This window comes from Chaetodon auriga, chromosome 5 (assembly GCF_051107435.1).
Source record: "Chaetodon auriga isolate fChaAug3 chromosome 5, fChaAug3.hap1, whole genome shotgun sequence".
Lineage (NCBI taxonomy): Eukaryota > Metazoa > Chordata > Actinopteri > Chaetodontiformes > Chaetodontidae > Chaetodon > Chaetodon auriga.
The window spans coordinates 14,423,010-14,483,957 of record NC_135078.1 but is presented as its reverse complement, the minus strand read 5'-3'; the positions used below and the strand labels follow the sequence as shown (position 1 = coordinate 14,483,957).

Below are 60,948 nucleotides of genomic sequence, written 5' to 3'. Positions count from 1 at the left end.
GAGCAAGCATGCTCTACTTACCCAGATCAGCTATGCAAGCTAGCATTAGTTAGCTGGCTTATTTTCTGACATACATAACCTTGTAAACATATGGCAGATGATGTGTGTAATTTTTTTTCCCTTTCAAATCTGTGTCATGCAGCTCCCTCTGGAGCAACAAAAAGCTTTACCCTTTTTACATGTACATGCAGTCATACTCCCCAAGACCTGTAATAGACTTTAACCTGCAAAGTTGAGTTCCCTTTAGGAAACATGGATTGTAACTTAGCTAAAGTGCTAAAATTTGGTGCAGCCATGTTCTACGTGGCCGTAGCTCAGGTGGAAGAGTAAGCTGTCTGTTGATTTTAGGATGGGTGGTTTGATCCCAGCTTCTTCAGCCCACATGTGAAGGTGTAAATGAGAGTATCAGCGAACTGGTTCAGAACCCTCTCCCCTAAAACCTATTTTTAGAAATTTCTCATTTGTTTACTCAAATATGTAACATCTGTCTGGATTATTATTGAGGCAACTTTTTGAGTGTTTTCTTTCTTTCTTTCTTTCTTTCTTTCTTTCTTTCTTGTAGCTGGTTGTGTTTGCACCCTTGTGAGTAGGTTTAGCCAACAAAAATGATTAAAGTGAGTAGAGTATGGTGTCAGTTAAGTGTTAAACCTGCAATGACTGATTACTTGGTTGCAGCAAAAAACAAGATGTGACCACAGCGATGTCATTTTATCACCTTATGATACAGTGAGCTTAATAGCAAAGGGTTGCTAATTTACATACCCAGGTGTTATAGTTTGGAGCAACATTATCGTTCATTTGGAGTCGTGTGTCTGGCCACCTGCCAAATTTAAGTCCAACATTCACTCTCTTTTAGCTCTGTTTTTGGTCTCTTCCAACTCCTGAGGGAAATACCTGGGTCTTTCACTGCTAAATGCTTCACTGTGTTCACCATCGAGTTGCTTACTGTGTCTGTTCAGTGTTTGGTGCTGAGCAGGCGGTGTACAGTAGGCTTTTAGTGCTTTTTGGTAATGAGTTTTTATAAATATATCAATTATAGCCACCTTTATAAACAAATCAAAAACATCTTTTCCTAACCTTTACTATTAAATATAGCCATGAATACGGTCAAATATATTTCTGTCAAAAAAAAACTTGATTTTCCCAGAATTACATTTCTCCTAAAAAATATTTTATTATCTATCTATATTGCATATTTTCCCAGAACATGTTTCGCAAATTTATAATATAAGAGTAATTTCTTTTTCAATTGCGTTTCCATTTTACATCACATAGTCAACCTGAAAACTTTCTGTGAAGAATCACCAAACTGCACACCTTGTAATACTACCGAGACTTTCAAACAGACCAAAACTGAACTTGCAAAGCTACGTTGCATAAAGGTGTTCTTTGATCTGGAGCGGCTGTCTAACTCCTTATCAGACAATGGTGTGACAAGAGCGGAAAGCTCTGAGGTAATCTTTGTTATTCTGCTAGAAGTGGTGCTGCCCACAGGGAGAGGATCCCCAGACTGTTTAATCAGCCATATTAATCATACATTATTTATTACAATTACAAGAGCTGCTCTGTGTGCAGCAGTAGCCTCAGCCCTCGAAGGCAACAGCACGAAAAAGAGTGTGTGAATAGATTAAACTGAGCCTGTGGCACTTCTCAAAGAACAAAATGTATCGTTCAGGACCGAGTGAAAAGACATCTTTCTATCAGCCCAACATGATGTCAGTCCAGAGGCAAAAAGGAATGACATGCACGTTACTGCTGTGCGGTACATCACACAAAATGTCAGAAATGCCCTGACAGCCTGCACTTCTCACCTGTGTCCGTACTTGAAGGCATAAGGTTTGAGCAATAACGTTGAAAATAAGGCACAGTGGGCTGAAAGCAATAATTAATAGGGTGAAAATGTTGAAAAGTGCATGCCTCACTTGCCTCTATCAGTTTCTAGGTTCACTACCACACTTTTTGAGAGCAAGCACCTGCTTTGCCAAACACAAGGTATAGCAGAGGGTTTGCCATTACAGGTATTTCTCCGGGCCATCCATCATTGTGGCATGGCAGCGCTGAGGTATGCTTAGGTGAGCCTGATTAAAGCCAAGGATGCCTCCCGACCGGCTCCGAAGGAAATGGGGGGGGGGGGGCTCGAGCCTCTGCTCCATCCGTCTCCCTACTGCTTTATTCATGTGCTATCTGGTTCACTGGCTTTTGCTTCGTGTTCCCTCTCCATTACTTGAATTCTACAGCAGGTGCTAGTGAATTCTGCATGTCTCATTATATGTTCCACAGTCAACTCACTGCTCTTTTGTGTGGGGATGATTGTGCCTAGTAAGATTATTGCCAACCATGTATTCCAAAAATCTGCCTCTTCAGATGATAAGAATAAAATGAATCATTGAATGCCCAATGCTTTTTTTTTTTTTAACTATTCACAAAATCCTTTTAACATCTGTTGCTACTAATGCTATTAATGAAAGCAGAATCTTTATTCTTAATTAATTAACATAATTAATATCAACGCTGAGCTTTTTAGGTATTATGTGATTTCAATCTTTCTTTAGCTCATTTCATTGCTCTGCATTTATCTACTTTACTGTTGGAAGAAGCACTCAGAGCTTTTACTGAAGTAAAAATAGCAATAAAACAGTACAAATACTTGTGTTACACGTACATACGCTGCATTCAAAATTTCTACTTAAAATTACAAAAGTATATAATCCAAGTTACAAAAGTAAAAGCATTCATCCTGCAGAATGCTCCATTTCAGAGTAATGTATATTATATTACAATTATTATTACATTCATGTGTTCATCACTTTAATCCCGCTTTGAGTACAGTATCAATAAATGTATTTAGTTGGAAAGGTGCAGTAAAAGCAACACATTATTATTATTATGTGTGTGTGTGTGTGTATTATACACATTATACACTGCATGTCGTTGTCTCTGTGTTGCACTCTAGCGATGACAATAAAGTTGAATCTAATGTTAAAAAAAAAAAAAAAAAAGTTTCAGAGAAAAACTTAAGTCCAAGTGGAAAAAGTCATCTTTAGTTCAAGTTTGACTCACAACCAGCATCTCGGGTGGTTGCTGAGTTCAAATAGAGGCTTGCAGAGTTAAAATGTTTACTACGTGCCCCAGGACTAGATTTAACTGTGCTTCAAAAGTAATCAGTAAAATTCAAAATCAATTCTAAGCGGTTAATCCGCGAGGAGGTGCCTGAATTGAAATGGTGTGATTTTGTCTGCTTTTACAAATTAGGACCTGGGGTGCTGCAATCAAAGCAAGGTGGAAATGTGAGAGATGTGTGACTCGATGCCAAAATAGAGAGTTACAGTAGTGTAGCCTGGGTTTGTATGAAAATGATCAATTCTAGTAGGGATATCTTGTGAGATATCAGAACCAGCAGTTTGTATCTTTGAGGAATTCCCTGTTTTTCATATGAAAGCTTTCAAATATTTCATATCTCTGTGAGACAGACTCAACGAGAAAACTAAAATCACAAGCCTCAAAAAAGGTACACTTTATCGCCTTTCATATTGTAAGACTGAGCGTGGGCAACTAAATGAAAAACAGGACAGGGCCTGAGATTGAACTCTGAGGAACTCCAAGTTAATGTGTGCTGAAAACGACGTTTCCTATGGTGAGTGCTGCGATGAGCTGAGGCAGTTCAGCGTTCTGCCTTTGATGTCAACCCACACATTTAAGGCAGCCCATTAAAATTCTGTGTTGTCAAATGGTGCATTAAGATCTAATAGGATTAAAATTGGACTTTCGACCCCAATCTGCTGCGAAAATAAAATCACTGGCTGTATCTAGTATAGAAATGACGGTATAATGTGTTGCTTTAACATCCAGATGGAATCTTTGGTGCTTTAAACCAATATCTCACATGAACTAAGGTCGTGTTGGACGTGCTGTCGATATCCAGATTTATTTTGGTACTGTGAAATGTTAAAAAAAAAAAAAAAAAAAAAAGACATGGGCTGCATTAACTGCTGCAAAATATGAGGCATGTTAGGGATTTGTAAGCGCGCGGTGGCAAGTGATTGGCAACATACCACATGCATGAGACGTGAGAGATAAAATCATCCATTTCTTGATACAAGCGGGTCAGGTGGAGTGATTAACCTTTTTGGCACGCGATCAATGTAGTGCCATCTGATAAAGGCACTGATTGGATGTGGGCACTGGGAGCATGCTTTGAAAAGCCTCTTTGCTCACGTCATCAACACCATAAGACTTTACTAAATCACTGGTAACATGATTTAATGTGAAATAGCACTTAAAGATAAATCAAATTAATCCATTTTTGTCAACTGGGGGACAAGTTTTGAACAGTGCACTTACATATCATCGTCTGTTAAATTGTTCAGTGTTAGCAAACAGTTGCTTATTTACACATTCAGCAGTTACAGAACAACACTGTAATTCTTTTAGCGTCTATCCCTCACCACCCAGTGAATCCAAGTCCAATATTATCTCATTTTTAGCTCTGTTGTGAAGGGAATCTATGGCTCTTTAGCTGCTAAATGCTCCACTGTGTTCACCAGCCAGTTGCTGATTGTGTCTGTCATCCGTCTGGCGCTGAGCACACTGAGAACAGTGGGTTTTTAGAGCTTTTTCACTGAAAACAGCTGCCTGCTGCAGTCGAAAATGACACTATGAGAGCAGTGCGACTGAACCAAAACATTAAAGTTGTGGGTGACTGTTAGGCTCAACAATGAGCTGAAACTCAACATAAAGCCACATAAAGCCCCATAAAGCAGATCCAGACCCCTGTCACATTGTCATACTGTGGTCATTGTTATTTGATTCGTTGTTAATATAAAAATATCACTGATATGGCCACTTTATCCTTACAGGAAGGACATGAAATTTGCATCATATCTCACAGTCATGTCCATACACACAAGGCTATTCAAAGTCAACCTTGCCATCCATAAAGGGAAGGGTTACATAACATTTTCCTTTGTTTCACTGCTCCCATAAGGTAGAAAATCAAATATTCAGTTTCACGCTCCTCCTAAGGTTGTATGAGCTTTCTGAATCTTGTTGCATGCTTTTCAATTTGTAAAATGAAATGAGAACTTGTGAGATTAATCCAGCTTACCTGTGTGGATCACTGAGGCTTTCTTACACAGTACTCACAAAAAACGTGGGAATGACTCAGAGAAAGTCGTGCTGAAGTCTTGGTCGATTAAGTTTTTTCCTTTCTTTTTTTTTTTTTAAAGCTTCTAATGAGCTGTTTCATCTCAAGGGGTTTATCCTGCTATTGAAGTGAATAAACCTAGTGTAATGTATGTTTGGAATTTAAAATGAGTTTAACTCCCTTTCACTATTGTGTAATGTAGTACATTTTCCTCAGGGATCTATTTTGGTCTGAATTATACAGGCAAGGTGACAAAATATTCAGCAGAATAAGGTTGAAGTAAGTGTCCTGGTTCTGTTACGCTACATACAAAACAGCCTGACATATGATGGGTGTCTGAACTGCACTGATGCCATCAGTCAATCAATATCAAATTCAGTTTTAAAGTATTTATTATTAGTGTACCCAGGGAGCATTTCCTAGGTAATGTGTTTTCAGGTTCATAACTACTATGATAAATAATTCCTCAAAACAATAATATCATCCTTGTAGAACCTGAAAAAATAGCACAATCGAGATTCTTGGCTTCTTTCAGGGGAGACATCCTCATATTAACAAATTTTAATCTGATTTTTGTTGGGGTGGGGTGGGGTTGTTCCTTTAAGTACATTGGGATTCTTTTGGCAGTAGCAGAGGACATAAAGTGTAATCCTCTAATGACAGTCAGGCCCGGCTTGGCTCACATATTACTGAGAGGGGGTAGTAGCTACAGCAGATCCTGTTAGTTTCAATTTGCTTACTGCTGCTGAGCCAGCAGACTGAAGTGAATGATAAGGGACCAGAGTCAAGCCTAATCCTTCTCTCCCTCCTTCTCTGTCTCTCTCCTTCAAACTAACCACTACCAGTTGATCTGCCATCACCTCTGGCTGGAGGAAGGAGCCAATAAATGTTCCTCTGGGTGCGTCGTGATGTACATTTTATTGTCTTCCGCATCGACTGATTCTCATTTCTTTCTAAGATGCAAGCGGGAGGGGAAAAAAAGCTGAGTACCTTAATTTTTTTTTTTCCATTCTGCTTCTGCGTTTCACCTCCTCCCCTGGCAGCACAGAGGGCTTGAAAGAGGCAGCCTTACTGAAGCCTTCCCTCTGTGCATTTGACATTATGTGGCAATGCAGAGATGGCAGTCTAAGATGCATAATCTGGACCCCCTACCATCTGCCTGGGATGTGACCTATGCGCATGCTTTGATGAAATATTGCACAGAGAAATGTGACGACAATTTAGATGGTGTTTTGTAAGATTTTTATAGATTATTTTTTATCATATGCAGACTGGCATACCTGATTTCTCATATTTTTTGATGCATCTCCACATAAATCAGTGCAGCAGAATGGATAAGCTTCATGTCACTTCCCTGTGAGGGAAACATTTCATGTGAGTGATTCTCCTTGAGTAAAAACAAGTTGAGCTCAGTGCAGAAATACTTTTGAGAACATATTTTGTTGTTTCTCCTTTGAGAAAGTTTTTTTTTTTTCCCCCTGTTTATTGTACTTCATTTGACTGCTGTCAGAGCTGTTTCATGTGCATCAGCATTTGAATTTTGACTCAAAGGGAGCACCTCTGTCTGAACCAGAAACTCTGCAGGAAGCTCCGCAGAGGAAGGCGAACGACCCAGAAACAGACCTGCGTGTGTGTCTGCGTGTATGCATGTGCATGTGTTGTGGAGAGGAGTGGGTAACAATGGGTTGATGTAGATCAGAGGAGCCATTTCCGAGTATGTTATTTGTATTCATACAGTATGAGGAGCTTTGAATAAAGGATTATTCATGAGGAAAGAGAAATCACAATCTGAAAGATGCGCCATTGTTTGGATATGATACTGAAACTGGAATATAAATAATGAATTAATATAAATAATGAATCAAAACAATGTAGAACAACAAGAGTATTTTAACAGTTGGCTGCTGATCACCATCCGTTTTGATATATGGAGTCATCAAATTCACATTATGCTTTTCAGGGTGTCCTTGTTTGTTAATTTCAGTATTTTAGGACAAGACAGCTTAAGAACGCTCTGCTGTGCTGCAGCCGACTCTCATATGTCAGATTTCTGAGCTATCAACAGAGCACAAGAACAGACTTTCAACTGTATTACCATGAAATGACCAGGCCACTTTTTACATGAATTATTTGGTAATGGATGGACAAACTGAAAGCATGGGAGAATGGGAACCTGAAAACACAGGAGAAGCACATTAACTGATATATTCTGCAATGCTGCTGTTTGCTTTGGAAAATGTTTGGCAATAATATAAAAAAAAATGTGTTTTATTGGGCTAATAATGCAAGACTGCTTTGGGCTTTTAAGAGATTCAAAGCAAAAGTATTTTTCTCTGCACAGCTTTGTTTTCCACATGGGCATCTGAAATGATACAAATGATAAGATAAGATAAGATAAGAGAATCCTTTATTGAGCACCTGAGAGGAAATCCACTTTTTATAAGAGCACAAGGACAGAATAGGTACAGATACATAGACATTATAGAATTACAGGCAATAGCAGTACACATACCCACAAGTAGTGTTGCTATTAGGCTAACAGAGCAATACTGCCTCAAGTGTGTAACAGTGACATAATGGAGTGATTAGATTAGCAGCAGCAAAGCCAGCAAGGTAGAGTATATGTAGGATATGAGTAATATGATCCGTCAGCTTTGTAAACTAAAGTATCACATAATATGATTATGTAATTATAAGCTACCAAGAGTCTGTGTGAATATCAAACTGTAACATCACACATAATGCATTAAACAGTATAATATTATATGTATGTGTTACATAAACACATATTAATATAACATGGTGGAGTATAACATAGTGCAGTATATCAGTAAAGTGCAGTATGGGCTGTCAAATATAATACAAGGTGAAATGCAATGATATAGATTACATAATGAACTGTACAGCCCTATTCACAGCAATAATACTGATTATGCTTTGAAAAATGGTATGAAACTCAGTTTGCGGCTTGCTGAATACCATATTTTGATTTTGTTTACATCTATATTAAAAACACATTCCTTTGAGTCACAAATAGAGGACTTTATCTTGTCAGTGTTTCTGTAGGGACATACTGTTGACTCTAAAGTCCCTCCTGGGACAAAGGGACATTTCAGGGACAGTCTATTCATAAAAAGTGAGACAAAGGAAACAGATAAAGAAAAATCTTTGACATAATGTTCATCCAAAAAATAATAATCACAAAGGTTTGAATTTGCCTTATGAGAGAGAGAGAAAAATGAGAATGGCACTAAATAGAATAGTAGCAGGTTTCACACTCAGCCAAAATGAGCTATGAGTCCAGAGATTGTGTGTGTGTGTGTGTGTGTGTGTGTGTGTGTGTGTGTGTGTCTATGGAGCATGAGTGTTAGGACTGCTGATGGGAGCAGTGTGACAGCTCTCAGGAAGAGCCAGGGGATGATCAGACCATCTCATGAAGGATTTTGCAGCAGATGGTTGTCTGCCTGGTTGGGGTGAGCCGTGATTCTCTCTGCCCTTGTCTCTGACCCGGCGTCATCCTTTTCCTGTATGGAGGGCAGCTGAAGGCCAGTGATTCTTCATACTGGAGCTTGTCCTCGGAGCAGGAAGGCAGCTCACACCAGGCTGCAAGAATGCTTTCACCTACAGGCCTGTGTTATTAAACAGGGATTGGTGGTGAGGTGTTGATGACCCTCTCTTTAGAGATATTATCAGCTCTGAACTTGAAGCCCCTCTTCCTGCTCCCATAGTCACTCTTATCACCTGTCTCCATTCATCCAACGTTGCTGCATCACAGATTGAAGGCTTTTGTTCTGAGGATGTTGGCTTTGTGGGGTTTTAACAAGGTTTTAATTGGGCCACCCTAAGCCATAACATTTATAAATTCTCTAATCAAGACCTATTCTGCAATATTGTTTCAGAGAAACATGTCATGGAGCGCAGACTATAGCATTGACTGATGATCTCATACACTCTGTATTGAGAAAAAAAAAAAGGATTTACCATGGAGGGATAAAATATTTATGGTGCATTTGGAACAAATCCCATCATGTATTCGCCTCTGCAATTTCCTTTGAATGTGAAGCAGAGTGAAAGAGGCAGGAGCTCTGTGCTGCTCTCTCCCGAGATGCCTGTAGACAAATGTTGGCTATATCAAAACTTCAGTGAGGGAGGTGACAGTGTCAGCTGCTGAACTGTGGAGGAGTGCAAAATGCAGGCAGAAAACAGAATGCTTGAGACTGGCTGGTGCTGGAGTTTGTTTTAGATTTGTCTTTTGGAAGGTTTCTCTACTGACACCTAATGGCTGTAGTGATATGAAATATTCAAAGTATCTCCATATAATCACAGGATGAATATAGGCATGTATAGACGTGACGCATAAATCTCACCCTCACAACAACAGGGGCTCCCTGAATAAATCCACTTTTACAGGGTCTTTGTCTCCCACACATTCGTTTTTCACTCTCCCGCTATAAATAATAAGGATCCTTTTATCACTTTTTTTCTCACACATTTTTCTCCTTTCATGTGCTGCTTTATTTATGGAAAAAGAGCACAGTGGTATTTTAGTGATTACTGGTTCTTATAATGAATTATGAAATCAGTAAACTACTGAAATGTATTTGCTTCACACCCTTAAATTTTAGTCAGGCTTTTTGCTTTTAGAATATTAAATTAAGTCCAAAGTAATGTATATAATGTAGATATTCTGCTTTGATTTAGTCTTACACATCAACCGCACTATGAGTCTAAGTTGGAACAGGAACTGTGTTTGAGGCCCAATACAGAGCCAAGAAGCAGAACATGGTGCCTGACTTTCCAAGTGAAGGTTAATTATTCAAGAATTCCCTTTCCTCACAACAAGCCAAGAACAGCAGGATAGCACCGCATGCTACAGCGAATTCATCTTTATTCCCTCAGAGAGTGTCAGAAGTTTAAAACCACTGTTTGAATATAATTGAAATGCACATGTTGTCTGAAGTCTGGTGCCTTCAAGCAAAGCAGGAACAAAATATAGGACAAACATAAGCCCAGATACTCTTCCGGTGAGCAGAGCAATCAGCGATATGATTCTAATCAGCAACAAGACTAATCTGCTCTTTGTTATTTTGATTATGCATGCATTGTGAGGGTAAATTATGTGTGTAGATTAGTTGGTTCATCTGATTAAAGATTAAAAAATGAACTGGTACTTTAGAATGAATATGTTGGACATATAAGCAACAACACAGCAAATATGGCTTTCATTATTAGTTTTCTACAGTTTTAAAAAAAAATAATTAAAAGCAATTGAAATCCACATAAAGGATTTTTTGCGAGACTTAGATAAAAGATAAATGTCTAAAAGATAAAAAAAAAAAAAAGGCAATGTACAAACATCAGACAGACAAAACTGGATGTAAAGGCATGCCTTCACTTGATTTAAATTGAGATCTCTAAAAAATATTTGTGATCTGTGTATAAAGGCCTCTTTTATTTTGCTTTAATGATTATTTCTCAATCACTGCCCATCTTTAACAGTCAAAACTCGATACAGTAAAATATTTCAACCGGAAGAAAACTGACCTTAATGAAATGACCCCAGCTTTAGAGTCTGTGGACCATTGAACAACAGTATTCACTGAAATTTTGAACAGCTGAGTGTTAACAAACTGTACTTTAATTCCCCAAACCAAAATCAGCTAAACCAGTAAGCTCAGCACCAGTTTTCAACATCAGCTGCATAGTCCTTATCTATCACATTTGACACCCTGCACACCATCAGCTTTCTCAAGCAACTGAAGACATGTCACAATGTGGGTCTTCATGCTGAGGTACAGGTGCAGATATGCAGTGAGCTAAACATGCTTCACAAGAAGGCTGAAGCAGTTGACCTTTGTAGTTTTACTAGAAGCTATTGTGAAGGAAGTATTGGACAACAAGTGAATAAATAACAAGAAAAAATGATTGTCCCTAATGCTACGTGTAGCCTTGCACCAGTAGAAGAGCAACAACAAGTTGTCTGTTCTAGTTATGGAGCTAGAAAGGAGCAGCAGCACATTAACCTCAAACAGCTAGTGTAACAGAGAGCTTGGTTAACAGGAAACTGATCATGGGAAATAACAAACCAGTAATCACAATCTGCTGCTGTATAATTACAAAAGTGCCGACAGATCACGTTCAAACAAGGGAATTTGAGAACCAAGTAAAAGATGCTTATCAATATTTGCTTGGCCTCTCATTACAGACAAATGTGGCTGTAACAACTGTAACTGACCTGTGTGAATACTGGCTGCTACTAGCAAGAGAATGTTCAGCTGAAACTAAATGCCGGTGGCAGCACAGTGGGAATCAAGACCTCCATTAGCTTCTGGATTTAAGATGTTCTTATCTTAACACTTCATAAATGATCTTTTGTTCAAAAGAAGCTCTGTCAGAGTTAAACTCTTAAAGTTTCTGTCCACACTGTAGCTGGGAGCCTCACTCGCTGGGTGGTGCATGGACAGATCTCCCGTTGTCGAACAGAAGGAGCTCATACTTCACATTAAATAGAACAGAGGATTTCACTCCTGATCAACGCTGATCTAACAATCCATGTACAGCATCTCTCTCGTGAGCCTGCTGTGCAGCCCCTACAGCAGTATTTCAAATAGAGACATCCAGCAATTTCACTCAGAAACACAAGCTAACTTTTACCACCTTAAGAAATATAAAGCAAAAAAATATTACTATAATACTGTTTCTATTCATCTGATTTTTTTTTTTTTTTAAATTAAGACTTTTGCGGCCTCCTAAAATGTGTTGCTGACCACTGATTGTATGCAGGTGGTTTCCACAACAGCTAGCACTCTAGTTTTATGTATGCTTGTAATAAAAAGTGGCAAGCACATGGCAAAACTTCATTTAAGGAACTAAAATGAGCAGAAAATAAAAATGAAGAGTTAACTGAATTAATAAAACACTCATATTGGTGTTATCAAAACATTTTAGAGTACTATTACTTATTTTGTTTGATGATGGGAAGGCGTACAGGGGATGGTGGTGCATTGGGGGACTTGACCTCATGACCTCAGTATAGTATCTTAAATCCTGGCTGCTGCCCTGAGGATGATGTTAATGATATTGTTTCCAGGGCATTTAAACTCTGAATAGCTTACACAGAAGAAACATTGGAAAACTCATGTCAAAAAGTTCCTCTAACCACTATGGTCAAAAAAATGAGATGAGAATTTGATCATTATTAGAAATACAGTGTATTACTTTGCCTATATTGAAACGTGTTGGAAATACTTTGGGATGCTGCTGGTTATATTTCAAATATCTTGCAACATATTCATACAAGCACGCACTGGGCTCAAAGATTAAAGAAAGATACTCTGGTAAATTGCCTTTTAAAAGAAGTTTAGGAGATAATCTGACGAGGAGAGCGGCTGATGTTATCCTCTGTCATACAAAGCACCGCCTACTTGCCTACTACGGCAATGTTGCATCAGAATCGCAATTTCCGGGAACGTCATCACCCTTCACCCGGCGGCGTCCTGACTGTCTGCGGAACACATTGCCCAGACTTGCAAAAGTTATCTCTGAAAGTGAGGTAGCTTTTTATTTGTTATGGCTGACCAGACTGTCGTGGACAAAATGAGCGAATTGCAAGTGGACGCCCAAAAAAAGGTGATACTTGAGCCTCGTGGCTGGTTATATATAGGTCTTATTAGCCAGATAGCAGCTAGCCTAGCCTGTAGCTGTCACCAGCAATGTGGTGCTAATGTTACGACAAGCCAGGTTTTATGACTGACACTATGTTGGCTCAAGATAACAGCAGCATGAGTTTAATGTTTTGTCTTAATCTGTTTTGGCGGTAAATCGTGACACTTTGCAATTAAGCAAGCCCACTCGGCTAGCTTGGTTTAGCTAACGTGGCTTTTACACCGACAGCTCAGTGTGGTTAGGGAGTGATCCTTACGCCAAACTCATTTTAAAAGTCTTACAATTAAATATTTCACCGCGTACAGGAGGGTTGACACGCATGTTAGACAAACGCTAAAACATTGCATGAATCACTTAATGTTGTCTTGTCAAATCGGCATCTATCCAATGGACCAAACTTCAAAGTGGTTTTGATGAGCCACTTATTCTTATTGGAGCAGTTGTATTGTGGGATTTACCCCAGCATTTCTTTTGGAAGGTCTTCAGTCTTATTCTAAGTGCAATGTGCTATAGGCTGTATAACTACCAATAAGGAAGGCCATTTTAAAATGAGAGATTTTTGGGGTATTGTTAATGTGTATTATGTTAGCTAAAGTTATTTATGTTACGACTGTTATGTCAAAGATTGTGTATGTGTGTACCTTTCCTATCTCCAAAATTGTGTCTGAACCAGTTTCTTAATAACTTGTCTTAAATCCACTTTCTATTGATAAAAGTTCATTAACCTCATGATCTGATTTCTGGACAGGGAGGAACTGAAAGCGGTAAAGATGGAGGAAAGAAGAAGGCTAAAAATGCTGCTGGAGACTCTGGAGGCAAGGCTGAGGTGAGTTGCTAAATTATGTGTCAGAAAGTATGTAGATGCTGTTATTCGACATCATCATGATGTCTTGTTTTACAAGAACTTAAACCATAGTGTCTAGTATTTTTTTTTTTCTATCACTGTCATTGTATGCTCCAGTATCTGACAGCAGGCACCCACTGGCTTCATGGCTGCTCATCTAGGCTGCCTGGTTCAGGATAGGTGAGACACATAGCCTGTGGTGGTGCAAGCTACTGTCTAGTATGCCAACCACACCTAGCTATCAGGGGAAAAAAAATAGTGAATGAATATGTGTGCTCAGTTTTGAAATTATTATTTATGCAATGTGTTCATGTTCACGCCACAAAATTAACCTACAGAAATGACTGCATAATTCTATGGCTTTGACACTCGCCACATTACTAATGTTGACCTGTCTAAGGAGAAAACGAATTAGTAAGGAAGTGGTCACGGCTGAACTGCCAGTGGTAGACCACTGAGTCACAGTAAAATGGCTTTTGTATAGTTTGAGAGTGCCTGATGAAGAACATGCATTTGTGTGAAGACATGATAGCTCGAGAAAAAAATACTGTTGTGCTATGCTTTGCATTCAGTGTATTTGTATGTCTCTATGTCAAGGTTAGTCCCAAAGTGCATACACTTCTCCTGCCCTCACCCTGTCACCAGGAACAGGAGCACTTTTTTCTCTTACTTTAAGTACTGTCTGACATGCCTGGCAAATGCCAGTTCAGTGCCAGACATGTCATCTGAAACGCTGATATCATGAAAATGTCCAAAGGGCACAGATATCTGTTACTTTTATTTTATATATGATACTTTATGTGGCTGTATAGGCTCCACAATATTAGTAATAGCCATCATGAAGTAATAAGTATAATTGGAAAGCCAGTTGTCTTCTGAGTAAACGTATTCAAATTTGATGATGTGTTGTGATCGCCTCAGACTCACCTGATGGACTTTTTTTCTTTAATAGAGATATAAACTTTTTGCACAGATTCCTGATAGCAAGTATGGACAGAAACAGCATCATCCACCAACTTCTCCATTTACACGTTTTTTGTTTTTTTCTTGCTGTTAAGCTATCTCCACCACCCCAGTACATCGATGAGCGTCTTACTTTGTACACAAAACTGAAAGCTGAGCATGAAGCCCTGATGGCAGAGAGGGCTGCAAAGAATAGCCGAGCCATCAAGGTGACCCTGCCCGATGGAAAGGTGGTGGATGCTGAGTCCTGGAAGACCACGCCGTACCAGGTGGCCTGTGGAATCAGGTCAGTGTGATGATGGGATCACCGTCATTTTTATTTATTAAATGTGATGTCTCACTTTCATGTACTGTATCACACACACAAAGAAGAAAAAGCTCAAGGGTTCTTCAGGAATGTAATTTCCAAAGACTAGCTGTCAGATTTATTTGTACAGCCTGTTCTCATTGTTACAGTTTCAAAAGGCTTTGTAACACCCACATTATGAAAACAGTAATTGGAAATGACACCCGCCAACCTAAGACCATCCACCAAAGACAAGAAAATACTCTGACATAAAACTTAATTAGTGTTAAAAAAGTAGAGAAAACATTGCCTTGGGATAGTCTGAGAATGATCTCCCTACCAGCATGGGCCAACATGCAGTAGGTGTTTTGGAGTGTGTTATCAGAGATTAAATGCTGATAACCAAAGGCCACATGAACAGCTTTCACAGTAAACACAGTAAAAAGCTTTGGCAAATGTCAGCAGCTCTATCACCATCATTGTGAGGCTTGAAGCTAGCATTGGTCCATATGACTTAAAAGCACCAACCACAGCCCCACCTCTGTAATTGCTTCATGATGCAACAAGCACATTAGTGTATGTGATGTGTTGTTAACCCTTAACTTTTGTTTTGTAATTCAGAAGCATTGGAGAAACTTCAAAGGAGTTTTTATTTTTGTAAATGTGCACATCAGTTTGATGTGGAATGTTTTCATGTTTTACCTCCAGCCAAGGCCTCGCCGACAACACAGTGATTGCAAAAGTGAACAGTAGTGTGTGGGACTTGGACAGACCTTTGGAGGACGACTGCAGCCTTCAGTTGCTCAAGTTTGATGATGAGGAGGCTCAAGCTGTAAGTCCACCGCATCCCTGGTCTTACATGTGTTTATATATGATAGGAGAATGTACTGCAGTACTGTGTAGTATAGTAAAGGCATTTTTAACACCTTCTCCTGGATGCTCATTGTTTGCTCATTCTTGCTCTAAGAACTATACTAACCCGCCAATGTTTTAACTCTGAGAAAGCCTGTGAAGATATTTCCGACATGCCAGCAATGTCCATCACACAACATCTTGCAGTACATTCAGCAGTATTGATCTATAGTTAGGGCACGCTAACCTGAGTATGCAAGGTTAAAGTGATGAATGAGAGCTTTACAATCAATAATACACCTCAGAGCCCTGTGATTCACCGAGCGTCTGAGCCACAGAAACGTTAACAGGAGACGTGACGATGTAAAACCCTGCTGCAGTCATGTACTGTCATAAATGTGACAGAAAGTGGTCTCTGAGAGAATAACTTGTTCTTAAAATAAAAGCCCAATTTCAGCTTCATTATCTATACAAGATGCTGAATATTTTACCTGGAGAAGAGCCATTTGTCAGTTGACATTTATTAAGTATTATATTAAGTCTCAGTCAATTTGTTTTTTTATGGTACCATTTGTCAGTAGGTTTTATCTGCAGTTTTTTAAACATCTTTTGTATTGTCAGCATTCAGAAGAGGTGATTTTTCACGCTTTAAGTGGTTTCAATTTTTTCAAAGCCTTCAACAAACTCTGCAGCACAATGAATGATTGTAACATCTGCACAGACGTGAAGGTCAACAATTTTCCAGCACGGTCATACTTCTCTTTCTTAATAGACACAAAGGGATTGAATATACTGCAATTTTGCTAATCAGGCAATATATATATATATATATTTTTTTTTTTTTAGGTTTACTGGCACTCCAGCGCTCATATCTTGGGTGAGGCCATGGAGAGGGTGTATGGAGGCTGCCTCTGCTACGGTCCCCCCATTGACAATGGCTTCTATTACGATATGTTCCTGGACAACAATGAGTGAGTGGCACAGGCTTTGGGTTCAGATTTGTCTGTATAATTAGTTGTGTTAGTCAGCTGTCAGTGTTATTTTGGTGTGTACTTCAAGGCTTAGCAGCTGTCAGTCTGGTTCACTGTCTGAGACTGGTGGCAAACATAAAATAGGTGGATTGTAACACTAATGACACCAGTGACACTAATGCTGTCAAGCTGGATTTTTCCTGGGTGTGGATTGGAAGCCTTAAAGCAAATCTGTTCAAAATGCAGAACCAGAGATTACTTTTGCGCAGGTTTCAAAGTGTGTTGAGAAAGACTCGGAAATTTGAACACTTCTTCCTCATAAACAACTTTTTCACTTGACCTTTCCAGATGCATTTTGCCCTGCTTCAGGCAGCAGGAGAGCGTGAGCAGCGCTGTCTGATTAATTCTACAACCTCCTTTAATGAAGTCATTTTATGCTAATGGCATTCTTGGAGAATGTTTTTTGCAAGGATATTTTGACATTGCTCAAGCACTATAGCCAAGGACTTTTAACTATTTGCCCATGCTTGGCAGAGGTTATCAGTTGCTGGAAGTCAAAGAATTACATCGGAGAACAAAAGGTCTTGCAATGTGGCTAAATGACTGGTCACATTAGTGATGCCCTCTAGAAACACTGGCAGACTAAATTTAGCATTGAAGGCAGTTTAATATTAATGTAGCGCTACCTAAGACAGTCATTGTCATTGGATGTCATGTTCTCGTTGTGTTTATCTTTTGATGTTTTGGACAGGGGTGTATCGAGCAATGACTTCCCATGTCTGGAGAACTTGTGCAAGAAAATTATCAAGGAGAAGCAGCCATTTGAGAGGCTGGAGATAAAGAAGGAGACTCTGCTGGACATGTTCAAGGTATGTGAAAACAACAAAAAAAAAACCACAAACATATCCAACAAAAAACCCCCCAAAAACAAAAATGGGGAATATTTCACAAGTAACAGAACTCTGAAACCACCTCCCCTCCTTGACAGTACAACAAGTTTAAGTGCCGCATCCTGAATGAGAAGGTCACCACTCCCACTACCACAGTTTACAGGTGAGTCCTGCTCCTGTGCATTTACAAGTTTTCATCTTTAAAGTAGAATTCTGGTGCTGTTCTACATTTTTTGAGCATCAAAAAATCCCAGTAAAAGACCAAAACCAAGAAAAATTGATTCTTGTGACAAGTATTGTCTGTGTTGCCAGAGCCTGAAAGAGCTTATAGTAGTATAATAGTCCCATACAAATACACTATTTACTTTTATTTGGGTAATTTTTGCTAAAGGCTACAGTGCCCACCAGCTGTGAGACATTTATGTAGACTTTTTTTTTTTTAATGAAATTACATACAGTATTTGTGAGTATTCAAGGATTTGATTAGTTGTTGCAGCCCTACTCATAAGTACTCTGCATTTCAGGTGTGGTCCTTTAATCGACTTGTGTCGGGGGCCCCATGTGAGACATACTGGGAAAATCAAGGCGCTCAAGATTCACAAGGTGAGTGTGTCTGTTCTCAGTTGTGCATTATGTACTGCTTATGTTGTGCAAGCTGGTTGTTACTGTAAATGTGGGGTTTTGTTGATTAAACCAGTAGGATTTCAAGCACTGCAGCCTGTGCCCCAAATGTCTGGCAGTAAACACATGTGTCCCCATTTCTAGGGCACAGTTACCTTATGTTTTATTCTCAAGGGATTTGATGGACCCAAAAGAATGATCAAAGCTAACAGAGTCCTCTTGTGGTGTGCTAGAATTCGTCTACATACTGGGAGGGGAAGGCGGACATGGAAACCCTCCAGAGAATCTACGGAATCTCCTTCCCTGACCCCAAAATGCTCAAAGAGTGGGAGAAGTTTCAGGAGGATGCCAAGAACAGAGATCACCGCAAACTAGGCCGGGTAGGAACTGAAATGTGCAGAGGCTGTGGGTTAGCCAGAGAGTTGATGTCTGTGTTAATTTTAGAGCTGTCTCTTACAGGTTTTATTCTTACAAATGAAGGTTATTTACAGGATGTTGGTATTAATCCGATTAGTTTGCAAAGCTGTGTTTTTACTACAGAGTTGTAGTGATGACCTCCACTCAAATTAAATGTGAAATACAAGTAGAATACTTCTAGAGTGCAAGAGCCAGCATTGGGTTTGATGTGTCTGAGTTTTATTAAATCACACCTATTCAACAGACAAGATATTCAAAGCCATTTCTGGAGAGTGTGAAAATATAGTGTCCCTGGTGCATTTGGAGGACTTTGTGAAACCATTGTCTGTAAACTCAGTTTGTTTATAAATGACTGCATTCTGTTTTTATTTACATTTACACATCATTCCAACTTTTTTGGAATCCGAGTTGTTTTCCAAAATCTTTGGAAAATTTTGGCTGCCATTCATTCATGATGAAAACAGATGTGGAAAAGTGAGCTGAGCAGGAGACAGAGTACACTGTCAGACTAATCCGAGTTATTTGATGAGCTGTCGCATTATTTCTGACTATTTTTTTCATTTATTCAGGAGCAGGACCTGTTCTTCTTCCATGACCTGAGTCCAGGGAGCTGCTTCTTCCTGCCGAAGGGAGCCTTCCTCTACAACACCCTGATTGAATTCATCAGAGTAAGTCAAAACTGTCAGACCCACAGTGGGTAATTGCTGTGATCTTACTCTAAACTTAAAGACATAAAAAAAGACAGAGAGTTTGAAACCTGCAGAGAAGGGAAGAACAGATTTGGACGGCCTGTGCAGTGATAGTGGCTTTATATGTTCATGAGATGTATTGATGCAATTTACAATCACTGTAAGCTTCATGTTCCTTTATGCAGAGTACGAGAAGTTTGGTTATATGTTGACGACACAGGTTTATGTCATGATCTTGAAACTGATCAGCTATCAATCAATCAAATCTGTAAATTTTGCATTTTAAACCTCAATGTGTGTATGCACTATAAAATGCAAATTCATATTATACCCTCTCTTACCACAACAACAATGCTGTAAATAGATTTTCACATCTATCATGCTGGCTCCAGGATGAAATTTCTCATTTTTTGGTCAGGTAATAGAAGTGACTGTGAAGTCTACCTTTGCACACAAACCTATTTATGAATTCTCAAAATATCTTATTATTTACGGCCAATTATTTGGAATAAATTGAAATGTGTAACACAGGCGTGATTGACAGCATTGAAGAAAAGCTCTGCTGTGCCTGCTCTTTTATGAAGAGACACAAAATCAGTTGGATTTAAAACATTCACTCTCTGTTTCAGTCAGTGCAGTCACAATGCAGCAAACATCAGAGGCAGCTTCACTTTAATGTGCTAAAACCGATTTCTCACTGAGGACTTTTAGAGTAATGACAGGTTCATAAAACGGGTCTGCCTGGACAAACAACAAAATACCTAGAACATCTAAATATTTGTGGGTTATATGACTCTGTTTAAAGGCAGAATGAGTAGGATTTTTCCTAAAAAAAAAAAAACAAACAAAAAAACCCCCCCATTAAAATAAAAACAATGTAAAGACTCATAAAAAAATTAGCATCTTTATATCATCTTTCTATACATGATTTATTTTTTCTCTCACTGTGGGACTCCTTGCTACTTTTAAAACACAACATATTTGTGATAATCCATAATTAAAATTAACAGATGCGTTTGCCTTTAAAACAGTAGTAGTAACAAATGGAAGAGACGTGTCAACTGGAAGATTACATTTAGACAGAACCAACAAGAAAAGAAACAGTGTGCCTGTCGCAGCATCCATGTAGTAAATTGACATGGACTCGAGCCAGTTCTGACTCACTTGATAACATGAAAAGCTATATGCGTACACTGATTCTAATTTCCATCCCAGTGAGCAGTGCTGATAGAGGAAAACAACACCAGCGTTTGGTCATATTGCTGTCATCTGACTGTCAGTGTGCAAAAATAGTCTGCTAATGTTCGCCGCCATTAAGGGAAAACCCACCTTGCAAAGCTGGATATGCTCCGACTGGGAGCCCCCAGCTGAGCAGTTGCGGAGGAGGAAGAAGAAGCTGCTGTCAAGCCATCCGCCGCTTCTCCTGCTGCACAGACACGATGGTTGAAAAATCAGATCAAGGGAGCTACCACAAATTGGAATGAGTGGGGTCGCTGCTAGCTAGTTAGCTGATTTGATATATTTCTGTGTAACAGTTAGATCTCATGTTTCACAGTGTGTTGTCAGTGCAGTCTCCAAAAGCACCCGAGTCACGCACATTGATTTAGTGAGTGTTTTTCGATATGAGTGCTAATCTGTTAATCGGTGTCGGCTTTTTTGCATCAAGGCATAATCTTACAAGAGAGAATCCCGATACATCTAGGAATTGATTTTTTTGTCCCCTACCCCTAAAAAAATAATCCCTCTCAATCGTCACTTATGACCTACTAGAAGTGCGTGGTGGTGCATTTTGTTATTTTGCTGTGGTCAGGACATTTCTGAACCTTTGATCAGTGCGTGTGTGGCAAACCCAAAGTGCATTAATGGACAGTTAATTAATTAATTAATGATACTTAAAATAACAATCTGAGCCTGTCAGTGGCAAAAACAAACACTTTTAATGGGCGTAACTTGACAGACACACTTGTCCACAAAGATTGAAGCTGTTGCAGCTCGTTTCACAGCTACTGGTTGAGGTGGTCTACTGGACCACTTCCAGAACTTTTTGTACTTATTAGATCCTAAAATATATAAAACAGGGCCCAGGTTTAAAAACAACCCTTTAATGATACCTTTTCCTTTCAGTTGACTCTATTTTATCCCCTTCATAATGTGCAAACACGCTGGGATGTGAATATGCAGCTGCATAAACATTTTCAGAGGTAGCTTGCTTTTTCAAAGTCTCAGCCTTTGCTTGCAGAGTCGTGTATATTTTGGAGGATATGTACTGTTTATCAGTGAGTCCCCAGGTGTTGACAGAAAGTGTTTAAACCAGTTGTTTGTAGTTGTGATGTGCACAGAGCATTATGAAGCTGGGTTGCTCGAGGTGCTCGTAACTCGGAACAAGGTTTTCTCATTAAGAAGATTATATTAAGACTTTTCTGTCTTTGGCAGAGTGAGTACAGGAAGAGGGGTTTCCAGGAGGTGGTGACGCCCAACATCTACAACAGTAAGCTGTGGCAGACCTCCGGACACTGGCAACACTACAGCGAGAACATGTTCTCCTTCGAGGTAGAGAAGGAGACCTTCGCCCTCAAACCCATGAACTGCCCAGGACACTGGTGAGGCCTCCTTGTCTTCACATTCAGAGTTGTTTTGAAAGCACAGTTTTAATTTCAGCAAGGAACTAGAAAAGGAGCAACAGAAAGTGTAAAGAAAAACACACCCACCTCTGTTACACACTGCGGATCAGGTCTTGCGGTAGTGTGAAATAGATATTTCTCGTTGGTTCCTGCTTGTAATCATAGAAACTGTGTTTGTTGTTCTCCAGCATTAACCGTGTTTGAGGCATTAAATGAGCTCAGTCCCTGTTGTCACAATAGAAAAAGTTTAACTTTTGTTCAATCTAATAATATCTATAAAAAAAGACTGTACCACAGCAACATGACAAACAGGGACAACCATTAAGCAATGTCTCACCACACTTCAATAGCTCTATAAGAGTTTGCACAGGGGTTTTGTTATCAGCAGTTGACTGAGTCTTTGTGAAATAGCTTCACATTTCACTGCTACAATAGTTTGTCATCCAGCTCTGCTCATCTTGTAATGGACTGATGCTCTTGCCATGTTTTCAGTCGTTGAATGGCCCAGTTCAATTTGCTGCTGAATGCTGCATTGCAGTGTAAAGAGCCAGACTGCAGCTCTTTGTATTCAAATCTTTAATCTCCTTTTTACTGTTCCAATCTTTGTACTATCCACATGGGCAGCCCCCCTGAAGACCACACTGAGATGGAAATTCAGCTTGCAAACACATTTTGTCAAAGTGTTGGATGTCACTTAAATCGAATATTGATTGCCTTTCACAGTACAGTTGCGGCAGTAGAGCAATTTTCAGCTATTGTGATAACTTACGGTTGTAGTGGGTAGTTGTAATGTGTGTGTTTTTCATTTGTTTGGCTCCAGCCTGATGTTTGATCACCGGCCACGCTCCTGGAGGGAGTTGCCCCTTCGCATGGCAGACTTTGGCGTCCTGCACAGGAACGAGCTGTCAGGAGCCCTGACCGGCCTCACCCGTGTCCGCCGCTTCCAGCAGGATGATGCTCATATCTTCTGCTCCATGGACCAGGTGAGACCAGCACTGATGCACTGACATTACTCAGGGGAGCACCACTGTATATGTGAAATTTAAATAAAGCCCTTGTGGCTGCAGAGAGAGCAGCGTTAAGTCAGGTTACGTGAGGCAGCGTCTTTGAAAATAATCTGGCGGTGCAGAGTTAGAAAGAAGTGAGCCTACCAGGCATCTGCAGCCTACTCCTCATCTCTCTGCTTGAGGCTAGCGGCTAATAGCACAACACCCGAATCTCCAACAGGACTGTTGGCAGTATCGTGGGTAATGTGGGTGCCAGGTTTTGACAATGAAGAAGAATGCATTGAATAAAAGACACATCTGTGGTTCTGCTCCATGGATTTTGAGACTAAAGAAAAAAACTGTCCGCCATGAATCTGACAGTGTTATAGGAGTGCAGTGCTAAATCAGTGCAGTGCAGTACTCCTTAAGACAGGATTTAATTCATACCGCTGTCACATTTTTCTGGCAATACCTTTGATAAATGTTTCCACTTGCTATTATTCCTGCATGAAAGAAGCCCAGTTTTAAAAGCTCTCAGTACATCAGTATCTTGCTCGCACAGTTTATTGAATAAATTCAGGCAATGTTGAACAGTCATTCACATTTTAAGGTAAAGTGAGAGGACTCCAGAGGCTCCTGCAGCCTGGTGGAGCAACTTGCATGTTAAGTCTGTGCACGTTGCCAGTATCGATGCACACAAACAGGATTTTGGAAGACCAAAGAGATTTCTTAATTAGTTCGGTTCAGATGTGGTAACACGGCAACTTGCAGCCATGATCCCACTGATTTGGTTTTCTCTTTATCAGTAATGGCAGTGGATTGGATGGTTAATTATTTGATTGCACTTTGTGCACAAATTATTTCACTTTCAATTTCTTACTTTGACTGCAGCAGCTGGCAAGTGCTGCTTGTACTGTTGCTGATGTTTGTGACTTGCTGAATGCAAACAAACTTAAAACAGACTGAGAGGGTCTGCTCTTATTTTACACTTGAATGAAGCTGTCAGTGTCTGGTATCTCAGTAACAATACATTTCAGCAATATTATATACTGGAAATGATCACTCATGATATATTATGTCCAATGAGCTGAGCTGTTCATCCTCATTTTGTTCGTATTGTTAATACCTGCACAAATGAAGATGAATCAGTCATTACACCAGAAATGATTCCAAACTTGCAGCCATGTCCAGATGGACGATACGATAAATTCTGTTACATCTTGTTTTTAACCTCAGATTGAAGAGGAGATCAAGGGCTGCCTGGACTTCCTGCGGACTGTGTATGAAGTGTTTGGCTTCACTTTCAAACTCAACCTGTCCACAAGACCAGAGAAGTTCCTGGGGGACCCGGCCGTCTGGGACCAAGCAGAAAAGGTAATCAGACTTCCTCTTGTTTCTCTCGTGTGGTTGAGAATGTGAATGGCGCTCTCGCAGAAGTCTCACTGGAGAATTAAGATGCTGATCTGTGATATTATCTAGATGGAAATTCTGGACCCACTTCACAGACGGCAAATTGAAGAGTCAGATTTTTCGACCCAGAGAACATTTATATTTTAATGAATGAGTTTTATTCTGCAGAAGTGCTATCAGTTCTGAATCAGAAAACGCTGTTCGTCTCCAGAGATTCGACATCAGTGCTATCGCTGTCTGCCTTTGCTGTCAAATCAAATTCACTCTCTGTGGACCGGCTCTATATTTTACATCTTGGGTTCAGCTCCAAGTTGCTCTGGGAGAGAGAGAGCAGGTACTGTTTAAATCTAGCTTAAACACAGTAATGACAAGCGTGAGTGAGTTAAACTGAGTGATAATTAGTCTTAAATGCTCGGTGCTGTCAGCATTAGATGGAACACAGCGAGGGTCTCTACTGGGACAGCTACAAGTCTAACAGATGCATCTGTAACATCAACACTAAATGGCAGTTGTTGGATAAAGGTGCTACAAGGAAACTGTATTTTATCAGGAGCACAAGTACAGTATATAAAGCACATTGATATTTATTAGTCTGGCAGGCTGAGAATGGATGAAAAGGTGGCTGTGGCCAGAGACGCAGCGTGCATTGAATTTTACAGCAGGGTGAGATTAGTCTCCATGTGTCGTTTGTTTTCTTCTTTATCTGATTGTTGGAGGTATTGTTTTATTTTAACAGTGACATATTACACCAGCAGCGAACACTGCAACAGTCGATTTGTGCCACAAAGATGTTTGATTGTTTTGTTTTGCTTTATTTTGTGTTTTTCAAACTGCTGGAAAACTCTTTGCTTTCATGCCTCGCTGCCCCCGACCCTGTGTTATCTCCATCGATTGTTATATTTTTATCACACTGATTGTCTCAATTCATTTTGGGTGATTCGTGATTTTTGTAAGGCTGGCCTCTTTATCGACTGCATGCTGCTTGGTGTCAAAATATTCTTGAGTTTTTGACAACAAAAAAGCTCAAATTTCCTTCCCCATCACCCACCAGAAAGATTTGACTTTGTCATTAGGCTCCAACAAATCACATGCAGTGGATCAACATTCATACTTTAATAGGTGACATGGTAAAATGGAGCTGGATATAATGCAGATTTGGGTATTTAATTCTAATTACTGCTTCTATTTGTGCCCCCCCCCCCCCCATTTTTGAACTTAATGGTATTTTACAAACTTTACAGATCTCCTTTTAATTTCCTTGCCTGATTTAGAGAGTGGTGTCATTGTTCTGTCCTCCGCGCTTCATTTGGACTTTTTCAAGCATGTCTTTTGCCCGCTGGAAGCAGGGCATTACTATTGATAGTGGAGGTTATTTTTAGCATGTTATTTGATTAACAGTCAATCCAGTGGCCTCAGTAACTATTTAAATATTTAACGCTGTGTAGTCCGCTGATGGACAGAACAGGCCAGAGATTGTGCTGCTTCCTCTGGACTGCGTGTGTTAATAACGGTATAACTCTCAGTTCTCAAAGTAAAAGAGTAAAAGCTCAATATTGTAATAGCTTGTTGTACAACTGTTTGGTTGACCTATCACAACACTCTTCTCGGGGGAAAACATTTCCTGAATTCAGCACTGACTTTTTACGATTAATGTTTGCATGCACAAAGGTGGAAAATTATATACACCAAAACTGACTCGTAAACTTGGCAGAGATGACTGGAACAGAGCTTGCTACATGTTTCCCTCACCTCATTAACTCCCACAAGCAACCATAAAATATTATTGAGACGTTAACATTTCTCAGTTCAGTGATTAGTTCCAGATGAAGAAAATGTCGGGTCTGAATGTATCGGCTTTGCTTAACGCCGCTGCTGACTTGCATGTTGGTCAGCCATTGAAACAGTAACAAAGCAGTAAGTGTTTGTTTTTACAGCAACTGGAGAACAGCTTGAATGAGTTCGGGGAGAAATGGGTTCTGAACCCCGGTGATGGAGCTTTTTATGGACCAAAGGTGAGTAACGTGCTGCATTAATGACACACACTCCTGTGAAACAGCAGGAGGGTCGCTGCTGATCATTTGTGTCCCGTCTTCGCAGATCGACATTCAGATCAAGGATGCCATCGGCCGGTACCATCAGTGTGCCACAATTCAGCTTGACTTCCAGCTCCCCATCCGCTTTGATCTCACCTTTGTCAGGTAGCACTTTTACCGGCTTTTTATTCACATTAAAGTCCAATGGCAGAACAGCAGCTGCTCTATGAAGCTTGTGTATTATCGAATCAATATCATAGGTAGAAGTTTCATATAAAAACATTGGAGAAGTCAATCAGTGTGACATACGGGATAGAATGAAGTGCTGATGTGAAAGAAGAAAATTGGTTTGGCTTGAATGAAACTATATGATGTCAATTTATGGAGAAGTATCAAGGTTTTTGAAGCTGCCCTTCAGGCTGTAGATTTTGTGGTTTTAAACCAGCTTCTCTGTTTTGTAACAAAAGAACATGAACATTTCAGCCCGAATGACGAGAATACACTCATTTGTCCCAATGATCACTGTTTCCCTTGTTGATTTCACAGTGTGATTTCCTTTTTTCCCCCTTTTTAAAATGATTTTGTAGCCATGACGGTGACGACAAAAAGAGACCAGTGATCATCCACAGAGCTATCCTGGGATCAGTGGAGAGGATGATCGCTATTCTGACTGAAAACTACGGAGGCAAATGGTTCGTAAACAATCAATTTGGAAAGGTTGATTTGTCCAATAGAAGCCGACTCAAGATATAGATGTTTTTGTTTGACTGCATTTCTTACTGAGACTGCTAATGATTTTCAGATGACTGAACAGAATTATTTAAAAAACAGCTCTGTGGGGTAAATATTTGCAGAATGTACCAGGCCTGTGTTTCTGCTCACCAATCAAATGCAAATGTGTCCCGTCCTGTTTCAGGCCACTGTGGCTCTCTCCTCGCCAAGTGATGGTTGTACCTGTGGGACCGACCTGTGAGGAGTACGCTCAGAAGGTAAGCACTGACCACAGCCGCTGCAGCCCACATTCTGTCTGTAGAGACAGCACAGACAGCACCCTGAAGCTACCTGGCACTCAGCAGCACTGAGCTAAGCTGCCTGTGGCTTATCACTGATGCACACACAGTCTGCTTTGCTGTTTCACTGCTGTGATGCTTTATACTTGTTGACAAAGTATGGAACTGTATGGCTCGTGAATCCACATAAAATACTGCCACTGCTTCTGAAGTTCATCTTCCTGCATCCTGACTTAAAGGAAAACTGCAGTTTAGTACAGGTTTGCTTGGATGTTCATAACTCAGACCATCGGTTCTTTATGTCATAATAACATCACATTCACCAAAGTAACCGCTGAGATCTCCGAGTGTGGCAACATTGCTAAAAATAGGTCCAACCAGGCAAAAGACATGAGTTGTTAGATAATCATACAGGTTGTGATCAAGCTCTCGGTAAGAGGAAGAGGTCAAACCTGAAGTGGAACAGACAGTTTGGGTATTAATTATTTGCCTTTCTGTCCTAAACACATTTGACTAACTTGTTGGCTTGTTTGCAATCTCTCATCATCTGTTTGCCACCTGTTAGCCAGAGCTACAAAAACAAATTCCAAGTTGCAATAACCTTAAGTTTACCTTTAGAACGCGTGGAACATGAATTTGATTAGTTTTGTGTTGAATAAATTGTTACTTGCACAAAAGCCTATTTGTAAAATAAACAGCTGTACAGTCCTGATAAGGAAAAGGCAGTAGGTCCGTACTCTGTGATTATAACGGTTGCAGAAATATAATCTTCCTTATTCATTACAGCCGAGTCGACAACTTGTTCAAAATGTGTGAACCCACATGCTGGAAATTAGTGAACTTTTAAAACGTGCTGGCATGAACTCCCTTAACTGTTGTTTCTCTGGTTAATGCGGCAGGTCAAGCAGGATTTTCACAACAGCGGCTTCATGACTGACGTGGATCTCGATGCTGGCTGCACTTTGAACAAGAAGATCAGAAATGCACAGTTGGCACAGTACAACTTCATACTGGGTCAGTGTCAACGCGCTCTTTCACTCTTCTGTCTGCCGTTTCCTCTTTATCTGTGGTATCTGCCTCGCTGTCCATCTAGATATTGATTTCTTTTGTCTTCTCTGCTTGTTTCCCTTCTCGGAAAAGTGGTGGGAGAGAAGGAGAAGACGAGTAACACCGTGAATGTGCGCACCCGGGATAACAAAGTCCATGGCGAGCGCTCTGTGGAGGAGTGCATCGAGCGTCTGAAACAGCTCAAGACCACCAGGAGCCGAAACGCCGAAGAGGACTTCTGAACTTTCTCAAAACCCCCTGCTCAGTCTGTGCTCCATGGATTTTGTCAACAGTGACTGTTGTTGAAGTCAGTCTGTGATGATGGATAAAACTACTGGTGCCTACTCTGCTTTTTGTCCCCTTGAAATCACATTTTTCAGATTGAACGATTCTCCTTTTTTTGGTGTCTTCCATTGTCTCTTTACTGTATCGCTCTGTTTTTTGGTTATCAAGTCTCATGGTTGTTGCACTCATGAAACGACGTACAATACTTCCACAGCAATACAGCTCGTGAGGCTCTGATGTGATCAGGTCTTCGCGCAGCTGTACGATTAATAAATTGTACCATTAAAAAGTCTCTGAAAAACCTTTTACGTATAAATGAAGAACTGATTAAAACACAGGGGAAATGGTTTGTAACACTGTCTTGACAGTTTGTATCAGTCGTTTTTTTTCTTCAGGGAACTGTACACAAGTAACGATTTTGATAATTAAACAATCTATTCTTGAGCCAACCTGTGTTTTTTGTTTTTTTTGTAACATTTACCTTTTTCCTGTGGTGAAATTTCAGCAGCGTTTCTTCTTCCTTCACAATCGTCTCTCAGGTGAGCTGCAGCAAAACACGTATGTCCATCAGTCAACGCTGTCAGAATGTGGAGAAAAAGGCAGTTAACACGAGCTAAAATAATTAAAGCAATAACATAAGCGTGCAGCTGGCAAAGTCAATATGTGCTGAAATCAATATGACGAGCCAGGAGTGCAGGAAAGAGGAGATTTCTTCAATATCTGGTCATACGCTCCAGTAACAGTCTACATTATATATCAATTGTGTTTTTCAAGTCACGACTCAACTCACAAGTTCATATTCAGGCCAGAGTTGAAGTTATTAGATAGTGTGGGACTGGAAACATTTCATTTTCCACAAGATAGTGGTGGAGGTTTGGATGGGAGCTGGAGAGAGAAGTGTCAGAAAGGTGTTTCGCTACAGTAAAACTGGATCCTTATCACCTTCCTCCACAAGTGCATCATCACCTAGGTAGGAAATCAGTAATGTGCTGGAGGGTAAATGCCTGATGCTTCTCATTATAACACGCTTACTGAACTCAGAGACCATCTACTTTTGCTGTCTGCATCGGTGACACTTCTCTTTCTAATACTCTGCCCGGTCTGCTTTATGCTTAAATAGATTTAAAACAGTGGCTGTTCATTCCTCTTTTTATTAAAGGTAAACGATTGCCGTTACATGTAACTGGCTGGATGGAACATGCAGAAGAGATCACAGAAATAAATGCATATTATTAGCAGTGTTCTTGTTATTGCAGTTTCACTGTGTTTATCTCCATCTGCTGTCATTTCTGCACCAAACATGCAGAAGTGCTTCACTTCATATTGTAATGCAGTTACAGTTGTTCAAACCACTAGTGGGTGCTACATCTGTGTGCTCGAGCTGCACAGCTGGAGCAGAAATAGTGAGGGCTGTGTGCTTCAGCAGTTTAACCAGTAGGAAAAATAACCCTGCAATGCCGAAGGACTTTATTTCACAGAGGAATAAACCCCACACAAACTTAATCAAAGTCGCTAAAATGCTTTTATAGTGGCTTTAACTTTTTATTCATTCTTTGCTTATTATGGCTCAGCATTCATGAAAAATACTTGGTTAGAGGAGGTATTAGTCATTTTGTTTTATTTAGAAATGAGCTATTTAAATCATGCAGACTTCTCCTGTTAATTAAAGCAGGAACATAAGCACCAAGGTTAGGGTGAAAGATGTCACAGCGGCAGCAGCAAGCGGCCAACTTTGAATTCAGGCCAATGAAAATATTGCTTTTGGCTGCTCTACAAGTTACTAGTAATTAAAATAAGTGAGACGCCATCAGTCACTTTAGCCAATTTGAACTTTTTAGCACCAAATAAAACATGTTCACAGATTTGGTTTCTTGTGTCAGTCTATATTTTATGCTTACAGACACATTTTTGTAGAAGCTGTTTTACGGTAAAGCTCGTACTCCTTACTTGCTCAACAGTATGACAATCATAAAGATCCGATATTTGTTTCTCTAAGAAAATAGGAGAGTAAAAATTAAACTGCATGAAAAAAAAAAGACATTGGACGACAAAAACTAAATCTCTGTGTTGGTGTGAGGACGCCCTCATATCAGATCTGACCACAAGGTGGAACAGCTGAACCAGGATCTTGTGGGGGGGAAAAAAAGGAGCGGGGCTAATGTCAGCGGAGTGTGGGAGAGAAAAACATTTTGATAAGGGGTTAATGAAAAAGTCAATGGAGTAGGAGAGTGTCAACAGACAGAGCGAGACAGCCAGGAATCTCCGGGGATTCGGCTCGGCTGCTGACTCTCAGCCTCCCCGTGAATCCTCTCTCCCTCTTGCCCCGTTGGATCCTTCTGTATGCTTCACTGACAACCTGGCCATGAAGGGTCACAACGCTTCAGCACACTGAGCAAACTTTTCCCCCTCTCACCACGCATGCATTTTAAGGTATCGATTCACGTGTTCAAAAAGTCCCACTGCTGCAGCTCTTGAGATGAAAACCTCAGTGAGTGAGCTCTAGTTTCAGGTTTACTGTTCTTTTTAAGCTTTGTGCCATGTGTTTTCTTTGTGACCATCCTGTTCCTCAAGTTAATTATTAACAATGCTGATGAACAAAAGCTACAAGTTCCCTCCAAAACACAAAGAGTGACAGTGGAGATGAACCTCTGACAGTTCTATAGAGAAATACATGAGTCTGTGTGGTAAATATGAATCTGGGTGCAGCAGCTGGTTTGATTCGCAGAGTGGAAACATGGGAAAACAAGTACATAGTACATTCAATGTATTTCCCAAAACGTCAAACTATTCTTTAAAAACGCATCATGTATGCTGAGATTTCTCTCCCCATCACCCTTTTTTCGGTCCTTTTTGTTGTCCTTGTTTTTGTGTTTATTTTCCTTCATAACCATGACAACTGACGGCAGTCACTGCTGTTGTATGTCCAGTCTGTATGATGGATGTAAAAGGTTTTTTCCCCCTGCCTTTTTTTCCGGCAGTGACAGCCAAAAGCCTAAAAAGCCTCCCCTGTGACACACTCATGTTCCTACCTACTCTCCACCCTTTCATCCTCGAGTCATGTTGCTTCTGGACCAAAGAAATGCATATTTGAACGCTTACCAACCATTTGCTTCTCCAGAATATTTCTCTGTCTCTGCAGCAACTCCTACCACCCCAAACACACGCACACACACCACACACACACCCACACACACACAACCTCCTCCTGCACCATTACCCCTCTGCATATGCAACGGAACCCCAAATTATGGTCAGCCGCTTGTGAAGTTAGTTTTGCTTGGGAAAACCAAGCTGCCATCTTTAATATCATAATGTTACCAAATTATATGGTTCTAATTGAGAACTGTTTGATCACACGTTCTGGCATCTGGAAAGCTAGCGTGTGACCTTAACGGGCTTTTTTTTTTTTTTTTTTTTCATCTCTAAAGTATGACCTTTGCTTCTGAACCAGCATAAATTAAGTAAACCACTTTACACCAGGGAGAGACCTTCGCCACCAGTCACACCCTGCATGAAGCCAACACCAACAACTCACTGCGAATATCTGTGATGTAGGTCTGGAGCATTTGCACAGAAGACAGCTGCACGTCAAGGCAGAGCCAGCAGCAGTACAGCAGTGAAGATGAGAGTGAGGATCAGCATCGAACCTGCAGAGAATGTACAAGATGGGTCAGTTGACCGATTTCTCTTTGGGACGGTGTATGAACTGATAATAGGCTGAATAATAAATTTTTATTCTTCTCTTATGTTTAGCTAACTCTCTAAATGTTTATCCGTCAGCTTTAGGTAGACTTTTAGCTACTAATCTTAACTGTGTGGGTACATACTGGTTACTTGAGTACAAGTTTGGGAGTCGCTGATCGAGTCCACTATAAGATCTTGTGCTTTTCCTCTCTGATGTATCCAACAGAACGTTTCCCACAAACTCACTGTGACAAGTATTATTTTAACAGGTGTTTAATAAAGTTTAACATTCTTGAGCTGCAACTGCAGTAAAAGCAATTAGCCCCTGACACTTTAAAACCCCAACGTCTTTTCCACAAATCAGCATTTGAATCTTGAATGCAGCACCCTCAGCAACACAGTAGCAGCCAAAGTGTTTTTTTGTTGCTAATATGCTCCTTATGGTAAAGAATTACATACTGTAAATCACCCATATGCACGGCCCACCGTCCTTTCATGCCTCTGTTTGTTGAAATTGGCCCACAGCACCAGTCCGGCATGAATCTAGCAGCCTCATTACAGCCATGCAAAAGCCCATTACTCTGCTCTGCCCACAGGGAATAACACCTTTTTCTTCATTAACCAGCGAATAAGAGCTGTTACCCACAGTTTCCATTTCTCTGTACTGTACGACCTGATGCAAAATAACTTGCCGCTCACTCAGTCGAGTAATTTTCAACAGATTTTCCCCTTTTACACATTCTGTCCTCAAGCACAATACCTAAGCAAGATACTTATTTATTTTTAGAACATTTACTGCCATGATTACAGCATTTTTCCTGGTAACACTTGCCCATAATAACTCTCTCTGACCGATCCCCAAGCAGTTCAACTGTTAGCTGGCTGCGTCAACCATGAATTCCTCCTTTCTCACCTTGCTTTAACTCAAACACAGTCTCTTCCTTATATGCAGTCAGCCAGATGTTTAGGCTGGAAGTTCTCCACAGAGGAGGCCTCAGTGGTATGCATGGTTGTTATTTATCTAAATTGTATTTTTCTCTTTAACAGCGTTTTTTTTTTTACGTCTTTCTGCTCTCAGGGGTGGTTTACTTTAGCCCCAAAGTAGGAGGTGCAGAGAGGAAAGGCTTTGCCAGCATACCCACAATTCACCAGTGGCTGACGGAGCTGATGAAGTTGAAGTTGACAGCTGCATAAATCACTAGCTCATGGTGCTAATAGGTGGCAGTATAAAATCAAGCGCGGACCACCCATGCTGTGGGGCAGGAATAGGAGCATCAAGTCATATCTACCGTGCAGCACTGTACAGCCATCTGAAACACTTAACCCCCCTCTAGCCGCCCAGCCTGTTCCAGTCCAAGGGGCTCTCTTAGCAACACAGGAAAGGCCCGTCTGGCATCCGCAGTGCAGTGATTCATATTTGGCACTTTCATAAAGGTTCCAAGCTGCTGGAGTTTTTTCGGGCCTATTGTCAAGCGCTTCACTCCTCAATCGCCCTTTCGGAAAAACCTATAAACATTTCAAGGCCAATAACTGAACAGGAGCCTGTGCTTTTTCCTCTTCCATATGAAGATCTCAGCACGTCGTACGCTACGTTTTTTTTTGGTTTTTGCTCCTCACAGTGAGGAGAAGGGGCTGCACACTCACCATTGCCCTGATCTTTTTTCGTGTGCTATATTTCCACATGTGAATGGAGAGGTGCTTGAGCTCATTCAGGGGAGCTGCAAAGAGAGGTGTGAAGGTGGCTGTTTCCAGGGCCTCTTCTTTTGTAAGAGGGGAGATAAAACACAAGCAGAGCATGAGGGGCGGACCCTTGCCGCACAAAGCAGAGCATATTGCTCAACAACAAGGCCTGGATCCCTGGGTTTAGCACAACAAAACTCCACCTCGAGTGAAGGGCCCCTGTGCCATCGGGTTTGACCATGCATGTGGAGACTGAATGTAAACCCCCTCCCTCCCCCATGTTTTCACCATGTTTTCGAGCATGTCTGAACCTTTGTTGTGTCCCATGACTATCTCATATGATGAGTGTGCTGCGAATTTCCAAGTGCAAAGGTATCACAATGAACACAAATCAACTAGAGTATCAGCTGGTTTATTCTTCGACTGGATTTTCTTTTAAGTCTGTATTTTTGATCTCTACATTAAGCACAGCTGGCATTGAAACTGATCTTATTGACTGTATTTTAAGAAGTGGTAGGTGGTTTAAAAGTATTTGTTTTAGTTTATGACATGTTTCAAAAGCATAAACCTGCATTAGCTGACTGTTTGACCACTTGGGGGCAGTGTAAACAAGCTGTGAACACAGTTTCTATAAACTTAAATAGTTGAACATTTACTCTCTTTTAGCTCTGTCTTTGGTCCCCACCAGCTCCTGAATCTGGCCCTTCAGCTGCTAGATGTTCTGCTATGTTCACCAGCTATTTGCTAACTGTGCTTGTCTGCTTATCGGTGCTGGGTAGATAAAACTGAGGTTTTGATTTCAGAGTTTTGTCACTGAAAAATGTTGCCTGTCCCTGCTGAAAAAAAAAGTTTAGGAAAGCAGTAGGTGTGAACCAAAACATTAAATAGCAAGCCGCAAAAAAAGAAAAGAATGGCAGAGCTGGGTGATAAACCCATCTTTACCAAAAGTTCTGGGTGTATTATGACCCATATTTACGTTTATTGTTAGGCAGTGACCTCTAGTGGCTGTTGTAATCATGATGGAAACAAAGGAGGAATTCAGGGGTGGATGGACGACTCCAACAAACGAAGGACTGATGTCTGAGGCTGCCACTTTGGGCTCTAGGAGACTGTGACACAGATTTCTTTTCCCATTTTTTAACACTTTATAGACCAAAAAAGCAACCGATTAATCAAGAACAGAATTGGCAGATTAATCGCTAATGAGAACGATCGTTTGCTGCAGCCCCAGATACCTGGTTCATCTTTATCCGAGTTTTGCAGTTTAAAGGGTTTCAATCTTTTCATTATTATTCACAAACCCCCCGCAGAGAGCATCAATAATGAACTGATGAGAAAAAAACAAAACAAAACAAAGCCAGCGTCACACCACCCTTGGCCACCAGTTTTTCGACTCATTAAGGGTTTTTCCTCAGTTCATTTAGGTGTGAGAAAAGCTCACGCCTGCCAAACCACACAGCAGAATTAAAGGCGAGAATCTGAATCGACTGAAGGACAAACTAATCACAACTGGAATTCACCTCACAGCAGCAACGTTTTTGAGCCTGAAAAGCATCCCCTCCTGCCCGCTGACACGTCCTCTGTCTTTACTGACCGTACACCTCTGCCTAAAACCTCTGGCTCTGATACACTTAAGCTGCTACAAGGTGTCCTTTACGGCCTATAAATGGCTTGAGGTCATCTCTCATTAAACTAGAGTCTGCAACAAAGTGACTCCTGGCTGTGTTTGCCCCAGACGATAAAGCCTGAGTGTTTATGGCAGCTACCTGTACTCCACTCTCACTTTCTTCCCCAGGTGGGCTGATGTGGGGAAAATAAAATAAATGATGGCGATGTCTGTAACGTCGCAGGGGGATAAGCCTGGTCTGGGGTTGATGTTAATGTCGGCAAAAGAAGTTGATTCATTTGTCAAAGTTGCAACTGCTGTAAAAGTGCACTTTGCTTGAATAATTAGCGTGAAGTTCTCTTTTTCCATGGGAAATTTGCAATTTATGTAAGTATGTGAATAAGCATAATTGGATTCTTTGTTTGATTATAGAAATGCCCCTTTTTTTTTTGTTTGTTTGTTTTTGGTAGAAGCCTCTTTCCCCGGGTCAGATTGCTGCTGTGACTGAACTTGGAGTGAGTTAAGGGAGGAGCGTATATATATATATAAAAAAAATCAACGTTCATGTGGGAGCATGAATACAGTGGCATTCTTTGTCGCTTCTCAACTCATCGTAGAATAAGTATGACTGACGTTGACCGTATGAATTACCTGATGTGTCACTGTGGACAAGCAGCGGTTTGTGGTGTGTGAGTTCTTACGGAGGAGAGGCTGAGCCGGCCTGTTAGGCTGACCAGTGACCGCAGCATAGTGTAAATGGCACAGAGTGGTTAGTGTAGTCCATCTATCGACCAGTAGGTATGTGTTATGTGTTATTTAGTATGTAATTGACACACACTGATGATGTGTCAACTAAGCTGCTCTCATTTTTAAAGCCAATTTTGAATTTCATTCAGTTGTTGGCTTAAAAACTTAAGCCATATGCAATGTGCACTTGTTGAGTTTCTTATGGGATTTCTGCAGAAGACCTAAAACTGACTGAAAAGGTGACAGAATAGGGCTGAAGGTTTTCCAGTAAATTTTAAAATGATTGCTTCCAGGGATTAGAGATATTACTCTTTCCTGGGAAAAGCCTTTGTTTGCCAGAATAAAGTTTGAGTATAAATGCAGAACTGTGGATAATGAATCATTAAATGGTGCACTCTAATTTGGGGATGTCCTGCATGTCTGATTAATTAAACCAACTGTTTAATGCATGCAAAGTTTCTGTTAAAGTATTTCTCAATATATTTAGAATTAAGCCATGGCAGTGGTTCAGCGTCTCGTCTGTGCTCGGGTACGTTGCTGTTGACGGGATCGCACCTGAGGCTCTGCCCTTACAGATCCCTCTCTGTAACACAACACACACCTGCTTGTACTTCCATTTCCACTGTTGGCAAAATATTGAGTTGCTTCACTTAAATAAATTATTTTGGTTTGAGTAATCTTCAGCCTTTAAATGAATAAAATGCTGCTAATTGCCCTGCAGTCAACAGGACGTCTCGCTGTAATGCTGCTTGACGTGACGTCCCACCCAGGAATGACATCATGCCACGAAGAAATGTGACTTCATCCAGAACGCTGAGCAGTGAACCTATCAGCTGCCAATGACTCTGAGCCTGTTTTTAAATGTTGTCATGGGAGAGGTGACTGCACTCACAAGAGCCAAACAAAAGGCCCTTTTGTCCCTCCGTCCACATCTGTCCGGAATCGCCTCCCTTAATTACCAAGGTTAGTTTTTGGAATTGGCAGCATAAATATCAAACTGTCAGACTCTGTCTGTTGGCAACACCTTCCTGCGTGAGTCACTGACTGCAGAGGTCGAAGGAAAACAACACTCTCTTTCTCTCTGCTGAGCTGCAGAGCTGGTCAGCGGAGGAGAGAACACCTTCACATTCATTCTTCCTTGCGCCTGTTTGAGAACTATCTATTAGACCTGCCTACATTTTTATATTGGATTTTTCTTTGCTGTCATTTAAACCAGCACAGCCAAAAAATGTTCTTTATTCTCCCATACGGTTTCTGTATGGGTTAAATAATGAGATGTGACATGTTATTTAGTGAGCGTCTGATGTGCTGGTAGCTGGAATTTGTTATGATCTGACTATAACTCGACCAATCCTGGATTTTTGAGGCCGATACTGATATTGATACAGATACCAATATATCTGCACTAACCTATAATGGGCCGATAATCAGTCTCTACCTCTGACAGAGCCAGACTGACAATTTCAACCGCTTTCAGTCTTTATGCTAAGCTAACCGGCTGCTAGCTGCTTCTCATCTAACTCTTTGCAAAAAAAGCATATTTCCCAAAAACATTTCTGTCTTTGCTGCAGTCGAGTCTTTGATGATCTCGAGCACCTCTTGGATCATTTTGTGTTGATAAGAAAGTGAAGTGGCTGACTTTCAATCGCACAATGATGTTTTCTTTGCTGCCGTTTAAGGTGAAACACTCAATTAGGCTTAATCATTTTCCACACAAAGCCTGGGATTGTGGCTGAGGAAATGTTCTGCCTGCAAATCTATCACCGACGATCTTTTCAGATGTGCATGATACCTTGAGACGAAGGAATACAGCTGTATTGATGGGCATAAAACCTAAACAAACTACGCTGACAAGACGGAGAGCTGTGCAAACAGAAGATTAGAGGGGAGATGAAAGAGAGAGGAAGCCGGTTCAGTCAGTCGTTGCCAGCAGCCTGTGGCTTTTTGCTTCTGTATCCAATGGAGTGTTTTGAAACATGAACTTATTGGAATCCAAAATCTGAATTAAAAAAATGCTTGCATGTTTTTTTTGTGTGTGTGTGTGTGTGTGTGTGTGTGTGTGTGTGTGTTCATGCATGTTAAGAGTAGTAGAAGGAGAGAACTATTTATTATCAGTTTGTTATTACTTTAGCTTTTTTCGGTGGGAGGGAGGGGCGGCTGGGTTATGTTAGGTCTTCATCATGATTAAAAAATGACAACAAGCAAACAAGCAGAGCTGAAACCAGCAGTCACTTAACTGAGTCCTCAACATGAAGCCACAAAATACATTGTTTGCTATTGTTTGCTGATTAAGGAAATGATAAAAATACTACCACACTCATCACCACCAAGGGGGGGCAGGGGGGCCACCCTGATACAATTGCTGTGGATATTTCTTATGGGGCTGGAATATAAATAAGCAATAAAGAACTTTATAGATTATTACATGTAGTTTTTGCCTTTATGACTTGGAACCTTTTCACAATCCAAAAATATACTGATTTACTGGTTGTACAAATCAAGCAACTGAAGATGTTCATCTGGACAATCAAGAAAACAATCAAAAACAAAACTTCTTCAAAAAAATGACAATAGGCAAATAGAAAAATTGGACAGGGCCAGATTTTAGTTAAACAGTGAGACGTGTGATTAATGGGAAAATAGAAGCAGGCTTGCAGGCGACACTTGCGCGGTGCTCTATATTGTACGTTGTGCTTATCTGTGTGCGTGCCTCCTCTTCCCATGATTTGGAGGCATGAAAGGACACATAGTGGGCTCTCCTGATGGCTCCTCCTCTTCAGTGAGGCAACAAAAGTGCCCATCATGTTGTTTGGTTAGTTTCGCTGTAACCCCCACATCCACCGCTTCATCACACAGCAGCCAAACACAAACGAACAAACGCTGTCAGGCAGAGTCGGTTGCTAAACAACCAAGGTAGGCATCCTTGGAGATTAGCGCCGTTGCCCTGGGTCTTTAGGACCCCTAGCTGTGCCGAGGGCTGGCCACGTCCTGCCTGCAGAGAAGTGTGACAGAGAGACCTGACAGCTCTGCTGCCTTGCCCAAGGACACGCTGTCACTGAGGCATAATAAGAGCGCACTGAGTGATCCCCGGACATCAACAACACCACGGCCCCCGCTGGACGATTAGAAAGAGCTCCCCAACAAAGAGGCGGCCAACAAAAGGCCCATGTTAAATTAGGCATTTAATTCAACACTCGGTCACGAGGGCAAAGTAATCAGAGGGAAATCGTAAAAACATATTAAAGAGGACAAGGAGGCAGTGTCCGATAAGCCCACAGGAATGACTTCTGGTCAAGTGAAGAAATCCTGAACACAAACTACAGAGGAAAAAAAAAACACTGCATGATGAAACTATATTTGGAGCTTGATAAAAAAATAAAAAAAAAAGACAATATTGAGCAACAGTGGAAAAGGACAGAAAATAAATACTCTAACCACCAAATCTGATCCGAAGTCCAAACACAGCTATGAGGAGACGGCGGGCTTAAAATTAGTCCTGAGCACATCAGAGGGTGAGGCGGGAGTCTAGATTTATAGATTTCTGTGCTGTTTGTTTGTGTTGTTTCCACAGTGTAGAATAACAGAACAGGCCACACTGGCCAGCAGGAGACCAGACTGTGCCTGACGGGGATCGCGCTTGTCAACTCCTCTGTGGCGCTCCACGTTTAACATAAAAAAATGTAAAACTGGGACACAAGCTGCACTCCGTAGCTTCACTGGGAGCACAGGTCTGTTCCTGGTAACCTGTTGAAACTTGTAATCTTCTGAAGTGTGTCACATTACACAGTGACACTCCAGTATGCCAGGGCTGGTCTGTGCCTCAGTGTCAGGGCTTAGAGTTGAGGGCCCAACGCCTCAGTAATAAAAACATAATATATGACAGAGGTTTGAAAAAATGACATCAATGAAGTCATCTGGCATGCACCCGTTTCCTCAAATCACAGCCTTACAGTGCTCGTTTTGAAAACTCTGAATTTGCAGTTGTTGTTATTTTATGATTTAATTACAAGTGTAAAGCTTTGAGGTACTGCATGGGGTTAAAGGAGAGCTGCTCTCTCAGCGCTTGTTCAGCAGAGGATAATTATAGGGAGGCAAAACCTCGTCAGAGTCAGAGGAATTCACTCTGATTTATTCAAGAGTGAAAGGATTCCTTGTAAGCCTTAAATAAATTTTAATTGCTGTAAGCCGTCGAACACAAGAGGACCTCCTCCTCCTCCCCCTGAACCCCGGTGAGTTGGGATCTTTGATTAGATTACAAAAAAAGAACTGAAGGGGGCATTAAGGACGCCACAGGGGTCCCCATGCTCACGCAAAACACTTCATCATTCAGAGTTAAGGAGTTTTGACTCAATGCAAAGCATGCACCACCTGCATGAAGGCACACACCTACACTGCAGCACAGCAGCTCACTTACATAACAACGTGTTGATTTGTCAAAAAAAACAAATGAAAAAAAACTGATGTCATGTTTCAGAAAATGTTTTATAGGTGTAACAGAAAGGCAAATCTGGTTTTACTGATGAAGCAGAACGTAATGAGTGTAAACTTCTAAGTGCTGAGTTTAAACACAAAGGTAAATTGATAAGAAGACAAAACCTAATTGACACACTTTGGAATGTGTGTTTCCGATATCCCTGGGCAAAACAGCCTCCTGCCCTCATGTCTCACTTGTCAAGTCATGTTTTGGTATTTATTGGTTTGATCTTCCAGATTTGGTCCTCTGTTTTTTTTTCCTCTTTGAACACCTAACGCTTGTGTGTATGTGCATTGCTGCCTTCGTGCATTAATGTGGCATTTTACTGCTCACTGCTGAAGTCACTTATATCTTCACTGTAGTATCCTTTCATGTATGTGTGATTGATCTGAAAAATAATGTGACATTTCTGATGCTTCTGACAAATGCTGAGTTCCTTGTTAACCATGTTTTTAGCAGTCACTGCAGTTTCTCTCATGCTAAACAGAAGAAAAATGCATCATTTAGTTGAGACTCGTCCTCAGGGAGGAGATGCTGTGTGTGGAACATTGACTAAGTTGTGCTTCATCTTGCTTAAAACTGTGAAAATGCATCATTAACTCAAGTAAGTAAAGTTGTAGAGCTGTTTGAAAACTATAAAAATGCGTGAAAAGGAGACAAACGAGATCCTTAAATTTTCCTGTAAATATAAAACCAGGAAGTCTGAGAGGTTGTCTTAAGAGTGTCAGAATGTTGGAATTCCTCAAAGTCAGTGACAATCGTACAAAATGTGCATGGAAGAGGGACAGACTGAAGCAGCTTCCCCTGTTTTCATCGCGAGGTTAAGTAGGAAGCACTTCGGGGACGCCCCTGCCCCTCTGCATGTGTGTGCCCTGCAGAAATGGGCCAGTAAAAGATTTAAATGAGCAGTAGACAGGTGTCAGCAGTCTTTTAGGAAAGACAAATCTGTCCACGGCATTCAATACTTTCCCTGCAAAGCACAAAAGGAAACTGTCTGGGCGGACAGGGAGGAAGATAGAGATGGATGGATGGAGAAAGAGAGGGAGTGGCTACCTACACCTACAGGATACTTTCTCTTTTCCCCCTGTCTCGTTTATTCTCCCTGTCTGCTTGTAGGGAGAGTTTGGGGATGTGCCATTGAGAGAATCAATCTTACTTTTCAGTGTTATGAAATATTACTGTAAAAGGAGCAGTGTTTCATAGCTACAACCATATGTTTGGCAAGAAACAAACTCATGCACCACCTATAATAACAAAACTATAGGAACTTAAACACTGACTGAATGACACAAGTGGTGGAGAAACTTTATGTCTGAAAGTAACGCCCTTTTTTTCTGGTTCGACCAGAGTTTTTAAGACCCCTGCACAAGTTGAAGCCTGTTGCTTGGTGCTCAGGCCCCGAGGAGTGAAATGGGACGATAATTGAGCTGCAAGGAATGGAGGGAGGGAGTCACGTTCCCGCAATGAGTCCAAAACAAAACTCCAGCTAATTCTCCTCACTTTTCAGCCGTCTCCTGCTGCGGACATTTATGGGTGGAATCCAGGAGAGTTTGGGGAGAACTTTGTCCAAATCTAAAGTACAGTCATTTGATGTTTCCTGCTTTTTCCACAAGAAAGGAACAGCCTAAAGTTCATGCATATTGGGTCTGGATGATAGCCACTGAGATTAAAATTGCTGTCTTCATATGGGACACTGTCCTACATAAGCAGTTTTAGCTTTCTTCTCCCATTTAGCTAGCCGTAACGTTTCTTCATAAACACGGTTTGCAGAAACCTACAATGCCAACACTTATTCTGGGGTTTGGGTTGTTTGCAGGCAAGAGCTTGCGGAAAAACTTAGCTTTAGCTGAGGCTAGTTGTGGCTAAGTAATCCAGGATGGACAGAAATGTCCTCTGGGCCCCAAAATGAGTGAAAGGTCATTAGTCGTGTCTAGATTTGACACTTGTGTGACAGACAAGGCCTTCAATTTAGTGAGGAAAACTCAAATTGAAACTGTGACCTTTGCTGGTCAAGGTGGGACGACCTCAATGACGATGAGCTTCGAGGCCACGGTGGTGCTGGCTGATTGATCTGAGCCTGTCAAAGGTCTTGAGGAGCTTCTTGTGGTCTTCGGCAGCTCTGATGCCTCAGCAGTTTGTCTCAAACACACAGCTCATTCTGCAGCAGCTGCTCCGTCCTGCAGGGTCACAACCTGCACCGGACAGGAAACACCCTGCAGGCTCTTCAGCACTCAGCGGCAAAGACTGTCTGCATCTGACTCAACGCTATCTTTCTCTCGATCTCCTCCATTTCCTCCTCAGCTCTTTCATGTAGATTAAAACGCTGGTGTGTGTTTGTACGGCACATATCTGCATGTTTTAAGATGGAACTGACCTGATTTTTAACATTAGAAATGATATGCTAGTTTACTGTGGAAATACTATACTACTAAATATAATACTACTAAATATATATAAACAATTCTATCTGAAATATTATACAGCTGTTAGATAACACAGAATTAAAATAGTTGCTGATTCATTTTCTGTCTATCAGTTGTTTCAGTGCATGCTGTAAAACTGTTTTTATTTAATTTATTATCTGGAATTTTTACATATATATGCTTTTCCGTTTTTAAAATGTTACATTTTGGTTTACATTACTTTTTAGTTGTTTTTTTTTTTTAGCAAGGCAAACTGCATTTGCAAATCCACGGGGTCAAATTCCTTGAACCTGATCAGTGAGCATGATGAGAAAAAGTTATTCTTCAGAGATGTAAATTCGCTTTAATCAGAATTTTCCGATGCACTCAGTATTGGTCATAAAAATAACCACAGGTTCAGCAGAACTTTGGGCTCAGCGCAGCATTCCTCATGAGATGTTCAAGGACGTGGCAGCAGAGGAAAAGAGGAAACCAAGAGGAAGAGCAAACCCCAGGCGTCTCTGCGGAAAGCCTTAACCTGCCTCTGGCTTGATCCCCTCCACAAAGGGGAGCTTTGATGGGCTGATGCGTCGGCTTGTAATGAATATCACAGACAACATCTTCACACCTCCTCCTACGCACCGCTGGAATTACACAATGACTATGTCAACAGATGCTTTGTGGCATTAAGGCAGTTCTGAAGGAAGTGTGTCCTTCCCCATATATACATAGCACATACATGAGCCCTTACAGATACACAAACAAATAGAAAAGGAGTCAGCATAAGCTCTTGAAAAAACATGAATATATTTCAAACTATACACTCCATATAGACAAGTGTCTATACGTGCTGCTCTGAAGGCAAAAAGACCAGTAATTCTTCAGTTTTAATATACGTTGATGCTGCCTGCCTTGCTGCTGGCTTTTCTTTGCGGCTGTAATTGCAGATGTTGGATTGATGCACCTCATTTTGTACTGAGATGACAGAGCAATCATCCTCCCCTCCCTTCCTTCTAGGCTCACGTGAGGCTTCTTAATGGCCGTGGTATGTTTCAAGCCTTCAGGATGGCACGAGTGCTGCTACTCATTATCCCAGGCAGCTGTTACAGCAAGGATAACCTCAGATCTCAGTGGTCTGTCAGACAGGGCAGCTTCTTAAAACTTGACGTCTTCATTAACACTGAGCAGTGCAGGTAACAGCCAGGTCACACTCCTCCACCAGCACTTCTTATGGCTCTTACGGGGCTTTTTTCAATATTCAAAATGTTACTGTGAGTGAGGCTGTGGACGTTTTCTGTCATTTCAGTAGGCACTGTCTTGTTTTTAGTTTTAGATATGGCAGTTTTTGTCATCGTAAAATGAAGAATTCCACAACACATCTGCAGTTCAATAAAGGAGCAATACTTTGCATTTTTACATTTTCGCAGAACAATGTCATCACTTCATCATTTTATCCTATGAGAAAAATGTGTGGTCGCAATGACCTCTGACCTGGTATGCACATTTGTAGAGCACATTATTCTTGCTACAATGGCAGGGTGTTTGACCCACCTTTCAAGTCTTGCATGTCTTATGAACTGGATCGTTTCAGGCCTTTAGGTGCGTACAGTGTGATTACAGAAATCTTGGATTCAAATCTGGTGGAGCACATTTGTTGCACCCATTTTGGTCTCTCCCACCTTTCCTCGTCTCCACTCGCTGTCAAATGTAAAATAAAGCAAATACGCACAAAAGAATAGCAACACATAATAATGCATTTTCTAACTGCACATCTTATCCTCCCAGAAGGACCTTAGGCGATCTCCTGTTTTAACAAAAGCAACTTGTTCCGTGAGAGGCACAATTAAAGAGTGGGAGGCAGGAAGATTACACACAGGCTTTATAGGCACCTCCAAATGACTCAAGAGCAGACTATTCACCAGCTGGTAAAATTATCTACCATTGTCACGAAACATTCAAAGCCAATCTTTCCCAGTAATGCACCCACCTCTCACCCCTTCCAGCCGGGATACCTCTGCGGGGGTTATATAAAGTCGAAGGGAGATTGAAAATAGTTCTGACGTTTGGGCAAAGTGAAAAAGGCGGTCAGTCTGGCTGCTGTCAGAATAGATAAAGCCACAACAGTCTTCAAAAGTCAGAAACATCAAGCGCAGTAGATTAGTGCGAAGGAATTGGGTAATAACTTTAACACATGACATCTTACCACTTTCCATCACATATGCAACTTCAAAGGGGGAAATATGGTATTTATTGATGGGCCCATAATTCAGTTCTCCTCTAAAGCAGGTCAGATTTCACTGGACAGGGCAGGGAGAATAGAAACCAGATGATTCGAGGCCTGGGCCCCAACTCGGACTGAGCTTTCACTTTAGGCTTGCAGGTTGCCGGGTCGAATCCTAACAGGGGAGAGCCCCATCCTGCCCGGATAATGGGGCAGAGAGAAAAACAACATCTAGAACAATCGTTCCCAACATCAAGGAAACCTTCATCAACACACCCATAATGTTGTACTTTTCAGTCAGTGATATCTTATTGTTTGTTTTGATAGTAAATTTAGAGATTAATTAAAATCAACATAACACCAAATTGTAATTCTATTCTTTCCTAATATGTGGATTTATATCTATGACCAAATAATATTTCAAATTAATTGACTACTACTACTTCTGAGTCTTTCCAAGTACTCCCTGGTGACTGCAGAATTACCCCCTGGGGTACAACCTCTGTCTGGGAATCACTGCTCTCTGCAGTAAAATCTTCCCTTTCTATAGTCGAACACCTTCAAACTAGCAGCTCGAGCTTGGATTCAAATCTGTTTCTCTGCCACTACAAGAAACATAACAAGGCCACCATGTAATGTGATTATTTTTAGCACTGCTCAGCCTTTTATTCCACAAACAGGCAACTGATTTTCTCAGCTCTGCTGTGCAGCATATGTATTTTCTCCCACCAGCAGAGTTCTTACATATTTTACTCCAAACACACAGCTTCTAACACATGACATGCAACACGTGACTGCAGAGAGGAGGGCAACGGGCTTGTGTGGGCCATTCGTCCCATCCCACTCTGCAAACGCCAAAGGGATTTCCACAAAGCAAACACTGGTTAGCCTCGCTATTTAGTGTGGAGAGCCACCACAGCCAACAAGTTCACTTCCAGAAAATAGCTCAGTCTGCCCCTGATAGGGCACCAGTGTGTGTGTGTATGAGTGTGTAATCCATATGATTCTGTGTTGGCCCAGATAGCTGCAGCTATGAATAATTGGCTGGCAGAGATCCAAACTGGATGTGGTTGGGACTCTTTGCTGTAGATTTTCTCCCAAAGGGGGGATGGTGGTTTGACTATCAATTACAGTGGCTGGAGCCCTGCAATCTGAGATCCTCTGTGATTCATCCATGCTATGCCTGCATGCTTGACTGGTATTCATGTTCTCTTGTAATAATCACCAGGAAGATGAATGAAGATGAAAAAAAAAAAATAAAAAACTTGACATGGTAGTTATTGTTTTGCTGTCTGCTGACAGTTGTTTCATATTGTTGATGGAATCTGTGATCAGCTGCAAAATTTTAAGAATGACAGAATGACATCAAGAAGGTAGAAATTAAATGAAAGCATGGCCGGTTTCTTACACACTGTTAAAGCTGCATTTGCTCCTGTAACTGTTTAAATACAGCTGTTTGTAATGCACTTTGCATTTCTGAGCTCTGTGGTGTTGTACGCTTCCCACGGACAAGTTCGATGACATGATGTTCCCTACTCTGTTTTTGATGTCTGATGGGAAGAGAAATGTCCAGAAAGCTAAAACATCTGTCTTCAGTGTCAGGTTTATCCTTCGGGATTTTGTACAGACTCACTATTTTGCAGTGATGCTCCCCTAACATACAGTTAAGAAAAACGCTGTTAAATAGGTAGAGATGCAATTTCTCCCCCAACATTAACCTCAGTGGTTCAGAATGCGATGCAGTCACAAAACATAGGTGTATCCTTGTTTTGGTTGAAAGCAACAAATCTATCCCTCTACCTCTAAATCGTATTAAGTGGGTACAGAAAGTAAGAGCCTTGAAATACTCCAGGTGTTGAGTACATGCACGAATAAATCTTTAGACTGGACCGACTTCACTGAATCACCATCTGAGGCAGTAGCTTCAGTGGAGCTCCTCACTCATGACAGCACTGCTGTCATCTCAGCCATGATACACAGTACATTAATTCCTTGTAGCCACAGACAGTCATAATGTAAGAACTCAATATTAAATTATAGGCTGTTGAGGTATTAACCTTATAAACAGTTATTGTATTGCTAACTTTGTACAGAGCTGAACTTGGCAACTTGAACCAGCAATAGTCTGATCTTGCTAAACACTGAAGACATTACGAATCAGCGCCTTACGAATGGTGGATTTCCATCTCCACTCTGAAACAGATCCAGACAGCAGCAGACACTGCTCTTTACACTACATTGGATGTCTGAGTAGGGGAAGAGGTGCACGCGTGAGCATAAGAAATCATAATGGCAGTTGGCCTTTGTGATGCAGCTTCAGATCTGTGAGAGGAGGTAAGTGCATTCTGTAAATGTAAGTTTCTTTTCTCAGTACAAAACACTGGAGTTTGAGATGTGAAGCTTTGAGTCAAAAGTTTCTGAGGAGATGAGCAACTTCTTCAGCACCTGCTATCTAAAAACCTTAAATTGGCATAAAGGCATATGTCTATACTGTTATTTAATGATAATGACCCTAGTAGGTGCAAAGTTGGCTTAGGATCATTAAAAAGAATGGCACACACAAACAACTGCTCAGTTTTATAGAAAAATATTTACTGAACCTCCTGAAATGGAAAACAGCTCTATGCACAGAACAATGTTGATGAAGCATTGAACAAGTTTAGCCAAACTTCTGTGGGAATGAGCACCCAAAAAGTCAGTATGGTGCCAAAAATGGCTGTCAGTGGACAAAACCACCTATAACTGTGCCACGAAAAATCATGGAAATATCTCCAAAAACTAACCCTCATGACAAAATGTGGCAATTTGTCTCAATTTACAGTCTTCAATCTGAACAGCAGCGCTTTCATCAGCTGCTACAGAACCTTTACCAAACACCCCGTCAAGATCAGAAACAACAACTTCAATCATCCTGCAGTGAAAACGGCTGTTAACATGTCTTTGGGAATATTCTCCCATTTCTATTGAATTATAATCACTTTGTATTTCAAATGATAAATCAAATAACACATTTCAAAATATATTCACTTTGTTGAGATGATGTGAAATGCTGCAGCATGTGGTTGACTCTTTTACATTCAAGCTGCCACGTTTACTTCGCTCATAGAGCAGGGAGTGAGTAACCCCCAAAGAAATCTCAGTATCTGCCCTGTGAAACAGTCGTTCATGAGGCATTCTGCGATTACTCATTGGACAAATTGATATGGAACGAATAAAAAAAAAGTCTTACGCGAACACATTAACGCGCACACACACAGCTTCCCGTTAGTGTACGGGCCTCTTATTGTGCAGCTCAGCCATCTGTCTCTCAGCAGTAGGTCCTTGTTACCTGTTGTACTCTTTCTTACCCTGCTCATTCACCAATCCACTCTCAGTGCCAGCAGCCCCTTTCACCATCCTGCTCAGCAAAGAGTTCTCAAAGAAAATTTCTCACAGAAAGAGGGATCCAAGTGTCCTGGAAAGGGGACCCCGTCTGCACTCGAACTCATAGGTATCACTTCTTAAATCTTAGAACTTTTCTGATTCTGCGTGACGACTTGATAAGTAGAAACTTCAATAAATGGAGAAAGTGACTTCTTTAAGGCCTCTAAGTTTTCAAATGCAAGCCATGCCACTGTCAGAGCCTCTGGCGACGGCCGAAGTGGATATTGAGAGCGATGGGGGACAGATGCTTCTCCTTAGAGCATGGGAGGGGGCTGCCTGTGGCCCCCGCTCAGACGAGATGCTAAGTTTACGTTGCACCAGCCTACAACAGTCTCAGAAGTCAGTTGGATGTCCAGACCTAGACCATATGGAGTTAGTTAGAGGCAGAGCAGCGAGCCTCGGGCCATTTCTGCGTCTGTACGGGACCAGCAGTCACCTCAGTGAGACATTTTCCAATCGCTGCAGGCGGCATAAAGCTTCAAAGATTACAGTCAAAGTTTATGTTTTTTGGATGTGAGAACAAAAAGCTGCCATCTAATAATGATGAAAGGATTCCTGAGAAGGGGCTTACCTACAAAAGCATTAACGTGCAATGAAACTTGGACGGAGGTTAATATTCAGGTTTAATATGGTTGATGTTTGCCTTTTATAAGCATGTTGGTTGATGTATTATGTGTAAATTACAGCCATTCATACTGACAAAACTACATATACAGTAAACAGAGCCATGCTGACAACATTAAAATGTCAAACCACTTTTGTAGTCAACAAATCAGCAGGCACATGTAAATTCCCATAGAGGTCTGGCTAAATTATTTCAATGCTTAATCAACATTTTTCTTTATTTAGAGCTGTTTTCCATTTCAGTAAGTTCAATAAAAGTTGAGCAGCTGTTTGTGTGTGACGTTCTTTCTAATGACCCTTAGTTAACTTTGCACCTAATGCAGTCATTATCATTGAATAACAGGAAGTTAATTTTCCTGTTCCTAAACTACCCAACCTTTTCTGACCAATGACCTCTCAGAATAAGGGGTCAGGGCCAATTATAAGCAAGCTGCTAATAGTGCTTTAGTGAATCCAGATGTTGTTAGCCTCCATTAGTTAAACTCACTGCAAAGAGTAAATGACCACAACAAACTGGATCAGAGTCAGTCTGAAACCAAACCTGAACACAAAGAAAAACATTGTCTGACTGGAACACCAGAATGTGTTTCATCTGCTGCTTTTAAATTAGCCTCTTACGTATTATGAAATGCAATGTTGCTCATGCTGCTTTGAATTACACAAGATTTTATTAAATCAGGTTGGGTTTGGTGCGTATTTTCTCATTCAGTTTCAACTTTTAAGTAACTGTTTGGTTCAAGAAGAGCTTTGGATTATTTCAAGTCCATCTTTATACAATACTTGCATGCAATATGTCAATTAAAAAAGTTACTGGTCTCATGATTCCTCATGTGTCTGACTGACTGAAGCACTCTCTGTCTCGTGCAGCAACACTGGGGACAAAATTCACCATAGTTGTTCCGTGCAAACTGCATTCATCTGCTTCTGCCTGACATTAAGCTCAGACGGCTGCAGCTGTTAGTCAAATCAGACAGGTATCTCACAAAGTTAGTGTTTTAGTGAAAAAATTTTGTGTATTTTGTTAATTAGGGAAAACAATTTCCCTGTGAAATGTTTCCTTTTTGAGCTGCAGTGGAGGTCCTGTAGGTTCGTGGCCAGGACAAAATCAGCAATAAACCTACACACAAACACTAGTAAAAAGAAAATACCGAAATGATTATATCAAATCTCCCAGGCCTCATATTAGCCTTGCCCTGATCACAAAGTTTAGATTTTTTTGGTGTGTGGTCTCTCCTTTTAGCTTTGTTTTTGGTTTCCACCAATTCTGGCTGCTAATCAATGCTCCACTATGTTCACCAGCTAGCTGCTAACGGTGTGTCTACAGTCTGGTGCTGGGCAGATTGTGTTTTGTGGGATTTTAGAGCTTTTTCACTGAAAATATCTGGCTGCTGTGACTGGAAAAGATTTGCTGAGAGCTGAGAGAGAACCAAAAAAATTTCCAAAAACCAAAACAAAGATCTGTAAGACACGTTAATGTTCCGCAGAGGTAAAGAACTGCAGAGTCAGGTGTGAGATCGTTATCACGAGCGACTCCTTTCACTCTACATGCAGTCATTTGGCAGATTATTAATATAAAAATATTGATTAGTGCAGCTTCAACACACCTGCCGTTTAAAAAGAGCTAGCTGTGCCATCCATGTGAGTTATACCTCTCATGAGCAAATTTTACTTGTCTTAGGCCTCACGTCCTCATTTTGGAGGCAAGGATCCACACTAAAGAGGCCCTAATACGCCTTTATTTGAGTTCCCACTTGTGTATGTGACATGTTTATTTCCACGCACAGGGTGGGCTGTTGTGCGTGTGTGAGAGCTCGGTGGGAGTAAACGTCACTCTCAGACGGTCAAAACTCTTTCTTTCCAGCTTGACGGGAAGAGAAATGAGAAAATGGCTCAGTTCGTCTTATTCCTGTCTAAACAAACATTACATTTTCAAGTCTGTATATTTCAACATTAAAAGGTGACACTGCTGCAGACACATTAATTCTGGGCTAGACAGCTGACATTTTAGTCATCATTTGGGATGACACACTTCACAGCGATGCAGTGTGTTGTGTAATGACTCCAGCAGCATGTCTGGATGCAGTCAGGACATAAGCAAGAGATGCACACAGAGTTGTGCATTATTTGCTTGAATTTGAGAATTTTGTGTGACTTTACAGCTCTCGAAGCAAAATCAAATAAAGGCAGCATTTATACATTCTCTCGCAGCATAATCTGCAAATCTGCAGTGGTTTTATAAAAGAGATTAAACTAAAGTCACTCATTTATGTTTGTCATGCAAGAGACGTGTTTCTTGGTACAGGGCTGCTTCGAGGGTTTTAGAGGGTAGTCCATGAACAATTTATGTGCTCTTTTGTTTGTTTACTGTGGTTTGCCGGTCATAAAAATAAAGTCAGCTGAAGGAATCTCTCATGCTCATGCTCGTAGTCCTTCCCCCCTCTCTCTCTCTCTCTCTCTAGCTCTTGGCTGGCTGTCAAACCCTCCGAGCCATTTGGACCGTCACACCCACCCTTGGCCAGAGCTGAAATTAATTGCTGACTAAAAAAAGTGCCTAGCAACTCCCTCGCTGCGCAGCAAAAACACATCAACAGGTTGTCACTTGTGATATCGGGCAAGTTACCTCCTCTGAGTTATAAGAGCTGACACCAGTAAATGATACACCGCCAGAGGAATTTGCATGACATCACTGAGTATGCCATGTTGGAGGAAATCATACACTGCACAAAGGCTCTTATATGCATCTTTAGAGAATGGAAAGTTGTCTTAAAGGGTGGAACAGAGGTGCAGCATTGACAAAAATAAGAAGAAGAGACAGTACATATGTGATGAGACTACAGATACTGCATCACATTGATAATCCTCATGATTATCATTTCCTTTAGTGCCTGGTGCAAACACATTCACAGAAGTTGTCTTTGTAAATACTGTTCATGTCAACATCCAGAGGTAAACACAGCTAGATATTTCATTTCCTTTCTGTCCAATACAGACATAAACAAACACTGATTTTTCATGTCACTCAAAAAACATCTTTCAAGATTATTTAGTCCAGACCTGCCATATTGATCATGCACACTGTTTCTAACTCCCACATGTACAACCTCACCGCAATAATAATGCAGTCAGGGCGGTAAACATCATCTTCAGCTGTACCATGCAGCCCTGTCTCCTGAAAATCACGTTAATAAACTACAAAATGTTTTACTCAAAGTGACTATAATCGATATCTTTGTATTACCAATGTATCAACGACAACATGGAAGGAGTGTGACGGTGTGATCACTTGCAGAGATGAACCTGCAGAGAGCTAGCACCTGAATCTGAAGCTCCCCTCGGCTTTATGGAGCTTTATGTGAGTTTCAGCTCATTCTTTAAATGTCCCATCTGCAACTTTATGGTTCTGGTTCACTCTCACAGCTCTCAAAGTGTCATTTGCAGCAGAAAAGGCTCTACCTGCTCAGCACCAAACAGCAGACATTGCTGGAGACAAGCTGGTTAGCACAATGGAGCATTTAGCAGAGCCGCAGACCTCCAGGAGTTGCTGGAGGACACTGCTGCACCTGCTTCCTATGCGTGGTTAGGCTTTTTAAATCACTTTGGTTGAACTTAGAGGAAGATCACGGGCTTGGTTAAATGCTGAAAAAGTGAACACGCCCTGTCTTTAGTTAGCAATGACTTTGAGAAATCCTTCCCTAACTTAAACCAAGTGCTTTGAGTTGACTAAACATAACCGTGCTTTAGTTGTCAGGAGCCGTTATTGCAGGGAAAACAAATACAATGTGTTGTCAGTGATCATGTTGCAAACACATTCAGGGTGAAAATTGGCTGATGACGGGAGTTTTGCAAGCTACTTTCAGTCTTAGACATGAATAAGCACTTGAGCATCTTGTCTTATTTTTGTCTGTACAGTTACGCATCACTTTTCATACTGATTACCCAGTTCTTCTCGTCTCCCCTCAAGATAAATGATTTTTCAGGATTACTCCATTTCTTTGGTATATAACAAACTGGCAGGTAGAATGTTTAAAGCATTAAGCGTATGAAAGTCATTCAGCACTGACAACCTCATCAACATGCCATGTCCCCTGCAGTCTGCTGAGAGCACAGGAATGTTCACGGTAGGAAATTGAAAACTGACTCATACAAGTCAGGGCGGCGGAAATTAAAATAATGAAGTCAAGCGTTCGGAGGCCCAGATTCAAAACCTGAAGGAGTTTCGTCTGAGACTTTTTTATTAACCTGCATCTTTGGTCTGAGGAACGCTTATGAAGTGCAGCTGGTCCCCGAGGCGAAACATGTTTGAAATGGACCACGACAGCCCTCTCCGTCTCAGATGTGTTTTTTAACCACATTTTGGTTTCTCAAAACGCTTCTCAGGACGATACATTACATGCCAAATACTTGTGCTGTTTGCATGACTTTGGTTTGATGGTGTTGGACAATGTGTACCACATTAGAAGCATAAAAACGGTCTCCTCCTCCGATTCAAACACCGGTGCAGTCTTTGTTCTGAACTCGGCTCTCTCACTGCTGACAGCAGAAATTCCTTCAGTGATTTTGTGCCTCTAATTTTCACTCAAAAGACAACATGCATGTCATGACAGTCTTTCCTTATCTTTCCATCTCTTGCTGGTGCTATCTTCCACTTCTGGCAAAGAATGTCTGCTGCTGTGTCAGGGTGTGCAGGCGGAGGCTGCATGAGCGAGCAAACAAGAAGAAAAATGAGCCGACATAAAACGGAGACTTCTAACCGCCTCAGGTCTCAGATTGTTCATGGCTTCACAAATGAGAAGTCAGCTAATTTCAGAGGCGGTTTTATTAGCAGAGATGTGACTATGGGATATGACAGTTTTATATAAACTTTAACTCCATATTAGAACATGACACAATTCTTGATCATCTTAGAGTCTCCTTATATTTGTTTTACGTCCCTACTTTCAGCATAAAGTAGCTGACTTTGACCAAAAAAAAAAGAGCCAAATGTATTGTAAAATGTCACAAGCCCTCCCTCCACTTGCTTTGTGCAATGTTACAAAAAAATTACTGAAGAGAATGATTGACGGCCTATTGGACAAATCAGAGCTATGCTAAAGGTGTGTGCCTTTATCCATTTTGTATTGTTGTATGGATTGACCAGGTTAACCCTTTAGTGACTTTCATATTTTTACTTCCAAGTTTCAGGTCAGGTCTCACAGTCATGCTTCAAGTCTTCATTTTTTGGGGGAAATAAGCGTAAATCTTAGGTACTATTATAGGAAAAGTCACATGCAAATGTGATCATGTGAAAGAACTACAGTTACATGTAAACATATGCATTAAAAATGTAACGTCTAACAGCAGCACATTTAGACGGCTCACTTTTAGTTGTGAAACTGGCTCACACTCTTCACTTCAGACGTCATTTCCCGCACAGCTATTTGTAACAAAAGTGCAAAGACTGAATTGATGTCAAACAACCAAACAAGTGCACGTCTTACAGGGATGGCATCTGGACCCTTAGGCCTCAGTTGACCCCGGGCTGCTCTAATTGTGTATTCATTAAAATTGTTTAGTAGCTGGAAGGCCTGAATGTAGCTCTGATGGTTCAGGATAGCACCCAGTAGAGACGGACGATGCTCTAGGGTATCATGGGGGAAGATTTTATCTATAGCTCCATTCATGGGGAAATGTTTCTGTCCATTTGGCGGAGGACGGCTCTGTCAGTGGGTTGAGCCAGAAGATAAGAGAGATGACTAAGGGCAGGAGGCAAGCTAATGGGAGGGAGATTTCCCATGGCTGGCCAAACCACTAGCAGCTGGCCATCTGCAAAAACACTACAAAGCATGAAAACATGATATTCCCCAACAAGGTTCGGCCATCATCAGGATCACATTCACAATTCTGACTTTTTCATCATTTTGGGCTGCACAGAACAGGATATAGAATTATTTGTCACACAATTGCTGTTGGGGTTTGAGTTCAAATTACAAGTTTCGCCAAAACACGCCAAAACCAGGAACAGTCAAATTATTTCCTTTCACTTAAATACCTCACCATTTTTAGTTGAACAGATTTTTTAAAAGCTGCATATTTTAACTGAAAGAGTTTAAATTATTTTTGTCTGGTTTTTATACCCCGGTGCATCCAGATGTTGTTATGTTTCCTGTTGCAAATACACTGTAGTTTGCGAGAGGCAGGGTCCCCGGTGTGCACAGATGAGAAAATACTTTTGGTAACAGGAAACGGAGAACAAAGGGGTAGAAGGCCAAATTCCCTCTAAAACATAAACAATAGAAAGATATTTTTTTTAATTTGATTTCTGTCAAATTCATTGATTTCATGCAGTTTTTCTATTCAAAATAAGCACACCAAACAAGCAAGACTCAAATTATTTTTATTATAAATAATGAGCTCCTCAAATTAACTATAAACAACGTTCACAATCAGTTACAAAAACTGATTTGGTGCAGTTTCAAAAAAATAAATTAGGTCTGCATGACACATCTTTAAAAGAAAAGTTATTTCTCTGCAGTTTTCCACTGCCTGTTTGTTTTTTGAAGCCTGATAATGATCAATGATGGAATGTGTGAAATACAGCAAAAGGAAAACTTCTTGCCAATAAAAAAAACTACTATATATGATCTATATATCATGCTATGTGACTGCAGGTGACTGTCTAACTCATTAAAGGGAGCACCACAAGTCCACATCTGATCACTTGCTAATCGTAAATTTGTAATTAGCTTTTTCTCCCAAAGCGCGCTAAAGTTAAACATCAAAGCCCTCCGAAAAATCTAAACATGCAATTAGAATTAAAATACTGATTAGAGTGAGATTTAGTGTGGAAAAAAGTCACACACATACACGCACACACACACTCTCATGGACCAATCCAAAGCCACCGCCGGAAAGCCTGTGGTTTGCCAGAGAAAAAATGTCCATAAACACGAGTGTGGGTTTGCCTTGGCTAGAACATGTTACTGTCTCTCTCTTCAGCGGCTGTGTAAATCTTTTCTGCCTGGAGTGCTGTGAATCTGTGTATAGCTTTAAGCAGCGCTCTGTGCCAGCATCTTTTTTTTCTTCCCCCCCGACGACTTTGCGGCGCACAATCGTTTCGATGTTTCCCGTCTCTGTCAGTGGCGAGGCCTCGGGCCAACACAGAGATGGAATATAGAGTCATACGCCAGTCAGACTAACGGCCCCGGCTATTTCCTGTGGCGCGGCACCGTGCGATGGGATTGCTCTCCACTCCTCTCTCCATTATGAGAATCTTTCTGTGCTGCATCAGGCTTCATATGAGCTGACCGGTGCAGACCTGTCCTCTGTTTTCACTTAAATCTGCTCTTTCCTCTGTGCAGTTTCACCTCTTCCCTGCCTGTTGACTTTCTAACTTCCTGTCTTTCTCTGCCTGTCTGAGATGACTTGAATATTTCTGCCTCATAACATGAATTCTGAGTGGATTTGAAGCTGCGGTTAATCAGTGGTTTATGACCAGTGTTAATTTTGTGGGCAAATCTGACCACAGCAAGGTCCATTTATAAAAACAAATATTAAGACAGGGCAAGGTTCGGAGACTTTTTCAGCCAAAGAAACCAGAAAGAGAAATCAAAGCCGGGCTGATGAAAATATATTCCTGCTCTGGTTATGTGGGGACGCCACCAGAAGAAAGACTGTGACCCATTTGGGTTTCTGACCAGCAGTTAAAGGCACAAGCTGAGATCCAAAAAGTGCAGTCCCAAAACCAATACAGCTTTCATACCGAAGACTCTCACATGATGCACTTTACTTAACACATTCCAGTCAGTTATGGGGTAAAACACACGTCACTCACACGCTTTGTCTGCAAATGAGCATTAATTTAATTAAGTAGAACTATTACAAAATATGCTCGTTAATGAACTTTTCTTCTACAACAAAGCCAAGATCATGACCAACCCAACTATGAGTATATAGTATGTAATACTATTGATAATATTATTGGAGGAGACAACATATTTTTATTTTTTTTTTTTCCAGTGCAGTAGTTTTCCTGTGCTGTGTGAGCACACAATGAGCGCAGTCAGGACTCAGTGCGTGCGTGTATGCATGCATGTCTGTGTGTGTGTGTGTGTGTGTGTGTGTGTGTGTGTGTGTGTGTGTGTATGTGTGCATGTTAGTTAGTCTCGCAAGTGTCATGGCGATGCTGATATGAAACTGGAGCAGAACAAACTGGATGGGAAACGCTGATGTTTCAGCTAGATTGTAAGCTTATTTAAAGCAGCAGTAGGAGCGTTGCTCTAAAGCTAGTGAGCTAACTGCTGTAGCTAACAGCTACATGCCTGACAATCATAAACAACAGCCTTATACGCTCCTTACACCTGAGTGGCTAACTTACTGACTGATGAGTTTTGATAGTATTTGGCTGTGTGTTTGTTTTTTGTTCATTTGTCCATCACATTTCCATCAAAATGAATTGTTCCCCGTGTGCAACAACACAATGGCGTATGAAAAAGAGACAAAGGGACAGCACCCTCTTACTACACTGCTATCGGTACCAAAATGCACCTGGTTACAAATTGTCTGCAGCCTTTCTTGCACTAACAAACCTCCAGGGTGACCTGCTGCAAAGCTTTTCCCTGCTTTATGGGCCAGCTTTGGATAATTGCATATCTTTTACAGTACCGTTTCCAGTTAAAAGTGCTTCACAAACAAAGAGCTTTACAGGGATCTGGAGGGCTGCTGCATCTCTTCAGCGCTGCTTGCATTCAAGGTGAGCGAGGAGAGGTAGTTTACTTTGGCTGGTGCAGAGCAGGGCTCAGTCAAGCAGGGATTTGAGAGGAGATCAGAAGGTTTCACATTGTGGTCACTTTGTTTGATTGGACTTAATTCCTCTGAACGCCACTAACATGCTTTCCTTTGTTGATTAACTGTGAGTGGCAAAGAGCACACAAAAGCTACTCATTAGATAATAGTGACTGCTGAGTGAAGGCATTTACATGACTTTGATCCACATTATGCTGCATGTGCTGGCTCAAACCTGAGGCTTCATTAAAATACACATGTTCCATATTATCACCAGGTTCTGAGTGGCTACAAAAACCCTCACACAAAAAAAATAAAGCATGAATGAAAAGATAAATAAAGCAACAAAAGGTGTTGGTAGCGGGGGCTAAGATAAAGCAAGCAAAGGGTTAGAAAGTTAAATGTGGCTCTGTGCCCTTTGCTCTTCTCCTTGAGGTTTTGTTTGTTTAACAGCATTAGATCCTGGAAGCTCTTAGAGGTGCTAAAGAGGAAGGGCGGGCTGGGTGTCAGGGGGATGTTCCTCTTCCTGAAACCAAAAGGTGCCATTTGTTGTGTAGGCTTTGGTTTCTGGCAAAAGGAGGAGGTTGAGACTGAAGTGCCATTCAGTGAAACAATCGACTGAAAATCACTCACTGACAGTCGTCATGATCAGTTCAGCTTTTAAATTATTTATCAGGAAAAATGTCAAATATTCACTGGTTCCACTCTAAAATGAAGAGTTACTACTTTTCTCTGTTTTGTATCACTGTAAAATGAATACCTTTGGATTCTGGACTAAACAAGCAATTTAAAAACATCTCTTTGGACTCTGGGAACTTGTGATGGGCGTTTTCTCATCATTGTTTGACATAAACAGTTCAATGAAAACAGAACAGATTGGTGAAAAATTATTTAAAAAAAAAAAAAAAAAAAAAAAATTCATTGCAGAGCCACAAATTACTTTTCATGTAAAAGTCAAAAGATCTGCATTGGGGGTGACAGAAGGGACAAAGCAATAAGACAAAGATGTGTGTGATCTGTGGTGCTTTGAGCTAAATGCTAACATGCTCACAATGACAATGCTAACATTCTGATGTTTAGCAGGTATGATCGAAGTATTTGACAAATTAAAATTTTGACCTGATGGTTGCTTGAAATGTGACTTAAATTAAATAAATACTTTCTGAAAATAGTTAGAAATTAATTTTCTGTTGACTATCAAATAATAATAAATTAACTAAAATACTGTTGAAGCTCCACAGTATATAAAACATCCATGTTTCGGTAAAATACAATTATTCTTCAGTTGAAAAAGCACAGGAAACTTAGATGTATCAAAGGTAAGAATAACTTTGTGCATCAAAATAAACATTTTCATCACGGCGTCAATACAGCCAGAAAAAACAAATCCTCCGAATGCCAGTGGAACAGCTTATCATAACACAAATGTCCTCACGTAAAAAATTGCTTTTCAGTGGTTTGAGGGAAGACGTGATGAAAACATAAACCCTGTGAATGAGCTTGGTAATTTCACTTTTGGTAAACACTGAGGTCGGACAACACTGGTGGTAAAATGAGGTTTACGAAGGAGGAGGTCTACAATGACAAAGCCGTTGCAGTTCTGTCAAACTGAATTCCACTTCTTCTCCGTCTCGTAATACAAACTGAGCCCTGACAGACAAAGATCAACAGTGGGAAGAGTTTTGCTGGAGCCAAACGGCGGCTGCACACCTCATCTCTCAGCTAACGCAGCATGTCTCCACCTCACAGCGACCAACAGAGAGAGTGAAGCGAGCCGAACAGCTGAGAGCAGCCAGCTGGCCCATTTGCACTCAAACAGAGTGAGTGAGAATTTAAATATGCCCTACTAGGAACGTCTCAGATCTATTAAACTGAAGACACGCTAGCTTAGAGAGAAATATCGTCCTCATTAGCTCAGGTTTAGCATCATCTGGTGCTAAACAGTCTGGATCCATGTCACAGCGGAGGTTTTCAAGATGCATCAGACACCGCTGCAGCATCTTCCTCCATAAGTAGCAGGCAACTCAAGCAATCCAACGTGATTAATTAGGGCTGCAACTAATGATTACTTTCATTCATCTTCCAATAATTTTCTCAATCGCTGGGTCTATCTGGTGTCAAAGTTACATCACAATTATTCAGTCCCCAAGGCAATGTCTTCAGACTGTCTGTTTTGTCCGAAAATATAAAAAACAATCCTCACATCAGAGAACCTCAGAGCAGATTTGGCATTAATGCTAGAAAAATTAGCTCAATTTGGCAGATTCATTTTCTGTTAATCAACTCAACTAATTGTCTCAGCTCTAGTGTTAATAACCAGTGAAAATGGCAGAGACTGAAATGGAAAATTCAATTTGCAAAGGTTTTATGAGGCAAGAAATGAAGCCAATTCAACTTCAACAAAAATCCATAAGGCATCAATAAATGTGGGCTTTAGTCTAGGAAAATTGCCCCTTTTATTTAAAGACAGAATTTTATGCAAAATAATATAAAACACAGCAGTATGTGTGTTTTTACAGCGCTGTTACGTCTTGTTGCTCAGGCTGAACAAATCTTCCAGCTCAGCCCAGTCAATGAGTGTACACAGGTATCTC

General features: G+C 40.9%; 1 protein-coding gene across 1 annotated transcript; it reads left to right on the top strand.

Annotated features, from left to right (window-relative positions):
- Nucleotides 1-12,616: 12,616 nt before the first annotated feature.
- On the top strand, nt 12,617-29,177 carry tars1 (threonyl-tRNA synthetase 1). The gene is made up of 19 exons (XM_076731691.1): nt 12,617-12,772; nt 13,557-13,634; nt 14,711-14,901; nt 15,610-15,733; nt 16,600-16,724; nt 17,476-17,593; nt 17,713-17,777; nt 18,139-18,217; nt 18,469-18,615; nt 19,222-19,320; nt 21,775-21,941; nt 22,783-22,945; nt 24,185-24,322; nt 26,293-26,370; nt 26,456-26,556; nt 26,979-27,083; nt 27,308-27,380; nt 28,301-28,415; nt 28,542-29,177. The coding sequence occupies exons 1-19, from the start codon at nt 12,713-12,715 to the stop codon at nt 28,688-28,690; spliced, it is 2,175 nt and encodes a 724-aa protein (XP_076587806.1). The 5' UTR covers nt 12,617-12,712; the 3' UTR covers nt 28,691-29,177.
- The last annotated feature ends 31,771 nt before the right edge of the window (nt 29,178-60,948 follow it).

What these genes read in the sequence shown, in the direction of transcription:
- tars1 (XM_076731691.1), top strand. Translation starts at nt 12,713, where the DNA reads ATGGCTGACCAGACTGTCGTGGACAAAATGAGCGAATTGCAAGTGGAC. An exon ending in ATGATGAGGAGGCTCAAGCT is followed by an intron (nt 15,734 to 16,599) that starts GTAAGTCCACCG and finishes TTTTTTTTTTAG; the next exon opens with GTTTACTGGCACTCCAGCGC. An exon ending in CTCTGCTGGACATGTTCAAG is followed by an intron (nt 17,594 to 17,712) that starts GTATGTGAAAAC and finishes CCTCCTTGACAG; the next exon opens with TACAACAAGTTTAAGTGCCG.